Consider the following 60,948-nt stretch of genomic DNA (forward strand, 5'->3'; position numbering starts at 1 on the left):
AAATAGTACTTATGCTTAGATCTCACCCCCAGGGATTCTGATTTAATTGGGATGGGGTCAAGCCAGGCATTCATGAGTTTGGAAAGCTCCCCTGGTGATTCTAATATGTACCAAATTTTGAGAATCACCAGGTAAGGCTTTTTGAGGGTAGGGAAGGCATTAGGCACCAACTATTTGGGTAGATCCAGACTGCTGTGTGGAAAACAAAAGAAAGTCATCCCTTACTTTCAAGGGACCTGGAAATCTGTAAGCTATTTGGAAATCTAAACTCTGTCCAGCAAATGTGAAAATAATTTAGGAACATTAGCAATTTAAAGTATATTAAGAAAATCAGGGCACAAACCATATTCAATGATGCAGAGTAAGAGAAATAAATCGATTTTGGAGTTGGTGGCTCAGGGAAAGCTCACTAACAGAGAGTATTGAGTTGTACTTTGAAGAAGCGAAGGGCAAAAATGGAAAGCTGTCTGAAGGACATTTCAGATACAGGAAGCAACATAAACCCAAGCAGGTGATCAGGGAAATTATGGAAAAAACACATTGCTGAGTAACGGAGGGACAGGGCGGGCAGGAGAATTTTTACTCTATACCATTTTTTATTTTTACCTTTTAAATGTTGAAATATGTAAAAGTTTAACTGTTTCAAAAATTGATCAATAAATAGTGCATTTTTTAATGGAAAAAGACTAATCTAGATAGAAAGACAATTAAAAATAGTGAAAAGCGAGGGTGAGAAGTTATGGAAGAGCCAGTTGATAAAGGTATTGAAAGTGCCAGCAGTAGCCACAGGAATATAATCTGTCTTCTCTATCATTTCACCTGAAGATACAGAAAAATAGTTTATCTAAATAAGGCCTAACATCAGAGTAGTAAAACAAGGTTTAGCAGGCACAAAGCAAAAACCCAGTGTGGAATTGTAATTTTATTGAGCTAATCTAATTCTTCTACTGATGGAAATATGTAAAGCCAGATGAAATGTGTTTCTCATTGCTGTTTGTTAGGGGAAGTTTTTGTTTTTCTTTTCAAAGTACTTTTTACCCTTAAGCCATTAATTACTTTAAAGAGATATTCATGTTCTTTTACGTGGCCTCTTTTCTAATGAGAGGATAGAGGGGAAAAGTTATGTTCTCTTCAGTTCTCTCTTTCTGACTATCAATTGTGTTGTAAAAACAACTTTTCATCATTGCAAGGTGTTTATGTGCCTTAAACAATTTCCAGAAAAGCTGAGTTCAAGGGGATAGGAGCACTGAATATTGATGCAAATTGAATTATAAATTACTCAAAACAACCTAAGTCACAGTTCATGTTGGCTGTTGCTCCTAATTATAGTGCCCAATTTACCTATAATTTTTTGAAGAGGTGAAACTGTATCAGATGCTGAAATTAAAACAAACTTGATACAGTTTAGAGATAAGGTAAAAACAGTAAAACTAAAGTATTTTCTGCAATATGACATAATTTCTTTATTCTGGTGTCTTTTTAATGGAAATTTTCATTGTAAACTATCCAATTTATTTTTAAAAATCATGGTAGATAATTTTTCACTTTTGTAAAATGAAAATAGTCCTATGAAATATTACCAGCATTCATTCTTCATGCTAATAATATTTCATCTTGGTATCATGCATTAAGTTTGAAAAAGCACCTCACTTAGCTCATGCAATGTTCACAATAGCCCTGTTACCATTCCTGTTTTGCCCAGTGGAAGCACAATGTTCACAGAGGTTGATTTGACCAGTCTCTTAGCTGGAAAGTATAAACGTCAACTTCAGATTGTTTGAAATTCAGTTCTCCTCTTTTTTCTCCTATTGCATAATTGCTTCTTACCTTCTGACGTCTATGTTGATACTGTGCAAATACCTGTACAAGTTCCCTGTAATTTTAATGTAGCGCAAGCAAAACAAAATTCATAGCCAAAACATTTATATAGAGAGATAAATTTAGTTATTTAAAGACAGCTAAGTGTAACCTCAAACAATAAAGTATCCTTTATGTGGTGAAACCAAGAGTGGCTAAGAAGTTCAGCATTGTTTGTTTAAATCAGATATTGAGTTTGGTCTTTATTTAAAAAAAAAAAAAATTCAAGGACAAACTATGATCCCAAAAGACAGGTCCCAAGCAAAGGCAAACTGCATGACCACAAAGCAAAGCTTGCAATTGTTTTTCTTCCCCACACAAAGATATCATCTGCAGCAGTTTTGTCACCATTTTTTCTTTTTGAATTCTTCCTGAAAATATTAAATTATAAGTGCCAATTTCAATAATTATTGATATTTTGCCCTACTGTTTATCTTTCCTGTACTTTAAAAAAAATTTTTTGTTGGAACATTTTAAAGCAAATTCCAGAAATCATTTTATCCTACCCTTAAATAATTTAGTGTTCACCTTTTAAAAATCATAAAATAAGGGACATTTTCATACATAAACAAATGCCATTTTAAAAAATCTAATAACATTAACAATAATTCCTTAATGTTACCTTGTGCTAAGTCCATATTCAAATCTCTCCAATTACCTAAGACTTAAAAAACACCACCACCACCATGAATTGGGGATTTAATGACATCAGCTTCCAAACAATGTTCACACATTTTATTGGGTTGTTCTGTCTCTTAATTCTTTTTAAAAATCTCTTAATTTAAAACAGATTTCTCCTCTTTTCTTTCCTTCATTCAATTCTATTGCCCTATTGAGAAAACCGGCTCAATTCCCAACATTATGGATATGGCTAATGCTTCCTTGCATTGTTTGCTGTTATTTTCTATTTTTATTTTATTTTATTTTATTTTTTGTAGAGGCCTCACTCTTGCTCAGGCTGGTCTTGAACTCCTGGCCTCAAGAAATCCTCCTACCCTGGCCTCCCAGAGTACTAGGATTATGGGCTTGAACCACTATGCCTGGCCCTATTGTCTGTTTTTAATTTTCATTTCTGGTGGCCAGCAGGTTAGTTCTAAAGACTTCAATAGATACAGGTTCATTATTTTTTTTCCAAGAACACTTCATAGGCAGGGCTGTGCAGTTCCTTTTCATGTAAACTTCATTAAAAGACATGTAATGTGTTTGGTTGTTTTAGTTTTACTGATGTAAAGATTGATTGGCCACATTCCTTCATTGTAAATTTACTAACAACCTTTCACCTGATGATTTTATGATAGATTGATGACCTTTAAATGATTCATGTGAAGTTTTGAAAATGGGAATTTTTCCATCATTTCTTCTGCATTCATCAGCTGGAATGGTTTTATAATTTTTCTCATCAATTAGTACAGTGTACACTGAAATATAATTCAGAGAAGAGAGACAAGATACAGGCTTACTTCTTTGATTATCCAATCTGAGGAGAAGTCAGAGTATCCTTTGCCTTTAATCATCAATCTTGAGACATGAGTGATGAGTTGGTGCTGTGGACGCTTCATCAGCATCCAGTGAATTTTCTTTTCTCTCTTTCTCTCCCTCCATTCCCTCTTCTAACCCTTTCTTTCTCCCTCCCCCTCTCTTCCCTCTGAACACTCTTTTTTCTCTTTGATTTAAATTCATTGCTTTTTCTGAATTCAATACTTCTGATTCAAACTTGCGTTTGTTATTCTTTTTGATGTTCAAATTACCCTATTTTGGCCAGTGGGAGATTCTTCAAACTTGTCTTTTTGGCAGGACTCTACTCTCAGCCTTTGATAGTGTCCTTACTTTCTGGGACAATATAATGTCACAAGCTCCTTGTGTATATTTTCTGCCCAGCTCTCAAGTCAGCCATTTCTCCACAGATTCCTTTTAGTGAGTAATTGTCATTAGAGATCTTGCCATTAGGGGTATTCACTGCTATTGGCTTGTCATTGCTGCTAAGCCTTTTTCTTGGACAGAGCTAGAATACAGTGTCTGTTTTTTAAGAAGAAAGGGAAAATCCTATGTTCTCACTGATAGTCTCATTCCAATATAAGATTACAGGGTCTTTTAACTTTTTTGATTTTATATTCATTCCTCTTTCTTTTTTCTTATGCTAAACTATCGATGTTTAAGAAAATTAACATACTTAATGATTTTCTTTATCCTACAGTATATATATGAGTTTTTAAAAAAATACAGATATTATTCCCTGTATTGACTATTAAGTGCAAGACTTCTTGGTAGTTCTTTTTGCCTTTGTAGTATGTCCTGCTGAAGATTGATTAATACTGTTTGTAAATTTACATGAAATAATTCTTTTCTCTGTTAGAATATGGTATAAGTTTAATATCCAGTTAGGTTTGTTTGCTTTCAATATTTACAGATTGCTTATTAAATTTGGGGATTTTTAAATTATAGAAAACATTTATAATCTACCAAAATAAAAACTGTAAAATAAGAAGATCCTTTCCGTCCCCCCTTCCATCCCTGTCTTCTCTGCCCTTTCTCTTGTGTAATAATTATTAATTTTTTAATTTATCCATCCACTATTGTTTCTTTCTGTCAATATAATCAACTATGCAACTTCTTACCCCAAACATACCTTACTACATACCCTTTTCTGCGTTTCATTTCTTTCACTTAATAGTATATTCCAGGGATTACTCTATATCTATGTGTAAAAATTTCCTCATTCCTTTTTACTGCTCCATCCTATTTCATTATGTTGATGTACCATGGTTTGTTCACCAAGTTCCCTATCAATGATCATTTGGTGGTTCTTTCCAATGTCTTGCTATTACAAATAATGCCACAATAAAAAACCTTGTGCATACATTATTTTGTAATTTTGCAGTACACAATCTTTTTTAAAATTAGGAAATAATAAAAATAAGGGTTCTTTAGGAGGAAATCTTTGCCAAAACTTTTTACATTGTATAGTATTAGCAAATGAGACTTGTGTCCTAGTAGTAGATTACATAGGTATAGATCTCCCCAAAACACCTTGACATTGATCGTTTCATGATTGTAAACAAGGTGTGTTAGTTAGAAAAGGCTAACTGCTGTAACAAACGACAAAATTGTGGTGGCTTAGCACAATTTGTGTCGGTGCTTCTGGTTGTCAAAAGTCCTTTTATGTATTTATCTCGTGGATTTAACCTCCTCTACTACCTTGGAGTCATATGCATACAGCTCTCAAATACAGAAACAAAAGGCAGAAGGCACACCTACTTTTTAAAAGTCTTGATGTAGAAATGACACGTCACTCCTACACACATTGACAAGAACACATCACAGGAAGAAGACATGGGTCTAGTGAACAGTGAGCCAATCTCAGCCGTTCAGGGCTTTGGTTACCTACTTCACATTCTTATGTATACTAACCCCAATGTTTATATATATGTATCTATAATCCATATTAAGATCATGTAAGTGAAATAGTGGTTTGTTCTTTCTAAATAGTTATTAGTGACAAGGCATGGTGGCTCGTGCCTATAATCCTAGCACTCTGGGAGGTGAAGGTGGGAGAATGGCTTGAGTTCAGGAGTTCTAGACCAGCCTGAGCAAGAGTGAGACCCATCTCTACTAAAAATAGAAAAAATTAGCTGGGCATGGTGGTGTGCACCTGTGGTCCCAGCTACTCTGGAGGCTGAGGCAGGAGGATTGCTTGAGCCCAGGAGTTTGAGGTTGCTGTGAGGTGGGCTGACACCACCCAGATGACAGAGTGAGACTCTGTCTCAAAAAAAAAAAAAAAAAAAATAGGTGTTGGAAGTGTGCTAAACAAATGGAGCGAGGGAGCTAATGACACATGCAATTTTATAAATGTCTACATTTTTAATTAACTATCATTCAAAGCAAAGTTTCCACATCTAGGGGTGGCTTAGGCAGATAAAATAAATAAATGAATTAAAATGTTGTACTTGCTTTATAAATTTCAGTTTTAAGTCACATTCCTCAGCCTTAGAGGTCAGATTGCAACAGCTAATCAAGAGTAGAGCTATAATGTTTTCGATCCTAGTCATCTGGAATTTTCAGCACATTGTTGACAATTGAAATATAGTTTGAATTATCCTTAAAGAATATTCATAAACCAACTTAGAAAACACAAACTATAGAAATTTTCAAATATATATTTAAAAAATTTTTGAGCTTTGGTACATTTGCAAATAATGCTATTATAAATCCTTTTTTTAAAGCAAATGTACTAGTATTTGTTCTTGTCAACATCAGTTAGCAATCACTTGGAGTTTTATATATATTCACATGTAAATGTATTATAAATTTGTTATATACTTAATGTTTATATTTATATATCTCATATATGCATACACTCTATCTTTAATTGCTCCATAATTCATAATATACATTAATTGGAGCAGGCCTTCTCTGCAAAGGAGTAAAGTTTTACTACATTGCAAAATAAATGACATGAAGCAAGTACTTCTACTTTATAATATACAATATCACTGATTTACCAGGCTTTTTCCTCTCCCTACAAATTTTGAAAATTTCCTAAGTTGTCAGCTTAGCTCAGGGAAAAAAAAAAGTGACTTGTTTCATTTGTAAGAATTAAGATGAATTCATTTTAAAACAGGAAATAAAAAACTAAACGGAGTGACAGCATATCAGTTTCTATATCCTGTGGTAAATATGATAAATGACCCGCACAGCTCTTGCCTAGAGTCGCTGGAGACTAATGCATTAGTGGAAGAAGATATCTTCTCTGTTTCGTGCTAAGATTCTGAGGAGTGGAGAAGTCTTCTTGAATAAATTAATGACTATTTCACAAAACATCAAGACACTAGAAGACAAAACAGTATTCACCTAAAGAGAATGACATTGATGTCTCAAAAGATGTTCAATTATAGAGTTTACATATTTACATATTTCATTTAAGACAGAAAATCACAGGTATGTATTGACATAGGCACTAATTAAATTCTCTTCCAGGAAGTTTTTCATTCAGAAGCATAAAGGTATATAAAGAGCATGGAGGACCTGCATCTGGTCCTTGTATGTCTGAATGTCACCTTAAGTCTATTTCCTTATTTTTAAAAATGAAGATAAGCTATGTTCTTGTCTACCTCAGATATTTTCAGGCTGAAATGGGACTCTAGGTGAAAGTCCACTGAAAACTCATAAAATGCCATAAAAAATGAAGAGGATCACTAGGAAATATTTTAGAGCACCTGATCTTCTTTAACAGCATGTCTCAAATATCCTAAATCTGCTGACTCATGAATCATTATCTGATAACCATGTATCTATTCCTATGCACAAAAACATTACTCTTTCATCCTCTGCCTGGGTCCTGACAATTTGAAATCCCAACAATAGTCATTCTATAACAAACTTGAAAAAAACTCCTTAAAATAGTTACAATATCTAGCAAGACGATTCTCAGATTTATTGACAGCTGTATTAGCTTTCACTAGGTTATGTGGCGGTAACAACCCTAAACACTGCCTCCCCCAAACACACATAAAAAAGTTGGAGGGCAGAGAAAAGCCTTTAGACTCTTCTCTGAGCCATTTCCATCCCACTGAAAAGACTGGGTTCACCTGTTTGGGGGTTTTAACAAAAGGTATGATGGCCACAACTTTTATGTGATTTTTGCCCTGTGGCTAAATCTGTTTGGGTGAGCGGTGCTGTCTCTGTTGTGTGGTTTTACACTCTTCTAGTGAAGCTTCCTTTTCTTCCTTAGGATGAAATTGTCATTAATACTAAGGAAGCTTTGTGAAATTTCAAACTTACAAAATTTAGCCAATGAGCTTTTCTCATTTTTCATTCTGTTGTAACATTGGGAATAACAGATTTACATAACAACCGAGAGTTTTGATAATACCTGATTTAGTCACAGAATTTATGGCAACATCATCATCTTTGGTAAAAAGAAGAGAGTACTACACTAAAGATCAAAAGCAAATGAATGTTCATTACCCATAACTAGCAATACACGGGTAGAATGTTCTGAACATCATTGTGTGATATGTTATAGCCACAAAGAGTTTTCCAGCTTAGTGTGGAATCGCTGTGTCCACGGTCCCATTATCCTTCACTTTTCCGGGTCTTTTTCTTTGTCTGCTTTTCAGCTTTCAATCGTATTCACTCTTTTCCTTGGCATTCTCATTTGTGGTGACATCATAACCTAACTTTTGTTAAAAATACTCCTTGGGATGTATTTCTGAAACTGATTTCTTTCACAATCACTTGCCCTTATTGCCAACATACTTACTAGAAAATTCCACTTGGATCTCCCGTAATGTCAACTTAAAGTCAATATTTCATAACTTTCCTGACTTGCCACTTTCACCTCCCCTTGGTTCATTTGCATCTACCCTTTTGGCTTTTCTGTTTCTATACATGGTTTTCTACTTTATATCCAGACCACAATCTAAAAAGTCTGAGTATTTTCTTTCATGCCCTTGGTATCAATCCACTACATCTTCCCAAATATCGTACCCAATCGGTCACAAAATCTTAATGCTTTTTTTTTTTTTTCAAGATGCTTTACGACATTCCCTGATGTTTACTGTTATACTAGTTGTAGGCTTTAGACCTAAGTGACATCAACTTTACCAGCCTTCTAACTCAAATTTTCTCTTTTCTGATTTCCACTGTACTCCATGCTAGATTAGTACCCTAAAATTGAGGAACACTGTATTCTCTGCTTCTGGGAAAGATTAATTGGTTTCTCAGTCCCTCAGGGTAAATCCTCCTATCTTTCTCCAAGTATTATATTCAGGGTTTCGACTTACTATAATGTTTAGGATTAGGTTCAGCTGAAAGTGACAGATAAACCAACATAAAAGTAGCTCAAATGAAATAGATATAAAAGTTCAGAGAGCCAGGGTAGGTTTGATACTTCACAGTACCAAATACCCTTGCTCCTTCTATTTTATTATTCCTTCACGTGTGGCCTATATTTCCAAATTCATTTCATGGCTCAAGATGGTTCTCCAATTCTGTCTTAATTCCAGTCAGCAAGAAGAAATGGGTTTGCCTTGTTTAAGGAAACTTCTTGGATGTTGCAACCACCACTGCAGTTTACACCTTTTGGTCAAAACTTACTTTCTAGGGCAAATGTAGCTTTATTTTGATGACCATGTGCTATGGTTTGAATGTTTTTGTCCCCTCCAAAAATCATGTTGAAATTTAATCCCCGATGTTTCCAGGTGTGGCCTTTGAAAGGAGAGTGAGCCATGAGGGAGTCACCCTCATGAATAGGATTTGGTGCCCTTATAGAGGGCTTGATGGAGGGAGTTCATCCCCCTTTGGCCTTCTGTACCTTCCGCCACGTAGGACACAGCATCAACCAGCCATTTTGGAAGTCAGTGGCTTGACCTTGGACTTCCCAGCCTCTAGAACTGTGAGAAATAAATTTATTTTATTTGTAAACTCTCCAGTCTTAGATATTTTGTTATAGCAGCACAAAACAAACCAAAATACTATGTGTCCCACCAAAAATCAGAAGTGCTATGACTTAGGGAGATGGGAAAATGGATGTGGGGTTATAACCAAGAATCTCCGTCATAGCTACCTTCCAACTGCCACTTCTTACACCAACCCACCATTCTAGTCAATTTTTAGTCTCTTTAGTCCATTTAAACATAAACCCTTTAAAACACTTTAATTCAATGTTGTCTCTCTGTCCTTTAAACTAGAGGTATTGTTGATTTGGCAGCTAGTCAGGTACTTATTTTCTAACAGACTTATGAATGTGGTCTTGATGATTAAGGCATTTTTTTTTAATATTCCTCCTTGTCTAATCTTCTGAGCTAAATGAAGGGAAGGTCCTAAGCCATATATATCTTGTCTCCCAACTGCTATTACTTGACATAATGCCTGGCAAGTAGAACGACTTGATGACTATGCTCTATTTTACCTAACTGACTGACAACACCAATCTAGTGCTATCATATATTAACATATAACTATGGTTGTGTATCATATGTTATGATGTATGGTATTGCCTCCCATCTCAGTTGCATATATACAGAGACAAAAGAAGACAATATAATAATAAAAATGTGTTAAATGTCTACAACAATCTTCTCACCATTATGTTAGAAACGTGGCAGAGACATTTCTGTGTGTGTGTATTTATAATTTAGCTGTAGTGATAGAATTACAAATACTAATATAGTCACCACTCTGTATTGATGGAGGATTGGTTCTAGGACAGCCCCCCCCCCATACCCAAATCCCTGATGCTCAAGTCCCTTATATAAAATGGTGTAGTAGTATTTGCATATTGCCTATGCACATCCCCCCATACCTAATACAATGTAAAGGCTATATAAATAGTTGTTATATTGTATTATTTAGGGAATGACAAAAAATGGTCTATACATGTACATGTTCAGTACAGATGCAGCCATCTTTTTATTTTATTTTAGAATAATCTTTGGTTGGTTGGTTTTTCTTTGATCTTTCGTTGGTTGAATAAACAAATGTGGAACCCACGGATACAGAGGGAAAGGGCCAACTGGATAAGCAAGTGAAATCTCATTAGGAAAAACAATTTCAATGCACGGATGGTTTTCCTCTACCCCCCAAATCCTAAAAATCAATATTGATATCAATAATAGATAATGAAAGGATGAGAAGAAAAGAATCTTGATTTTTGACGTTAAAACAGTAAATTTCCACAAATTCTGAGGACTCAAGTATGGACAAAATAAGTTAGTGGTATATTAAAAGAGATCCCACGATCTCTGCACTTCCTGAAATGGCTGATCTGGGTTGAGTAGACTCTGTTGATCTTTGTGAACTCCTAAAAACATTCTCTTAATCACTGTTCAGTGAGGTAACAGTAAATTCCTTTTGTTGGGCTTCATAGCAAAGAGCTCATAAAGTACCACCTCAACCAGAGGTGTTGATGTCGGTTTGTGATATACCACAAAGCCAAGCTCACTATCACATCAGGGTTCACAGCATTTTATCTTCATATCATCAGTGGGGGCACTGATGAACCCTCACTGTTAATGATATCATAAGAATCCCTTAGTTCCAAGAAGACACAGTAAGGCTTAGTGTCAAAATTGCTGGGAACCTCTTCTTTAGAATTTATCTCGCAGAAATAGGGAGGTCCTATAATTTGATATAATCTTTCAAATTGAAACCCAATCTAAAGTACTTTAGAGTATGTTTCAAAATTGTCTTCACGTTGGAACTACTCAATTGTATTTGAAGCGTAATGCACTAAAACACTATAAATACGAGGGATTTAGAACACTACTGTCCCCAGGCAGCGGGAGGTGCACACAGGTGTTACTCATCCATTGGCTGGAAGACTCAGTGGCTGACATTATGGTAGTACTGTGTGTACAGTACTATTTTTTAAGCCCGCCATTTGCAATTGATTACATGGACCATCTGTAACTGCCTGTGAATCATATTGGAGTTGGCCCATTGACATTTACCGAACATTTGTCATGCAGCAAAGTGTTTAGTGTAGAAAAGTTGACACATAACAGCTCTGAGGCCTCACTAAATCAACTTTAGACAGCAGACTGCAGGTACAATCCACTGCTGTACGGTCTCCAAAGCCGGTGGTTTACGATTTGCTTAAAGAGAAGGACCCTGCCTCACCCCCAGCTCCCCGTCCCTGCAGACAAGGCAAAAAGGCCAGTCGCGCCCGCCGGGAGCCCCGGCCCCGCCAGCTGTCCCCGACGACTCCCGGGCTCAAGAGCGGCGAGGAGGCGGCGCGACCCGTCTAACGGGAAGCAAGGCGGTCCCCGCCGAGACGGCGGCGCGCGGAGGCTTCGGCCGAGCCGGGGCCGCCCGCCCAGGACGCGTCCGTCCACGCCACCTGTCACCCGGGAGAGCCGCGGGCGGCGGCGGGGAGGAGGGCGGGCCCGGAAGCGGGCTGCGGGCGGCAGGGCTCTGCCCGGGAGGCGCCGAGGGCGGGCGGGAGAGGCAGGGCGCGCGAGACCCTCAGCGAGACTTCACGTGGCCTGCGGGACCCCGCTAGGGAACCAGGGGGCGCTAGCGCGCCCCTCCGCTGCCCCTCTCAGCCCCTCCTCCAGACACGTGACGGCGGCCGCTGGCAGCGCCGCTCCCGCAGCGTCGCTCGCTCTGTTGCTTCCCTCCCGCCGCTGCGCCCTTCTTCTCCCCCGTTCCCCTCCCTCCGCCCTCCCCCACCTCCTCCCCACGCCCCAATCGCCGCTTGAGCTTGGGAGTGCCCGCCCCTCCGCCCTTTTCTTCGCATGCTCATTGGCTGAAGTCTCAAGGACGCGTCCCGAGGGCGGGCGGCAGCCATTGGTGGGATGAGCAATCCGAGTTCCCGGATGAGGGAACATTCTGCAGTATAAAGGGAGCGGGGAAGGCGGGAGACAGCGCAGTTTGAATCGCGGTGCGGCGAAGGAGTAGGCGGTGGGTCTCGCCGTGCGTCTGATTAGCCCTTTCTCCGCCGTGCTTGTTTGAGCTGCAGCTGAATTCGAAATGGTAAACTTCGCAGAGGCGCTCGAAGACTCCGCGGCTTTCTGCCGGCGGAGAAAGCCCGTCACACACGGGGACGGGGCGAAGGGGCGACGGTTGGGAACGCGCAGGGACGGCGTTTGGAGGAGCGGGGGGCGGGGAAGGTGTTGTGTCGGCTGCGAGCGGAGCAGCCTCCGATCCGCGGCGGGCGGCGACGGTTGGGCGCGCGCGACGCCGCGGCGGGCCGGCGGGCGGGCGGGCTGGCGGGGGCGCGCGGCCGCGGCGAGCGCGCGGCGGGGGGCGGGCGGGGTCGCCCCTGCGGCGCGCGGCGGCCCGGAGACCCCGGCGGGGCGCGGGGCCGCGCTCGCGCCCGGACGGCGGGGGAGGGGCGGCCGCCCTGGTAATTCTATATTCCGCGTTCCTCCTCCGCTCCGGCGTGTGCGCGCCGCAGGCTGGCGGCAAGGCTGGGAAGGACTCCGGAAAGGCCAAGACAAAGGCGGTTTCCCGCTCGCAGAGGGCCGGCTTGCAGGTCAGTAGTGGCTCGTGCAGCCCGGCGGTCGTGGCGTCGTCCCCGCGCCCCCTCTCGTGTACGGTCTCCCGATGGCGTCTCGTCGTGGCGCGCGCGACGCGCTGTCGCGACTCGGGCGGCCGATGCGATAGGCACGGGGGCCGCGATCGCGCGAGCCGGACCGGGCGCGTCGCTGCGCCGGCGTCCGTGCCCTCGGCGTGGCGCGCGTGCAGTTCCGTCCCTGACCCTCGTATCTTTGTGCATTTGTGTCTGTGTGTGCTTGCGGTTAAGTTCCCGGTGGGCCGCATTCATCGACACCTGAAATCCAGGACGACCAGCCACGGCCGTGTGGGCGCGACCGCCGCCGTGTACAGCGCAGCCATCCTGGAGTACCTCACCGCAGAGGTAAGCCGTGGACGTCTATAATCTGGGGGGCGGGGAGGCGGCGCAGCGACGGAGGAAAGTGATGCAAGAAAACTCCCAGGCCCCGGTCGCGGCGGCAGCCGCAGGGACCGCTAGAGGGAGCTGGTGTTCAGCAGGGAGCCTGCGGGGTTGAGTTTGTAGCTCTTGGAAATAGAATTGCACGCCCCTGTGTAGCTTTGTGTATCTTGTCATTTGGGTGGTGAGGGGTGACGACAGTTATTACATTCATGAAGATGTGATTCTGCTCTCTGGATCTTGGTCGAAGGAAAGTTGAAAGGAGATTGATTAGATTCTGCCTTCTAGGTACTGGAATTGGCAGGAAATGCATCAAAAGACTTAAAGGTAAAGCGTATTACCCCTCGTCATTTGCAACTTGCTATTCGTGGAGATGAAGAATTGGACTCTCTTATCAAGGCTACAATTGCTGGTGGTGGTATGTAACCACTAAAATTGTATTTGAAATTCCTTTAAAGAGTTCGTTGCTGCTGCAATTTCCGTTAGTGGTTTTTAGTCTAGAGGAGGACATTTAAGTATATTTTCATTGGTGCAGTATATCATGAAATTTGATTAGTCTGTAACTCAGTTTGTCATACTTGGAGCCTCACGGTTTTAAAGATAGCTTCCAAGTTGAACAGTGTAACTGCCTTGGTTTCAAGTACTGTATGATTTTAAAAATATGTATTTTAAGTAGAATTAATCCCTGTTACTTTCCTAGGTGTCATTCCACACATCCACAAGTCTCTGATTGGGAAGAAAGGACAACAGAAGACTGTCTAAAGGATGCCTGGATCCCTTATTATCTCAGGACTCTAAATACTCTAACAGCTGTCCAGTGTTGGTGATTCCAGTGGACTGTATCTCTGTGAAAAACACAATTTTGCCTTTTTGTAATTCTATTTGAGCAAGTTGGAAGTTTAATTAGCTTTCCAACCAACCAAATTTCTGCATTCAAGTCTTAACCATATTTAAGTGTTACTGTGGCTTCAAAGAAGCTATTGATTCTGAAGTAGTGGGTTTTGATTGAGTTGACTGTTTTTAAAAAACTGTTTGGATTTTAATTGTGATGCAGAAGTTATAGTAACAAACATTTGGTTTTGTACAGACATTATTTCCACTCTGGTGGATAAGCTCAATAAAGGTCATATCCCAAACTAGTTGTGTTTTAAATTTGCTTGATCACAATACAAACTTGTGTCTTTCGACTACCATCCAGCAATAACTAAGCAACATTTTTTCCTGTGAAATAAATCGATAATCTGTAGATCAACAAAGTCAGATAGCCCAAATGTTTAACTTTTTAAATGTTATTTAATGAGCTATTAAAGGTTTTTAAGCTTTGGTGGGAGTTGGAGTGGGATTGTTACTGTTTCTGAGGCTGTTTGACCATCTCAGCTCCGTATACTGGTGCTTGCCGTGAGGCAGGGCCACACCAGTCCACTTCCTGTGGTGGACTAGGGGGGAGAGGGCAGGTGGGGATGTCCTATATATAGCTGCCTCCACGGAATGAACTTTCAGTTTAAACTTTGAGGATACTGGGGCTATATGCCAAGCATGACTTTGAAGTCTGAAATTGTCAAATACTCTTAAGTATGTTAACGTTTTTGGGGATATATTAAACCCATTTTATGAAAGAATCAGGATTTCTTTCTAAGTAGTGAGTTGTTAGCATGGCTAAGAATAGCTTGGCTCACTCAGTGTTATATAAAAATTGATAATCTCGTGGTTGGGTTGAGCAGATCATTTTGACGCTTGGTTTCTGGTAAGTTTTTAAACTGCAAATTTGGATGTAGACATTACCAAACATACACTGACCCATTTCCCCCCACTGAGGAGACTCACGTGACATGGCACTTCCCAAAGGTAATGTTACAAAAATGGAAAAAGGAGAAATCAGGAGTTTAGTTTTGTGGCTAATGCACTGAAGGGGCTGGTTTCCCGCCCGGTTTTAGCCATACACGATTACAGGGAATAATTGCAAACCACACACTAAACTCCTTTTTACCTTTTCTTGGATAGCCTGAGATAAATGGGTCAGCGAAATGTGGAGCTGAAATAAGGCAGTAAAACAAGGCCGGTGGGAGGCAGGAAGGCGCCGGTGTCCGGAAGCGCGGAGTTGGGGCTGACCCCGGCCTCGCCTGGCCGGGTCCCGCGACGGCGGGCCAGGGGCGGGGCGTCGGCGCTCTGGGAATTTTGCTGGGACAAGTGTCCCCTCCGCTGTCCGTTCGCTCTGGCCCGTCCGCGCGGGTCGCCCGGGTTCCAGCCTCGCCCGGGGCCCTGCCCGCGCCGCCGAGCGCCCGCCGTGCCCGGGCGGGCGGGTGGGCGCCGCGCCGGGGAGCGGGGCCGGGCCGGGCCGGGCCGGAGGGACGCGGCTCGCGCAGGCCGCCGCGGGGCGGGGAGGCCGCCGTAGGAGGCGGAGCCGCGAGGCCGGGCCGCCGCCGCCGCGGTCCCTGCGCTCCTCCCCGCCGCCGCCGCCGCACGCCCCGCCGGCCGGCCTCTCCTGTCCGCGGCGGCGGCTTCCGCCCGCGTCGCTGCGCAACCGGAGGAAACGGAAGAAGGCGCAGGCCATGGAGGGGAACCGGGATGAGGCGGAGAAATGTGTGGAGATCGCCCGGGAGGCGCTGAACGCCGGCGACCGCGAGAAGGCCCAGCGCTTCCTGCAGAAGGCCGAGAAGCTCTACCCGCTGCCCGCGGCCCGCGGTGAGACCCGGCGCCCCTGCCCGCCTGCCCGGCCGGCGCCGCGCGGCCCGCCCGCCCCACCTCCCGGTCGGGCCCCGGTGCCCGCCCGGCCCGGCCCGGCCCGACACGACACACCCCCGCCCGCCCGCCGGCCTCGGCACGGGCGCCCGCGACTCCACGCCCGCCTGCCCCCGGCTCCCGGCATTTTCATAGACGTCCAGCTCGCGTTCTCCCGGGAGGGGACCCGTCTGGTCCCGTTCTCCACAGTGGGGCTTGATATCTGGGGGTCTGGTTATGTGGCCTCCCTTCCTTCCCAGCCTCGCCCCCGGAGGAGGCCTAGGCCGCTCGGGAAGTGAGAGGAACGGGGAACTCACTCCAGTGGCTAATCTCCGGTCCCACCATCTCTGGGCTGGGTAGAAAACTGTTCCCAAAGCAAACACCTTCCAATACCTGCGATGACATTGCTTTTCCTTGGGAGACAAGCGGGGAACAGGAATGATCAAGAGTCAGTAATGATTTGCTGAATAGTATCTGATTTGGAAACATCATAATTGCCGACAAATTAAGCAAATCTCTAAAGAATAGGGTATTGGACTTACTTTAGTTGAATTCACCTTGTTTATTGTGCAGTTCTCTAGGCTTCAAAGTAAAAATAGCTAACATTTATTGACCAGTTACACAGTGCCAAGAGTTGTATGTAGAGGCACAGAATTCTTTTGACCTGGTTTACATAAACCATGTGGAAATACATGAATGAATGAATGAATGAATCAGTGAATGAATTGTGAATGAATGAAAATATCTTATCCAGGGTCGCACAACAATTAGTGGAAAAGTCAGAACAGTAGCTGAGCTTTGAGACTCCAAAAGACCTTTAACTGCTATACTCTACTGCCTTGCCAATAGGATACTGTTTCGCTTATTTTCAGGTTAAGAAGAAAATATTGATAAATTAATAAAAATGTGGGGCTACCTGTTTTATTTTGTTAATTTTTCTTTTCTTCATTGTTGAAGCTCTTGTGTCCTTTGCTTTTCTCTCTGTCCTTTTTATTACATTGCCCTGGAACACTGTACTACAGAGGACAGGAAAAAGAAGGCAAAGGAGAGAAAGGAATTAATAAATTTTTTTAAATTGTGGTAAGAAACATATAAAAATTACCATCTTAACCATTTTTAACTGTACAGTTCAGTAGTGTTAAGTATATTCACGTTGTACAAGGTATTGTCAGAACTTTTCATTTACCGTGCCAATTAAATAGCTCCCTGTTTCCCCATCCCCCCAGCCACTATTCTGCTTTTTATTTCTATGAATTTGACTACTTTATATATTTTATATAAGTGGAGTCATATAGTATTTTGTCTTTTTGTGACTGGCTTATTTCAGTTAGCATAATGTTCTCAAGTTTCATCCATGCATGTGACAGGATTTCCTTTTTTGCAAATGCTGAATAATATTCCATGGCCCCCACATTTTGTTTATCCACTCATCTGTTGATGGACATTTGGGTTCCTTCCACCTTTTGGCTAGTACAAATAATGCTGCTATGAACATAGGTATACAAAGATCCTGCTTTCAAATTTTTTAGATACCCAGAAGTGGGATTGCTGGATCATATGGTAATTCTGTATTTAATCTTTGAGAAACCACAGTACTGCTTTCCATAGCACCATTTTACATTCACAGGAAAAGTACATGAGGGATGCAGTTTCTTTGCCAACACTTATTTTCTGGTTTTTGTTTGTTTTGTTAGTAGCCGTCCTATTGCCAACACTTATTTTCTGGTTTTTGTTTGTTTTGTTAGTAGCCGTCCTAGTGGGTAGCAGGTGATATCTCATTGTGGTTTTGATTTGCATCTCTCTGATGATTAGTGATGTTGAGCATCTTTTCATATGCTTATTGATCAGTTATATATTATCTTTGGAGAAATGTCTATTCAAGTCTTTTGCCCATTTTTTAAATCAGGTTTTTGTTTTTTCTTGTTGAGTTGTAGGAATTATTTGTGTATTCTGGGTATTAATCCCTTATCAAATGTATGATTTGCAAATATTTTCTCCCATTCTATAGGTTACCTTTTTACTCGATTATATCATTTGATGCACAGAAATTTTAAGTTGTAGTGCCGTTTGTCCACTTTTGCTTTATTGCCTATGCTTTTGCTGTCATATCCAAGAAATCATTACCAGGAGTTAATTATTTTTTATTCCCCTCTCCCTTACTGTATGAATATATGATTTCATCTGGTCATTATCTAGTCCTAGAGGGACAGTATTAACATTAAGTTAGTAGGCAGTCTATACAGAATAACTTGGCTTTTGAAGCCTTACTCTTCACCTGCTAGCTTGTAACTGTATTCCTGGGCAAGGTAGAGAACCTCTCTAGCTTTTGGCTTTTTCATCTGTAAAATGGGGACAGTGTACTGATCTCACAGTGCTGTTGTGAGGATTAAATGGGTTAATACAGGTAGTTAGTACAATAAGTACTATGAATGTTAGTACAGTTAAGTACTCAATTAATTTTGGTTATATTTTATGAGACTCTAAGAATTCTTAAAACCTGCCCAAATGTGCACAGTCTGTCATGCAAACAACTTGAATCCTTCTACCAGAGGACACGGTAAAACATCAAAGCACAACATAGTTGTTGCTCTTAAAGACATGAAATGTAGGAAAAATTAAGAAATATAAGAGTAAGAGTTGGTAGTACAAATGTAAGGCAGTATGTGACTACCAGCCGCGGTCTAAAAACTTCACGGGTAGACTGTCTTTGACACCTTTTTAAGGAGGGATAGATTACTTCTCTAAGCCTTTTTGTGTTATATGTAAAATAAAGATGTCATCACATGGTTGATGTGAGTTGAAATAAAGGTACGTGCAATTATTTAGGAAAATATATTTTACATAGAACATTCTCAGATGCTTATTGGTATAATTTATGAATTCATGAGAGGGTAAGGTCTAAAACATTTGTGTAAGATTCTGATAACAGATTTCATGTAGAAGGAAATTGAAGCTATTGGTTACAAATGAGATTTTTAAATTTTATCGTTGAATTTCACATATTCTGGTGAACACCAAACCCTTATAACTTAAGAAGTTGACTGAATGTTCTTCTGGATGTGCTTATACTAAAAGGCCAAAAGAAAATATTGCATTTAATTTCCATTATTCTTATATAGTGAATGGAAAACTGTGAACTGAATTTTAGCTAAATTCCATGATTTTTGTCCTCTTAAAATTTTATTTTTGGCAAGTAAAAAGTCTGATATATATAATAGTTTAATAAATTGGTAAGAGTTTTCCTTGAGGAAAATCTTGATCTCCAAATGGATCTACATTATTGTTGCTTTCCATGTTTTTAGTTGAGAATATTTTTTTACACTTACTGCAGTGAATTGAATTGTACAACTTTCAAATATTTTATGAGTTTACATTTGAAAGTATTGATATATGAATAGCTACCACAGGAAATTTAAAAATTTTGGAAAAATAATGTCAATGAGTAGAACTAAATTACACGTTAGTTTCTTAAACTGTACATTTATTGAATTATTGATTTGTTTTCGATTTTCAGAGAGGGATACAACCTCACTGTTTAATGCTTTATGTTACTATTTTAATACTTTAGTGTTTCATAGTAATTGGAGGACAGTTTGAAGTGTACATTTTTTTTTAGAGGAAAGCATTTTTATTGTTTTTAAGAACATCTTAGTAATTTGGATCAAATGGTGACCTACAGCTTCAAAAAAGGGCGTCTTATCTACTTTAATGAATGGATACGTATAATGAATGGATAATGTATAATTTGCAGCATCTATCTGCACAATAGCAATTAAAATAGTTCTCTTTTTATTATTTTTCCCTTGTGTGCGAGAGATTTTTCTTTTTTTGCTACATTATTTTAAAGTTTATATTGTATAAAAAGTTCAAAGTTCTGTCCCCATTTTTAAACTGTCATTATACATCTGGAGTATTATCCAATATATTCCTTTTAGGATAATTCCATTTTTTTCTGTTTTGACTTGATTAAAATTTAGTGATGAGTACATATTATACACTCAAAACAAACAATGATTTCTTTCTCTTTTTTTGAGGTAGAGTCTCACTCTGTTGCCTGGGCTAGAGTATGATGGCATCCGCCTAGCTCACAGCAACCTCAAACTCCTGGGCTCAAGCGATCCTCCTGCATCAGCCTCCCAACTAGCTGGGGCAGGACTACAGGCATATGCCACCACACCCAGCTAATTTTTTCTATTTTTTTTAGTAGAGACTGGATCTTGCTCTTGCTCAGACAAGTCTCAAACTCCTTAGTTTAAGGGAGCCTCTTGCCTCGGCCTCCCAGAGTGCTAGGATTACAGGCATGAGCCATCGTGCCTGGCCAAGACAATTATTTCTTAAAAGAGCCAAGTTAAGTGTTACAAAATGATTTCTAAATTTCAGCTAGTATCCAAACTAATAATACTAGGTATTACGGTTGAAAGAATACTAAATTTGGGTTTTAAACTTAATTTAACAGTAGAATGACCTTCGGTACATGGCTTAATCTTTCTGAGCCTCAATTTTCTCATCTATATAATAGGGGGTTATTTATTCAACAAATTTTTACTGAGTGTTTCTCTGTGCAGACAGTATTCTAGGAACTAGGGATTGAGTGGATAATAAGTCAGTGTACTTGTCCTCATGGAACTTCCATTCTAGAGGAAATAGGAAGTATCTAGTGGATATATAATAATGCTTCAATTCCTGTCATTGCCTCTTCTTTTCCTAGGCCACAGTTTCCTCATGTGTAATCTTCATAGGATTATTGTGAGAATATTTTATTATCTTAAGTACTATAAGAATGTCATGTATTATTACTATGGCAAACAAAACTTGCATAGTGTGTTGGAATAGATGAGTAGATGGTATAGTATTTGTAGATTGTATAATATTTGTCTCATGTGTCATTTTGTTTTGTTTTGTTTTTTGAGACAGGGTCACTCTGTTGCCCAGGCTAGAGTGCACTGGCATCATCAAAGCTCACTGCAACCTCAAACGCCCTGTGTTAAGCCATCCTTCTGCCTCAGCCTCCCAAGTAGCTGGGACTGCAGGCGCATGCCACCATGCCTGGCTATCTTCTGTCATTTTTAAAAGTAATTATTTGAGCACAAAATAATTGCTTTAAATTGGGATTAATCTTAATCTGAATTAAGATTACTCATTCCATGCTTAGTTAACATTTACTACTTCTGCCTTGCCACATGCATCCCTTATTGTCTATGTGTATAGCTGTCTCTTTCCTAGATTAAAAACTCCTTAGAGGTCAGGAGCTATTTTAATCTTAATCATCCTTTTTGCTCCCATAATGCCCAACAGTATTGGGCATATATTATAGCATCTATAGGCCTGGATTTCCTGGAATGGTACCTGTTTATTAATTTTACTCCCTTAAATAAAGAGAATTTGTTAAATAACTAAATGCAAATTTTATAGCTGTAAGGCTTTCTATGTTAATACATTTACAAATGAAGCTTTTATATAATCAGACTAAGTATTCAAAAATATATATAGGAATTATTACTATAGCAAACATTTGAAAAGAGTATACGTGTGCATCAGTGGGAGCCGATTAAATACATTGCATTCATACACTACACACCTGTTAAAAATGATGAGGATCTATATTTATTGCTATAACTTGATGTCTATAATATATCAACAACTGAATAAAGTTAAGTTACAAATATATATATAGATTATTCTTTTTAAAAATAATCTAAAAACTTAGAAGGCTAGCTAACTAGAATAACTAGAGTTAAATATATCAAAATGATATAGTGACTTTGTGTGAGGGATTTATAAGTGATATTTACTATTTTTTTTTAATGAGCTGAACATACTTTTATTATCACACAATAAAAACTATTTCCAGTTTACAAGGAAGAAAGAAAAAAATTGTTTTTCAAATCCTGTGTTCTGATATTAGATTCAACTAATGATGGGCATTTTATCTAACAGATGTGTAATAGAAACTTATAAAATATTTTAAAAATCTCAGTTCTTCACTTTTGGATTATCCATATAAACATTTTTAATACTATATTAACTTTTTCACTGGTCTTTAATATGGAATATACATAATTAAATGCAGATTATGTTGAAACTCCAAGTAAAGCAGTAGGTCTGGAAGGTAAATGCATAAAATAAGGTTGAATAGTTTTAAACCCAAAAGTAAATGTACTCTGGTTTATAACTACTATCCCAACTAATGTTGGTAATAATATTGCACATTATGGTAAAAGAGATCTCATGTGATAGCTAAGACATTTACTAAATCAGAAAAATCCAGTGTGTTCGAAATTCTGGTGGTACTTAAACTGAATCTTTTTAGATTTTTATTCTTTTTAGGCATAGGTTTCAGTGATTGTTAATACTAAGAACCTTGCTGATTCTATTTTTGAGATGATGAAACTAGATTTTTGAGGCCCAGAAATAATATAACTTGCCCAGATTGTCACTCTATGGAGTCAAAAAGTGTTTAGTGTGAGCTCATGTACACACACAGCTATCGTTGGCAGAGCCCCGATACATGAAATAGTAGAAAAACTTTCAGTATCGTAATCACTGCTGAAAATCTAAAACTGTATGATTCTGCTTTAGCAAAATTCTGGCTATTAACATGAAAGATGTCCAGAAGAACAGTGGGAGACTGTATTTTTAGGTGAATGAAAGGACAAACATACAGGTAACTAATAACTAGTAAGCATAAAGTCTTCATGGCCACATTTAAGTATTAAAAATATGTAAGCACTTTCATATCTGGCCTCAAATTTTTAAAAAGTAAATTTTTGCTTATTAGCTGTAATAACTTATATAAAGAATTACTTCCCCTTCTACCTATCTTAAGGTTATACAGTGGTACAGTTCATGTAGGAAGAACATGATAAATGCTGGGTTGCTGTTATCAGTTTTCAAGAACAGGAACAGATTCTTTTTCATTCTCCAAAAGCAGCTAATTATTATTTTTGAGGTCTTTGGCCAATGGGAACCGTTTTATATAAGTTCCTTCCTGAGTCCTATAGATCCCAACCTTTTTGGCACCAGGGACAGTTTTCATGGAAGACAGTTTTTCCATGGACTCCATGGGGGTGCGGGGGGGGGGGTAGTTTGGGATGGTTCAAGTGCCTTACATTTATTGTGCAGTGAAACCTCTCTGCTAATGGTAATCTGTATTTGCAGGTACTCCCCAGCGCTAGCATCACCACCTCAGCTCCATCTCAGATCATCGGGCATTAGATTCTCATAAGGAGCACAACCTAGGTCACATGCACAGTTTACAGTAGGGTTCACGCTCCTGTGAGAATCTAATGCCACTGCTGATCTGATGGGAGGTGGAGCTTATGCTGTGATGCATACAGTGGGGAGTGGCTGTGAATACAGACGAAGCTTTCTTTGCTGGGCAGCCCTGTTCCTAACAGGCCATGGACCAGTACCACTCCCTGGCCCAGGGGTTGTGGACCATAGCTATAGACATATCTTTGGTAGTTTTTAGTAGCTACTTTCTTATTTGTTATAATAATGTTTTGGTACCTCTTATACATTTCCTATGCTATATCTGGGATCAAGCGTATCTCTGCTAATCTTGGTTTTATTTAGTGGAAAATGGTGTTTCAGCATCACAGTCTGAGCACTTGGGATGTCCTAGATTGTTCATTGTTTTTGGACCTTTTCAGTGCAGAGAACTATGTTGTAGGTTTTTTTGTTTTGTTTTGTTTTTTCAGAATATTACAGGGGTACAAACATTTTGGTTACATAAATTACTTTTATACTGTTTGAATCAAAGTTTTAAGTGTGTCCATCCCCCAGATAGTATGCCTTGTACCTGTAAGGTGTGATTTTACCCATCCCCCCTGCCCCCCTCTCCTGCTTTATTTCCGATGAATGATATTTCCATATGTGCACATAAGTGTTGATTGATTAGTTCCAATTTAGTGGTTAGCATGTGTGGTGTTTATTCTTCCATTCTTGTGATACTTCACTTAGATGAATGGTCTCTAATTCCATCCAGATTAATGCAACAGGTATCAGTTCACTATTTTTTATCACTGAGTAGTACCATGGCATACATATACCACATTTTATTAATCTATTCATGTATTGATGAGCACTTGTGTTGTTTCCACATCTTTGCAATTGTGAATTATGTTGCTATAAACAATCAAGTGCAGGTGTCTTTTTTACAGAATGTTTTTTTTCCTTTGTGTAAATAGCCAGTTGTGGGATTGCTGGATCAAATATAGTTCTACTTTTAGTTCTTTGAGGTATCTTCATATTCTTTTCCATAGAGGTTGCACTAATATGCAGTCCTACCAACAGTGTATGAGTCTTCCTATCTCTCCACATCCATGCCAACATTCCATAGATAGTGCTGGGAGAATTGGATAGCCACATGCAGAAGACTGAAACAGGATCCTTACCTCTCATCATTCACAAAAATCAGCTCATGAAGGATAACAGACTTAAACCTAAGGCATGAAACTATAAGAATTCTAGAAGAAAATGTTGGGAAAACTCTCAGAGACATTGGCCTAGGCAAAGAATTTATGAAGAAGATCCCAAAAGCAATCACAGCAATAACAGAAATAAATAAATGGGACCTGATCAAATTAAAGTTTCTGCACAGCCAAGGAAACAATCATTAGAGCGAATAGACAGTCTATAGAATAGGAGAAAATATTTGCTTGCTACACATCCAATAAAGGGCTGATGACTAGAATCTATAAAGAACTCAAGCAAATCAGCAATAAAAAATCTAACAACCCCATTAAAAAGTGGGCAAAAGACATGAACAGAAACTTTTCAAAAGAAGATAGACTAATGGCCAACAAACATGAAAAATGCTCAACATCTCTATCATAGAAATGCAAATCAAAACTACAATGAGAAATCATATAACTCCAGTGAGAATGGCTTTTTTTTAAAAGATAAAACAGTTTATGAGTTTATGCTGTTGTTTCTGATTCAAGTGAAACATTTTAGGGTTTTTACTTAAACTTCACTAGCTTATCTTTCTATCTTCTTTTTCCCTCAGTGGTAATCCTGGTTTTCAAAGAGGTGGGAAATTATAGAATGTGTCATGATTACTTATTTGCTTCATACCACATCATGTACATAATAGTTTCAGAATAATACAGGGACACACACACATACACACTTTCATTATTAGTTAAATACCTTCTAGCCTTCTCCGTTTCCACATTTGTAATCCTCTTCTCTGACAATGAGCAGTGTGGCTCCCACTTATTTGTCTGTTTCCCCCTGTATGTAATTATTACTTCCTTGACCTCATTGGTGCTGGTCCTGTCAAGCTTGGCCGTGGTTTGGGTTATGACTGTCTCATTGGCTCCCATAACCTTCCTTGGTCCAGGTCTCACAGGCCCTGCTAAAAGGAAGACAGGGAAGGGAAGAAGTCCAATAATTTTTTTTCAATTAAAGAGAATGACAGAGGAAGCCCACCATTTTAAAAATATATGAACCATATCTACAGTGTCAGAATACACTGTCATTATATTCTATATGCTCTCTCTTTTAACCACCTTTAGCATTAGTTCTGTAAGTAACTATACATTTAATGCTTATTACCAGTCCTTAGATCAATGTATATGTAATTATTTTAGATTCTTGAAGCTTGTTTTTTAGTAAATTCTCAGGAAGAGCTTGTGAGAACTATGTTCCCTAAGTTCTGGAATGTTGGAAACAGTTCATCTGTGGCCATACTGCTTAAAGTTGGTTTGGTGGACACACACACTCCTTAGCTCACACTTTCTTTCCTTGAGTATCTATATTACTCCATTGTTTTGTGCAAGTACTACTGATGAGCAAAGTCTGATAACAATCTAATTTTCTGTCCTTTATATATCATTCAGTCTTTTTGCCTAGATGCCCAGGTAATTTTACTAGACTATATCTTGATGTTGATAATTCATGGTTAGTCAGTAGTAGGTATATGATTTGCCATTTTTATTTTATTAATATAATTTAATTCTTTTAGAGACAAGGTCTCATTCTGTCACCCAGGCTGGAGTGCAGTGACATGGTCATAGCTCATTGTGACTTCAAATTCCTGGGCTGAACCAATCCTCCTGCTTCAGCCTCCTGAGTAGCTAAGACTACAGGCACCTACCACCATACCCAGCGAATTTTCTTTTTAAATTTTTTTGTAGAGACGGGGTCTCACTCTGTTGCCCAGGCTGGTCTCAAATTCCTAGACTCAAGCCATCCTCCTGGTTTGGCTTCCCCAAGTGTTGGAATCATAGGCATGAGCCACTGCACCCAGCCCTCTTGCTTTGCTTTTTTCAGTACTCCTATTGTACATATATTGGATATTCCTTAGCTATCTTCAGTGTTTGCTATTTTCTCTTGAATTTGTTTTATCTTTTTAATGTTTTTAATTTCTAAAATTTTGTATTCTCTTTCTCTTAAGGCATTAGAGAAGCACAACACGTATTGTGTTTATGACTCTTTGTTTTTTCTAGTTTAGTCTTTTTTGAATTAATTTTTTTTTAATTTCTTATTCTTTCTTGAGTTTTATCACCTAAATTCTTGGTAGATAACTTCTGAGGTGGTTGTAAATTTGATATACACTGATCTTTCATATCACGTATCATTTTTTAATGTCTTTTCAGCTTGTTTTGAAGTAGTATATTACAATGTTCATCTGTTTTCTTGGCAAGTGTTTGTGGTATGTATTCTTTGTCTCTAGAGATTTATTTTATACCTTCTTTTTTTCTTATAATGTAATAACTTTGTATCAGATTTTACTTGTCATTTTCTTTTACTCATTTTTATGCATTATTAGTTTAGTTACCCTTTCTAAATACACAGACATCCTTTTCCTGTTTTTGTGTAATGTTTAAAAAATTTTTTTTGCCTTACTATATGAGAGCTTCTTATTCCTTTGTCCTTCTCTACATTTATCTGGAGTTTCCCTTTTCTTTCCTCTCCTCCCCTCTCCTCTCCTCTGTTTTCTTTGGTTTCTTTTTTTTTTTTTTCCTTTTTTCTATTTCGCTGTCTTCAGTTTGGGTCCTGTTCCTAACAGTTTTTCTTTGGTGTGGCTTTGTTCTGAAAGAGAACTTTGGTTGGTTAGTTTTGAAAGTTTGTAGAGACTGGAGTGTTTTGTGTCCTTTATGCCTTATTATGGACCCTTGCACTCATGTGCCATTGTAGTGGGCAAATCCCAGTCCTTTTTTTTTTTTTTTTTTAACATACTTTTCTTAGTTTTTCCTGCTGTGCTCTATAGAGAGTACCTATTGGGTATTTTGGGGTTCTTCTGTTCTGTGGGCTGGCAAATGCCCCCTCACTGTCCTTTGCTTCTTCCTACACTGATGCTAATACCCACACAGATCTTATAGCAATTGGTGGTTTGTCCCCACCTTTTTGTGTTTTGGGATTTTTGTAATGAAGTTTTCCCTGTCTGAGTTTGTAAGGGAATTTGGAGAAATTTAAAATTTAAGCTGCCTTAGAATTCCTACAGAATTTTTCATGTTCAAATTTTATGAACCACTACCACTTAGACCATGTTGGTTTCCATTGTGATTGCATTACAGAGTAAACTACAGTTAAAAATTGACTATATGATATATATTTCTCATTAATAACTAATAGATTGCTAATTGTTTTTCTTTACCATCTACAACTAGATTATTATAAGAACTAAATTTCTCCTGTCTTTGATGATCTCTTAAATGTATTAACCAGGGGGAAGGTATGGTAGCAAGAAGTTCTCCTGTATAAATAAAATGTAAGTGAATAAGTAAATATCTACATGTTTGCAAATTTGCCAATAGCACTGCTGGAACTTTAAAAATATCTATAACAGCTTTATTAAGATGTAATTGACATACCACGTAATTCACTCATTTAAAGTATACTGTTGAATGGGTTTTTAGTATATTGACAGAGTTGTGGAGCCATTACAACAGTCAATTTTAGAACATTTCCTCACGTCAAAAAGAAACTCCGTCCTCGTTAATAGTCACTCCTCACTTCTCCTCAGTTCCACCTTCCCCCTTCTCCCTGGCCTTGGCAATGACTCATCTATTTTTTGTCTCTGTAGATTTGCCTATTCCATACATTTCATATAAGTAGAATCATATAAACGTGGTCTTTTGTACCTGTCTTCTCTCACTTAGCATAATGTTTTCAAGGTCCATCCATGTTGTAGCATGTACTTCATTTCTTTTTATTTTTGAATAATATTCTGTTTTCTGGATATGTCACAATTTATTCATTCATCAGTTCATAGACATTTGTTTGCACTTTTTACCATTATGAATAATGTTGCAATGAACATTTATGAACCAGTTTTCATATAGATGTATGTTTTTTTTTTTTTTTTTTTTTTTTTTTTTTTTTTTTTTTTTTTTTTTTTTTTTTTTTTTTGAGACAGAGTCTCGCTTTGTTGCCCAGGCTAGAGTGAGTGCCGTGGCGTCAGCCTAGCTCACAGCAACCTCAAACTCCTGGGCTCAAGTGATCCTTCTGCCTCAGCCTCCCGGGTAGCTGGGACTACAGGCATGCGCCACCATGCCCGGCTAATTTTTTATATATATATCAGTTGGCCAATTAATTTCTTTCTATTTATAGTAGAGACGGGGTCTCGCTCTTGCTCAGGCTGGTTTTGAACTCCTGACCTTGAGCAATCCGCCCGCCTCGGCCTCCCAAGAGCTAGGATTACAGGCGTGAGCCACAGCGCCCGGCCTAGATGTATGTTTTTATTTCTCTTGAATATATACCTAGGATTGAGATTGTTGAGTCAAATGCTAGCTATGTTTAATCTTTTAAAGAACTACCAGATTATTTTTCAAAGTAGCTGTACCATTTTATATTCTCACCAGCAATGTATTAGGGTCCCAGTTTCTCCCTATCCCTATCAACACTTGCTGTTGTCCATCCTTTTGATTATAGCCATCCTAGTTGGTGTGGAGTGTTATTTTTCTGTGATTTTGATTTGCATTTCCTTAAGGGTTAATGATGTTGAACAACAACTTTTTTGGGTACTTATTGCCCATTTGTTTGTTTATTTGTTTTGGAGAAATGTCTATTCAAATCCTTTGCCCATTTTTTAGCTTGAGTTTTTTGGTCTTTTTATTACTGGGTTATAAGAATTCTTTATACATTCTGAATACTTTTTTCTCAGATATATGATTTGCAAATATTCTGTGGATTGTTTTTTTTCAAAACTCTATTGATGGTAGCCTTTGAAATACAAAAGTATTTCAATATTTAAATTTCGATAAAGTCCATTTTCTCTATGTTTTCCTTTTGTTTTTAAATTTAAGAATGCTTTGCCTAAACCAAGATCATAAAGATTTGCTTCTATATTTTCTTTCGTTTTCTCTTTTCTTTTCTCTTTTTCTTCCTTTCCTTTCCCTTTTCCCCCCCTTTTTCCCGCTTTCCTTTCCTTTCCTTTCTTTTCTTTCTTTTTTTAGAGACAGGGTCTCCCTTGTGTGGCTCAGGCTGGAGTGTAGTGATACAGTTGTAGCTCCCTGCAACCTCTAGCTCCCATGCTCTGCTGTCCTCCCATCTCAGCCTCCTGAGTAGCTGGGACTACAGGTGCATGCCATCATACCCGGCTAATTTTTAAAATTTTTTTAGAGACCGGGTCTTGCTATGCTGCCCAGGCTGTTCTCAAACTCCTGGCCTCAAGCAGTCCTCCCGCCTCAGCCTCCCAAAGTGCTGGGATTAGACATGAGCCACTGTGCCTGACCCTACTTCTATATTCTTGTAAGAGTTTTGAGCTTTAGCTCTTACATTTAGGTATATGGTTCATGTTGAGTTATTAATAATTTTCATGTATGGTGGGATGAAGGGGTCCAAAGTTATTTTTTTACATGCAGATATCTAGTTGTTGACTCACAAGTTCTGATATGTAGAATTTTCATTTCCATTTAATTCCAAATTTGTAATTTCTATTATGATTATTTCTTTGATATATGAGTTGTCTAGATTTTTTGTTGTTGTTTTGTTTTTTGCCTTTCCAATCCATTTGTGATTTTTTTTGCAGTTACATTTTTTGTATTTAATTTCTCATTTAATTGTGTTGTGTTCATAGATCATGTGGTACATATGATACTAATTCTTTGAGATTTGAAGAAGATAACTTTATAGCCTAGCTATAATGTGGGCCTATAAAAAATGAATATTGACCACTTGGGTATAATGTTATAACTCTTAGATAAAGCTTGATAAATTAGATGTTTAAGTCATCTGTATCCTTAATGATTTTTTAAAATTTACTTTCTGTCAGTTACTGATTGAAATGTGGATGATGGTAGATTTCTGTTTTTTCCATTTAGTTCTGTTAATTTTTTTTATATTTAGTTTTAATTTTTATTATGGAAAGTTTCCAGCATACATTAAGGGAAAGAAAATAGCATAATGAATCCCTGTCACCCCCATCTTTAACCATGTGTGCATGCCTGGCCAACCTTATTCATACGCTCTTTCTACCCCCACTTTTATGCCTTCTTCCCCAGATTATTTTAAAGCAAATCCTAGATCTATTTACTGTTGTTTTATACACTGAATGTTCAAATTTACTCACACATTCACTACAGTATTTGCTCGCCATTCCGTTTTGCATCTCAGGCTATCTAGAATCATTTTCCTTCTGCCCCAAATATATTTATTACAGCATATTCTAGTTAAAGTCTTCTAATGATAAATTTTCTCAGTTTATCTATTTGAAAATATTTTTATCTTGTGCACTTTCTGGAAAATTAGTGCAGACCTTAACACTTATTCTTTTCAGAGCATTTTGAAGATAATATTCCAGTGTCTTTGGCTCCCATTGTTGCTTTGGAGAAATAGGTCTAATTTCTGTTTATTTGTGGATGATCTTATTGTCTGCTTTAAAGACTATCTCATTTTCTTTGGTATTCTACAGTTTCACATGATACAAACAAAAGTGTGTCATTAATAATCAAATGTTAATAATTTCAAGTTATTATCTTTAAATTTCTTAACATTCTACTTCATGATGAGTAGTGTTCTATAAACAGTTAGGTACATATAATAATATGTAGTAATATAATAATAGTAGTAATAATAGTAATAGTAGTAATAAACAGTTAGGTACATATAATAATATGTAGTAATATAATAATAGTAGTAATAATAGTAATAGTAGTAATAGTAGTAATAGTAGTAATATAATAATAATAGTAATAGTAGTAATAGTAGTAATATAATAATAGTAGCTTGCTATTTAAAAAGACCCCATGGTGAATCTTTTTCGAGAACACAATTGATAATTTGCTTTATAACTTGTCAAGATCTTGTGTATGTGCCCTAATATAAACAAGGACAGTATACTTTATCTCTCTACAGCACTATTGGAAGTAATTATGAAAAATGGAAGCACAGCTGGAAATATTCCTCATTGCCGAAAACCATCCAGTAGTGGTGATCAGAGCAAGCCTAACTGCACGAAGGACAGCACGTCTGGCAGTGGTGAAGGTGGAAAAGGCTATACCAAAGACCAAGTGGATGGAGTTCTCAGGTATGATTTATATCTTAGCCATAATTAATTCTAATATAATCTTTAGATGTTATAACACCTTAAAAAGTATTTGAAATATAACTTGTTAGAAGAACAGACTTCAAGAAATTGAACTGAGTATGTTTTATGCTTCATATTCCTTATAAAATCATTCTATAAGGTACCAACTCTATGGATAATTCTGTTTTTTAAAGTAAGTTTAAGTTAAAGAGCTGCTTCCAGCTGGGCCCAGTGGCTCACGCCTGTAATCCTAGCACTCTGGGAGGCTGAGGCGGGCGGATTGCTCGAGGTCAGGAGTTCGAAACCAGCCTGAGCAAGAGCGAGACCTCGTCTCTACTATAGATAGAAAGAAACTAATTGGCCAACTAATATATATAGAAAAAAATTAGCCGGGCATGGCGGCGCATGCCTGTAGTCCCAGCTACTCGGGAGGCTGAGGCAGGAGGATTGCTTGAGCCCAGGAGTTTGAGGTTGCTGTGAGTTAGGCTGATGCTACGGCACTCACTCTAGCCTGTGCAACAAAGCGAGACTCTGTCTCAAAAAAAAAAAAAAAAAAAAAAAACTGCTTCCAAATAATATTTCTTAAAAGAAAAGTAATTTCAATTTTTGACACAATGACATTGTTTATATAGCAATATTAAAAGAGGATGAAGAATTGTTTTATCTTATCTATAGATGAAAATGGAAGAATTTCATGTGAGAGGAACATTGAATGTAATAGCAACAGTATTTTCAATTTTCTATTTATATTAATGAAGGCTTTTTAAAAATTATATTCATTTTTAAGGCTGTCTTCATATATATGTAGATACCATAATATTCTCTTTTTAATATTTTCTTATTCTGATTATTCTGTCTCTATTTTAGTTTCAGCTCATGATATGCTTCTACTTAAAGCAGAAGAATTATATATAATTGAAAAATTATGAATTGGGTTTTGGGTATCTGGCTTTATTTTATAAATAATAAAAGGCTTTCAAGAAGTAAAATGGAACTTTGAGTATGAAACACTATACAAAAGACTGTTTTGTTTTCTGCTAAAGCCTAAGGAAGCTGTATTGATGTTGTACTTATGTTAGTCTGCTAGGAAAAGTAAAGTTTAGGGATAAATTGAACAGTGATTAATCAGATAATTCTCATGAAGAGTGAATTATAGTGAACTAACTCAAGTGAATACTAGTTAAAACTAGTTAGATTAAATCTCTCTTTCTCCATTGGCCCTTTTTTGTCTGTTTCTCATTTATTTATTTATTCATTCATTCATTCAAGACAGAGTTTTGCTCTGTTGCCCGGGCTGGAGTGCACTGGCATCATCATAGCTCACTGTAACCTCCAACTCCTGGACTCAGGCAATCCTCAGCCTCCTGAGTAGGTAGGACTATAGGCACGTGCCGTCACACCCAGTTAATTTTTTCTTCTTTTAGTAGAGATGGGGTCTTGCTCTTGGTCAGCCTGGTCTCAAGCTCCTGACCTCAAGCAGTCTTCCTGCCTCAGCCTCCCAGAGTGCTAGGATTACAAGTGTGAGCCACTGCGCCTAGCCTATTTCTCTTCTAATCTTATTTTTTTCTCACCCTTTTTTCCTTCATTCTCTCTATTTTACTTACCACAATTTGTAATTTAAGTATATTTTGAGATACAAATTTTATTTATTCAGGAAAGTGATTTGTCACCACATCTCAATTTTCAAATGTCAGTATATTTTGCTTTTTTCCCTACCTATTTAAAATGCTAAAGGTTGATTGTAGCATTTTATTGTAGTGTGATCACAGTGAGGAAAGATGATTCCCTAGTCATGGTAAAGCCATAATCCAGGGTATTTGATTAGCATGAGTGGTGGTAAAGCACTTTGAGAATATAAATAATGCTGCTAAACACTTTTATAACTGTAATACTGTGTGAGAGAGTTGAATAAATGAATAAGAGAGACTTACTCTTGAATTTTTTCCAGAAAGGTTTTGAGTAAGCAACATGCTGAAACACATTCCTGGAAACCACATCCTAAAACAAGTTGTATTTTCTTATAGAAATTACTTTATGTTGGAAGAACATATTCTAAATGAAGGACTCAAAGTAAAAGTAAATTGTAGTATATATAATTTTTCTGATTTTTTTTTTTTTTAAGAATATAGAATCACCTATATATTTGGAAGTTCACTGAAAAGCTATGGTTGAAAGTTTTGGAAAATACGAATCTCCTAAATCTGGGTTATTTTAAGCAATCTTTTATTTCTTCATTTCCTCTACCAGTGCCTTTGAAAGACAACGATGAGTAGCCCAAGGTGTGGTAGCAATAAGGAAGGGTTTACAATGATAAATCTCTTTGTTCTTACATTGATTTTATATATATGCGGGGGAGAGGGGCTTCCAAAGCCCAGAAGACCTGGCTTTAGGCAGGAGAACACCTTGAGAATGGGAGAATGAAAGACAGTGGTGGGTGTGAATACACTTTGTACGTGGCCAGAGTCGGACAGATGGAAACATGAACCGTTGAGGGAATTTTTATCTGTTGGCCTTTATTTTCTCAGTAAAATTGGAGATGAGATTGTGTTTTGAGAGTTAGAAGAAAAGAGATAAGGGTGAAAGCTTGAGGAAAGTGGTAAAAGTATAGAATATTGCAAAGGAGCAAAGCAAAGAGAATGGAAAAATTGCTGATTTAGCATTGAGGGCCCCGCCATGTTTAAGACCACGAATTCTTTATGGGTAGAAGAATTAGCTTAGTAGCATACTTGTGTTAGAGATTGATTCTCTGGTGAATAATTCTAATAATTCTGGTGAATAACTTTTTTATTAAATAAATGTAATTTTTTTGTTTTGGGGACTAAATCTGATTGGAGATTTCTTTAAGACAATTCCTAAGTTATTCAAAATGCTTTGGTCAGTACCTTATGTAAGAGTTACTTAGCTGAAATCACATAACACTTACTCATCATATTAGCCTTCCTAAGTGTTAGTGAGGGAACAGATCACTAGCAAACACATGATGTATGCTTTTGTTTTTTCTTTCACCCTGTACACAGGGGATTTTTCTGCAGAAAGCCATGTTATCTTGTTTAGCATGATTATACAAACTAGTTGCTCAGTGACAATTTGGCTCAATAGGGAGAAGCCATGCAATAATACTGCATCCATTGCATAAGTAAGAGCTGAAGAATAGGTAAACTAATATTCGGTGAAACTTGGCACCGTTTGTTGTCTTTGAGTTGAAATATATTGAAAATATATATTGAAAAATAATTGAGAAAAAGTTGTCATGGATCTTACTTGAAGAAATTTTTAATATATTATTGAAAAAGAGACCATTTTGTATTTTAAAAATTCACAAGATCTGTGGGAAGTCATTAAATGAATATCATTATATTTATCAATTAGGAACACTTATGTACAACTGTTAAATCATTTGAATTATGAGGATTTGAATTTAAAATTTGATTTAAGCTCCATTTCTTTAAATGAGAAGAAGAAAAATCATTATGCTAAACTTATAAAATAATCCTTTGTCTCAGGAATAAATATTTCCTTAAATACCAATTAAATTTGGAGTCTGTCTAAATAATTAACTATAGCACATAAAAAGAGGAGATTTGAAGGGTGACCCTCCTCTCCTACCCACTATGCTTTTATGCACATAAAAGAAAACATAAAGGCTGGACCAGACATACTTTTCCCATTGTTGAGCTCCAGACCATTTTGACCTTATTGTACATAATTTCCTTGTAATGGTTACAAGGAAATTTTTTTTAATTTCTTTCTTTTTTTTTTTTTTTAATTCTTTGGTGAGGCTAGAGAAGGTTTGAATCTTTGAAAAAGCAGCAGACTGTGAAAAGTGTGGCAGATACATGTGGCTGGTGAAAAGGAACGTGGTGAACAACAATATGACTGAAAGATACATGAATGCCAGTTTTTCATTTGGGTGTGAAAAATTAGGTGCATGAATATATTTGGAGCATTACTTGAAATAGTCTTTAGCCTGTCCATTGGTGATGATGACTTTATAACTGCTGGCTTCTCATGAATTCCTCCTAGAGGAGAAATCATGAAAAATGTAGTGCATTGAAGATACAGTGGAGCTAGATAGACAACTAAGAATTAGTGAAATAATTGTTTTTTTCCATCTATATATTTTTTTGTCTGTAGCAATTCTTAGCTTTATGACCCATATCTAGAGCATTGCGAAAGCTAGCCTGCTTTCCCTACCAGCAACCCTCTCTTGGGCTACACTTTTCTATTGCCCAGCCTTTTGTGCTCAAGATACATTAAAAAAATTTTATAGGGTTAATCTGGAACACAATTAAACATCTTATGCATTCAAACCAAATAGTAATGGCTGTAGGATTGTTCAGTATTTAATATATCACTACCTTTTGTTTTCTGCATCCAGATAGTATCTGTACATATTCTTAGCTCTATTCCTTGTCTCACAATCTGTTTTACTTCTATTAATTGGTTCTTTTCTATTCTACATTGATTTTTGGTGCCAGCTACATTTTCATTATAGCATTTGTCACCTTTGATCTGAACGTGACTTTTCAGATCCCCACTATTTCTGCCCTGAATTTGAAACAGTCATCCATCCATCCATCCATCCATCCACCCACCCACCCATCCATCCATCCATCCACCCAACACATGGTAAACAAAGAGCCTGTAGTCTAGAAGAGTAGTCAGACAAATAATCAGGCAACTGCCGTGCATTGTAGTAATTGTTGGGATAAGGCTAAGTTCAGAGGGCTTTGGAGCATTTAACACAGGTCCCAAACCTAGTCCTGAGGCATTTGGATTCTTGAGAAACAGAAGAGCTAAGCTGAGGTCTGAAGAAGTTATAGAAACTATCTAAGCAAGAAGAGAGTCAGAGAAGTAGGGTTCTGAGCACCAAAAGCATTTGTAAATATTTAGGAGAGAAGATAGTCTGCTTAATGATTATAAGAAGGAAATAGGAAGGAAGATGATGGTCACTCTGGAGTCTGAAAAGGCTCCTTTTCTTCTTTATTCTGGTTCTGAGACAGTAACATTTTCAAGTCAGACAAATGGAGATTTGAATCCTCACTTTTCGAGGCCTTGTATTATTACGCTATTTAAAATAGCAGACCTACCTCTCCATTCTCTGTTTCTCTTTGCTACCCTATTTTTCTCCATATACTTATCACCATTTGATGTAGTTTATATTTAGCTTATATATTTGTTTATTGTTTGTCCCTCTCTGAATTGTAAATTTAATGTGATTAGGGATTTTTGACTGTTTTATTTACCATTGTAGCATCTGAAATTGTACCTAACAGAAAGTAGATGGTTAGTGAATTTTTGTTGAAGAAATAAATCCTTATGTCCCTCTGTTACTTGGTTATGTATTAGGCAATTAACTTAACCACTCAAAGCTTTGGTTTCCTCATTGTTGAAATTGGACTAGTATCCCCCCAAAGAAGAGTAAATAAAATAATTTGTATAAAATAATCAGCATAATAAAATTCTACAGTTCTTTATGTGAAAACTTTGGGACAAAATATAGTTTGGAACAGAATTCTTCATATTTTAGAAAGGTAAGAGAATACAGTTGGCCCTCCATGTCTACAAATCTGCATCCATGGGTTAAACCAACCACAGATTGAAAATATTTGGGAAAAAAATAATATAATAATAAAAAATAGCACAAATTAAAAAATAGAGTATAACAACTATTTACATAGCATTTACATTTTATTGGGTATTATTATCCATATAAGAGTACTAAAAAAATTGTTCTTCTCATTTTAGTTACAGTGTATACACTGTTCTTCATCCACAATTATTATGGCCTTTGCTTTACTTTACTTCTCTGTAGTGATAAACTGCACTATTCTCATGGCTTACTCTTCTTAGACTTGGGAAGAAGTTGGGGGAATGACCTATGGTCATTCCTGACCTAGGGTCAGGAATTCTAGGGTCAGAGAATGAAGTAAACTGACCGTTAAAGGGATAAGCTATGATTAGTTTGGAGAAAACAATCCACAAATAGATAGTTCTGTGTACTTTTCTAATAAATTAAAAAGTAGAGATATTACATGACCTTCTTCCTTGAAATTTACATTATAACACATTCTCTTGTTCACAGCATAAACAAATGTAAAAATTACTATGAAGTACTTGGAGTTACGAAAGATGCTGGTGATGAAGATTTGAAAAAAGCTTATAGAAAGCTTGCTTTGAAGTTTCATCCAGACAAAAACCATGCACCTGGAGCAACAGATGCTTTTAAAAGTAAAGTAAATCTTTTAAAGCAATTTTACTAAGCTCTTTTTAGAATTCACTTTTGAGTGTTTCAGCATATTAAATTCTGCTTTTGGACTGGTACATTTAGAGACCAGCACAAGCAAGGGTCTGCAAAATCCTTTAAAACTTCAGTATTAACTCGTTACACCCAGAGCCAAACAAATGTGGTCTGGCTTCACAAAAGCAACATTCCAGTGTTGACATAGTCCTAAGTAACTTTTCTAGGTACCCATGCATGCTTTCTAGTTTACCAAAAACAAGTAGGGTGAAGATTATGTATGAGCTTCTAGCATATTACCATCTGGTTCTAAGTGAACTAAAACCAAAATACAGTTTTTGTGAGTTTTTAAGGTACAAAATACTGTCTAGAATTAGGATATTAGAATAGCTATCTTCCCAGTATTCTTATCTCCCCAATGTTCCTATATTTCTATTAAACCTGGCCAGTGTTTGCATTTTTATTTTTTATGTTTTTAGAGACAGGGTCTCACTGTGTTGCCTAGGCTGGTCTTGAACTCTAGGCCTCAAGCAGTCCTTCTGCCTCAGACTCACAAAGTGCCAGTTGTTGCATTTTTTATATGTATTTCTAACTAATGTGATTTTTTTTTCTTTTTAAAAATGAGTTTCTTTCTTGTTGCCTACTATTCATTTTTTATTTTCTTTTTTCTTTTTCAGTCTTCTTTCAGTTTTTTGCCAATTTAGTAAGTAAATGTCAGAGAACTGATTTTGTAATTTCATATTTTGTTAAATACAGTTTGTAATAATTTCTAATTCATAGTAAAATGCTTAAATTTGTGATTGTTCTTTCTTGTGAATTTGGCATTCATAGAGCCAGTGTATAATGTTTACAGTAAAGTGCTACGGTCTTAGAATAATAAGAATACTCATTTTTAAAATGTTCCTAAAAGATAGAAGATTCAATTGATCCTTCATAAAAGTACTGTTTAGATTATTTCCAAAACAGTTTTATTTCTTGAAAGAATTCACAACAAAAATACATTTGGAAATTAATAATGTGTTTCAGTAAAAGTAGCTGCCAAAGTAGTGCTGGTGAAAGTAAAATACTGTGACAGAGAGAGCGTCTCACTTCATTTCCTTAAAGTGAAAGTGGCATGTTGAAACTTCAGAGAAAGTTACAGTATTCAAAATCGCTAACTTACAAATCACATTTCTGTCAATTCATTACCTGAGGAATATGTACAGAAAATAGTGCCCTTATTTTCTGTCCTCCAAATACACACCTTTATTAAACGAAAATAAAGTTTCATGAGTAAAAACAACACAGGTAACTGCATGTACATTAATTTCTAATTCAATAGTACAGAAAGTTGGGACATTTTGATGAAATTTTCAAATAGAATAAATATTTGTTGAATTTGTTTTATTGTTGGAGCCTAGTTTCCACAATGAATTTTAAGCATTCATAGATACAAAATGCTTTTCATTTATGCAGTCACAGTTACTAAAGAAAGTAACTGAAATCTTTAAATAGCTTATTAGCACACATTCACTCAAAAGTTATAAGTTCTACATTATGAGTGAAAAGCATTTAATTTAAAATTTTGTATGTTTTAAAAATATTTTGGCAGTGGGTTGTTTACATGTTTGTGATCTGCTAGGTGATTTCAGTGTTAATTCCTTATTAATGTTAGGAACGTTAAAGTACTTTATTCTTCCATGTCTGTGAAGCCAGCTAGACACTCAGAAGGGTTTTACAAAGGTGGATGAACCGTGGCATGGTACATCTCAGAGGTTAATGCTCTGCTTTGCAAAACTAGAAACTTAATACTTGCCAGCATGCTGGGAGGTGATTCCTCTCTAGGGGAGAGGCTCGCATTATTCAATACACAGGAGTTTGTCTGTAAATCAGAATGCCAATTTATTAGTCCCAAAGAGGATCAGAATAGGGAGTTGGTTGTGAGCCCATTTTTCATTGAGTAGAAACTACATAGAAAACCAAAGTTGTAATCCACAGATGCTTGGTGAGCAGTGGTAGTTAATTAGAAAGTATTACAGTTAGTGTCATCACACAGCAATGACAAGTTTCATTCATTTACCACACAGGATCTTTTCATTACCTCTGAATCATTTTATTTTTAATCCAATCAATCTTAACTTCTCTTTTTGGAAAAGTAAGCTGTTTATCTCTAGGCAAAGACAATACTTTTGTCTTTTATATAAAAGCTAAAGTATAGATTGACTGCTCTATAATTACTGAAATACTTTTTATAGAAAATAAAACCACTTGCTTTTTATTTTCTCCAAGAATAGAAAAAGAAGAGGTAATTAGTTTAGGGAATTAAATTAAATAGAAGAGATGTTTTCATTTGTGTTTTGTAAAGCTTTAAAAATAAAAAAGATTGCTTTTAAGAAGAGTTGACTACACGAACTCACGTGGCTGTTTTGTCTTTCCAGGTAGGACTATCAGTTTCCCAAGGAGGGAATATTTTATTTACAGAGTGACTTGCACAATATATGTAAACATATTTTTTTAAAAATTTCAATGAAATGGATCCCTTTCCTTTTCTCTGACATCTCTGTCTTCAAAACATACCCAGTCTACATTACCTTCAAAGACTTCCAAGTATTTCAGAGACTATTTGAATAGTACTTGTGCCTATTTACATACACATGAATGTAATGACAAGGGGCATGAATTAGCTGTTAATGTGTTTGCTTGTTAAATAGTGGATCAGATGCTGTTTTTGTGTTAGGTCTGGTAGTCAATATTAACATCTAGAATGTATCTCTAAGAACAAAGAATTTAGTTTTACCATTTGAGCTAATTCTTACAGAGTAATATAGTGAGAAAATATGAGATATCCTCTTCCCCAAAGAATTTATAATTACTAAACAGGAGACAGATTTCACATCGAACTTTTGCAATATAGTAATGCCTAACATTTGACAACCATTTTATAGTTTTTCATTCCCATATTTACATTTAATGCTTATTAAAAATCTTGTGAGTTGGTTGGGAGGATGAGAGGGTGTTCCCTCCCACCCTGTTGAAGTGGTGTCAGAGGAAGACATTTGAAACAGAAGAATTAAATAAAATCCAGAGTCTCATGTGCTAATTCCCCAAATTACCAAATTTCAATTGAAAATTGCTTGTCAGTCCAAGAACCAGGAAGATTTCAAACTGAATAAAAAATGCAAATCAATGACATTCACAGGAAGATGATAGAAAAGTTAGAATTGGCTAGTAAAGATTAGCCAGCATATAAATGCTGCCAATATAAATGTTTTAAGGAACAATTACAAATATGCTTAAAACAAATAAAAATAATAACAATCTCAGCAAAGAAACAAAATCTGAGCAAAGAAATAAAAGATATAAAGAACCAAATGAATTTTACAACTCAAAAATAAAAAACAAAAACTGTCAATGAATAGAATAAACAGCAGAATAGACAGATTAGAAGAAAGAATCAGTGAGCTAGAAAATAGAAAAGTAAATGTGATCTAATCTGAACACAAATAAAATGGACTGAATAATAAAAAGAACATAGCTTCTGAGACAGGTGGAACTATAACAAAAGATCTAATATTCAGGTCATGGTGTCCTGGAAAAAGGGGAGAAAGAGGGCAGAGCTGAAAAATACTCAAAAGCTTAAATGTTTAAAACTATCCACATTTGGCAAAAGATATAAGCCCATAGATTCAAGAAGTTGAATGAACCCTAAACAGATAAGCCCAAATAAATCAACATCAAAACATATCATAATCAAACTTTTGAAAACTAAAGACAAAAAAGTCTTGAAGGCAGCAGAAAAGAAATGAGGCCTTACCTGTAAGGGAAAAGGAATTGGAATAACAGCAAATTTCACATCAAAAACCATACAGGCCAGAAGGCGGTGACACATTTTTCAAGTGCTAAAAAAAAAAAAGCAACTGTCAACCTAGAATCCTATACTCAGCAAAACAAATTAAGAGAATTTGTCATTAGCAGATCTACTTTAAAAGAATAGATGGAAGAAGGTCTCTAAACAAAAGGAAACAATATAAGAAAGAATCTTGAAATACCAGGATGAGAGAAAGAACATGCTGCTTTGGTTTTGTTTGTGTCTCCCCCAAATTCACATGTTAAAACATAATCACAAATGTGATGATTTTAAGAGCTTGGGCCTTTGGGAGTGATTCTAGCATGTGAGGAGACAGCTACAAGGCATCATTTGTGAACCAGAAAACAGGCCCTCTCCAGACACGGAATCTGCTGGTGCCTTGATCCAGGACTCTGAGAAATAGATTTATTTGTAAATTATCCAGTTCATGGTATTTTGTTATAGCATCCAAATGGACTAAAACACATGGGTAAATACAATATACTTTTCTTCTACTCTCGAGTTTCTAAATTATGTTTGACATTTGAAGCAAAAATTACAACATTGATATAGTTCTAAGTGTGTGTAGAGAAAATATACTAGGCAATTATAAATGGGGAGGATAAAGGGAAGTGAAAGAAGTAAAGTTTGCACTTTACTCAAATTAGTAAAATGATGACAACAGAGGATGTATTAAGTTATGTATATATAATATATATAATGCCTAGAGCTACCCCTAAAAAGCTGTACAAAGACATACACTCAGAAAATACTATAGATAAATCAAAATGGAATTCTAAACAATGTTTAGGTAACTAACTCACAGGAAGTCAGGAAAAAGAAAACAAATGAAAAACAAGGAGAACAAAAAACAAAATAAAATGGCAGACTTAAACCTTCACTTCCCAATAATTACATTAAATGTAAATGATCTAAATATACCAATTAAAAGGCAGATTTGCAGAGTGAATTAAAAAAATTATTTCACTGTATTTTTTATAAGAAAATTACATTATTTATAACAGTATAGACAATGTGAAAGTAAAGACATTAGAAAAGATATATCATGCAAACATTAATCAAAGCAGGAGTTGCTATATTTATATTAGATAAAGTAGACTGTAGAGTAAAAACATTACCCGAGAGGTACATTATATTGCAATAAAAGGGTCAATGCTCCAAGAAGACACAACAGTGTAAGTGAGGGTGTGCACCAAAAGACAGCTGCAAAATGCGTAAAGCAAAAACTGATATAACTGAAAGGAGAAATAGACAAATTCACAGTTATAGTTGGAAACTCCAATACTTATGTCTCAACAATGGATGGAACAATTAGACAGAAAATCAGCAAGAACCGAATACCACCGTCACCCCAAAAGGTCTAATCAACATTTATACAACATGCCACCCAGCAACAGCAGACTAAAAAATTTTTAAGTGCCCACAGAACACACACTGAGGCCATATCCTGAGTCATAAAATAAACCTCCACTAATATAAAATTCTGAAATCACACAAGTGTGTTCTCTGACCACAGTGGATCAAAGTGGAAATCAGTAACAGATAATAGGAAAATGTCCAATCACTTGGAAGCTGAACAACATACTTCTGAATAATCTGTGGGTCAAAGGGGAAGTCTCTAAAGAAATTTTTAAACGTACATTGAACTGAATAAAAATGAAAATACAACATGTCAAAATTTGACAGGACCAGATAAAGCAATGCTGAGAGGAAACAAAACACTAAATACATTTGTTAAAAAAGTGTAAGAGTCTCAAATCAGTTATCTAAGCTTTTATTTCACAAACCCAGAAAAAGAAGAGCAAAATCAACACAAAAACAAGCAAAATAAAGAGTGGAAATCAATAAAATTAAAAACAGGAAAAATAGTGAAAATCAATGAAACAAAGAGCTGGTTCTTTGAAAAGATCAATAAAGTTGAAAAATAACTGAGAGAAAGATAGAAATGACTTATCAGAAAAAATGGTATCAGAAACAAAGATATCACTTATAGACGCTGCAAACATCAGAAGGATAATAAGAGAATACTGTGAACATTTCCACACATGTAAATTTACAAGTTAGATAAGATGGACCAATTCTTTGAAAAATACAAATAATCACAACTCATTCTGAAATAGATAATGTGAATAGCCCTATGGAACTTGCAATGGTTAGTTTGTTCCTACCAAAACTCATGTTGAAATTTGATCCCCAATGTGGCAGTGTTGGGAGGTGAGGCCTAGTGGGAGGTGTTTGGGTTATGAGGGCAGATCCCTCATGAATGGCCTGGTGAGTGAGCTCTTGCTCTTGGGAGACTGGGTTAGTTCTCTAGGGAATGGACTAGTCCTGAAAGAGTAAGTTGTTACAAAGCCAGGATACTCCTCAGGTTTTCCCTTCTTTGCAGGTCTCCTTCCCCCTTAATCATCTCACTGTGTGGAGACACAGCATGAAAGCCCTCACCAGAAGCCAAGGCCATGTCCTTGAACTTGTCAGCCTGAAAAACCATGAGCTAAATAAAAATAAACTTCTTTTTTTTTTTTTTATAAATTACTCACTCTCAGGTGTTCTTCTGTAGCAAAACAAAATGGACTAACAGCTGTTCAGTAAATTAAATTTGTGATTATAAAACTCCCAAAGAAGAAATCTCTAGGCTCAGATACTCTTACTGGAGAATTCTACCAAACTTTTAAGGAAGAATTAAAACCAATTCTTCATAATCTTTTCCAGAAAATACAAGAGGAGGAAACATTTTCTGATTCATTTTATGAAATAAGTTTTATCTTGCTATCAAACCTATCAAAGACACTACAAAAGAAAATGAAAGGAAGGAAAAGAAAAAATGAAAGAAAAAGAAAGGAAAGAAAGGAGGGAAAGGAAGGAGGGAAGGGAAGGAAGAAAAAGGAGGGAAGGGAGGGAGGAAGGAAGAGAAAGAAAGGGAGGAAGGAAGAGAGGGAGGGAGGGAGGAAACTATAGACCAATACCCTTCATGGAATAAACCCAAATATCATTAACAAGCTATCAGAATTTTTCAGTATCTAAAAAGAATGGAAATATCCTGTATTGCAAAAGGCGTGTAATCTAGATTAAGAAACAAGATGAATTTATGAAATGATTATTAGAAGTATCAGTGCAATTGAGTGGTTCCTGCTTTTAGATTCAAAGCACTACCGCTTTCATAAATTGCTTCAAGACGACTTTCTGGTAGCCAGTGTACTATTGCCTCTTTTTGGACATGGGACTATGAGATGGGAAATAGAATTTTTATTTATAAATAAATATAATGAACGTAGCAAAATGAGATAGTAAAACTGCAGATTATTTATTTAAAAACTAATTCAGACTTTATGCTGGACCCTGGGGATACTGCAGTGAATACATAGACATAGTCCCTACTTTCATGGAGTTTACTGTTTTAAGGGGAAAATTTGTAAAGGAATAGAATGAAAGAATAGTTCACATTGGGCACTAGTGTGCAAAAAGAGGCGTATGATATAGATTACGTAGAGTAGTGAGAGTATACTCATTGTGCTAAGAAAAATTTGACATTGAACAAGTTACTTAACTTTTTCCATTTTCAGGGTTCTCATCTGTAAAGTGAGGATTTTGGATAATGTAATAAATAAGGTGCTGAGCATAGCCTGGCAGTTAATAAATACTCGATAAATGGTAGCTACTGCTGTTATTATTGGTTTGAATGACCTTGATAAATGGCTAGCTTAGGGTACTTAAAAAGGAAGAAGTAGTATTTTACGGAATGAAGCACAATACTAAAGAAAGGAAAGATGGACATTCCTCTTTCCAAGGCAGTAGGAGACTCACCTGTCTGGTGTAAAAAGTTATCTTGAGACATAGCAATATGTATAATTGTAAGAATATATAATAGCTTTAAAATTATTTTTCTTTTACAATTTTCTTGATTAGTTTCAAGTAGTTTTTTTTTTAACATGACAGTTTTTATATAGGACAATCTTTTATAATATAAAAACTTTGCTTACCAACTTTTACTCATTACTTTTGCAGAGATTGGAAACGCTTATGCTGTTTTAAGCAATCCAGAAAAACGAAAACAGTATGATCTCACAGGCAGTGAAGAACAAGCTTGTAATCACCAAAACAATGGCAGATTTAATTTCCATAGAGGTTGTGAAGCTGATATAACTCCAGAAGACTTGTTTAATATATTTTTTGGTGGGGGATTTCCTTCAGGTACTTTAATGCTAATTATGTATATTATATTTTAAAAAACTAGAGATCCTTACCTCCAATTATACTATTTAGAGATATATCTTCCTTCTCCTCTACATTTCTTATGGTGTTATGATCCTGTGATGGTTTTTCATGAAGGTAGGAGAAAAATGTTAGGGTTATTACTTTTATTATAGCCTACCTTTCCCCTAGAATATATTTTAATTAAAAAATGAAGAGTGTAGGTTGGGTGCAGTGGCTCACACCTGTAATTCTAGCACTCTGGGAGGCCGAGACAGGAGGCTTGCTTGAGCTCAGGAGTTCAAGACCAGCCTGAGCAAGAGTGAGCCCCTGTCTCTACTAAAAATGGAAAAATTAGCCAGATGTTGTCACATGCACCCGTAGTCCCAGCTACTCAGGAAGCTGAGGCAATGGGATCACCTGAGCCTAGGAGTTGGAGGTTGCAGTGAGCTGTGATGACACCATGGCACTCTAGCCCAGGCAACAGAGTGAGACTCTGTCTCAAAAAAAAAAAAAAAAAAAAAAAGAAGAGTGTAGATATTCTGTATTTTATATAAAGCTAAGGAAAAGGAAAGAAAACGGGAAATTTAGTGGCAGTGTCTTAGGTTAAGTGCCGTTACAATTATGGAAGGTACTCTATATCCTGGATGACTATTGGACATTGCTTCTCTGGAAATCTTTGTAAATTTTTTTAGTAACATTATAGATTGCTAATTTGGATGTTTGTGGAGGTCTTCATCTGTATTTTCATTTAAATAGTAAAAAGTCTGACTCATAGGCTGTACACAAAGTAAACGTTTGGGTTTTTTTTTAATTACATTAAGATAAAAATAATCACTTGAATTAGACTATCACAGTAAGGTGATGCTACTAAATGAACAGATTTTATAGAACCAACATAAGTAATACTGAACACTAGTTACATTTGACATTATTATTAGGTCCTTGGAAACTGCAGCTTTAAGCATAATGTGCTTTATAGCAAACCCATTTTACGATAGGCTAATTGACGTAAACAAGAGTTAAGTTCCTACGGCATACAGTACATTGTTTTGCTTAATGTTGCAGTTTCCAAGAACCTATCAGTGACATGAAGTGAGGACTTACTGTACTGTCAGTTTTTTTGGGTGGAAATTAGTTTTCTTTGAGCATAGCTCCACTAAGGTATTTAAAATTATAGCTTCAGTCTTATTCACAGCATTCACTACTTCAGGTACTGAATTAAACATCCCATTCAAGATTAGCAGAATTTTTATGAATGTAGCAATACGAGCTGGCCTGGTAGCCTTCTCTGAATATTATTGAGAAAGGCTGTGGTCATTGATAGGACATCTTGCAAAACATCCTTAAAGAGGATCTATAAATGTAAATTCATGACTGAAAATACAACCTGTGTTTTAACATATTAGAATACATAATTACCTCTTGCAGAAAAATTATTAAAACTAGTAATTTTGGCAGAAAGTATTCTAGGAACAATCAGAACTCTTTCAGGCGATAGTGAATTTTCTTCCAGTAGTTGATTTGCAGTTATTTTGCTAGTTGTAATGTAGTTTACTTTGTCAGTGGTAGCCATTTCTGATTGGTCACCTTATTTGGAAACAACTTGAATGCCCAACAGCAAGAGATTGTTTGAATAAATTGTGGTCCACCTGTCCCATGATATATTGTATAACTGTTTTTTATAAAATGAATTAGAATGCTATCTTTTAATTTCTAGAGATGATTGTGATCCATTGATAAATGTAGAAAGCAGAGTTTCAGAATAATGATCCAAGGTTTGTAAAAACAACCAGCCACAGCAAAAGTCTGTATGTAGAGAAACTCTTACTCAAGTTTTCATAAAGAAGCAACTTCTGCCTTATTTTAAAGGAGGTGGAGTCTGGGAAGAATCATTCTTGTTTCTGTCTACCATTCACTCACAAGAGGAGAGGACAATAAGCATATACTTCTCAAAATAAACATGCATTATTTTAGTAACGTTTTACAAGTTAAAGAAAAATGTAAAGGAAAATATTTTTCTGATCATCATTGCTCTCCCTAATTTAACCTTGCTTTTAATTTTTTAGGTACTGTACATTCATTTTCAAATGGACGAGCTGGTTATAGCCATCAACATCAACATCGACATAGTGGACATGAAAGAGAAGAAGAAAGAGGAGATGTATGTTTGTGATATGATGAGAAATCAAAAGATGGCAAATTTCAGCTCAGGAAAAGCAATTAAAGTTGTCTTAAAATAGGGCAGATTGTTTTAGGAAATAATGAGTTTTCTCTTACAAAGGTGTTCAATAGAGACTAGAAAATCCCTTAGGAATAATGTAGGAACAGGAGTAGAGGTCAGGGTGGGAGGCGGTTGGGCAGTGTAACCCCACAGATTTGATTTTCTGTGATTCTTATGAAGGTACACCTGCACTGTGCATGTTTTGAAGGTAACTTGTTAATGTTGGTCCCTAAGAATTTAGAATTAGTTAATACTGAAAAACTTAAATTGGAGGTAACTTGCCTTGTTCTAATGCAGTTATACCTAATTGCCTATAGCAGTTAAATTACATGAAGTGGAAAGGTAAATGGAAAGAGCACTAGACTAGAAATTAAAAGGCCTGGGCCCCAGCTCTGCCACTCATCAGCTCCCATCTTCTACCCTCAAATCCAAGGTAAAAATAGTTTTCAACCTGCACATATTGGTAGAGTCTCTATGTGTGTGTGTGAGAGAGAGAGAGTGAGAGAGGAGGTCTTCCTCATCTGTAAATGAGATCAAGTTTTGTCAGTGCTTTTGAAATCAGAATCTCCTGGTGATGTGCCTGGAAAGTTACATTGTTAAGAATTACCTTAGGAAGTTGGTATGATTAGGCTGACTTGAAAGCACTGAACTAGATGTTCTCAAATGTCCTTTCTGCCTCTAAAAATGTATGATAACTTGGATTATTGACAACTACAGTTATATTACAATCTGTTATTCTTTGATGATTTTTTATAGGGAGGTTTTTCTGTGTTTATCCAGCTGATGCCCATTATTGTATTGATCCTCGTGTCATTATTAAGCCAAATGATGGTCTCTAATCCTCCTTATTCCTTATATCCCAGATCGTAAGTAGCTAAGTGAAGTTTTACAAAAATGAATTCTTGCTGTTTCTTATCTGGCTTCTTTTAAAGGGCTTGTGCTCTTTTCAACTTTTAAGTGCTAAACATATTACTACAAGTGTACCAGATTTAAAAATTTCTAATTTTTAAAATAGTTACTTTACATGATAAATTTGTATTACATTGTTAGTTTACATTTCTGTCCATTTGTGGATAAGGACAGAAGTGTTGTGTTCAAACTTGATAGCAGTCTAATGTGGTTGATAATTTGCTGACATTAAAGATAAAAAATACTTTAAAGACAAGAAGCAGTGATTGATCTTACATAGATTTGTGTCATTAAGGGAAAAATGACTTTTGTAAAAAATTGATTAAATGAAGGCAAATATTAATTTTTTTAATGAAGTATTTTTCTACTGTATACTTTATATAAGAGTTCAAGACATAAAGGGAATGTAATAACAGCATCCATTCTAGACAATTCTGTAATACAATGAACATGAAGGAAACTTTATAAAATCATATTGGCAGTGATTTTACAGTATTAAAAACAGATTGGTCTAAAAATAAGAATTACTTATTTCTTCCAAATAAGACTTTTATTAACTAAAAATTGAAAGAACTTTATAAGAACATAGTATATTAAAAGTGTGGTTACTTTTTTAGGCAATTAAATACAGGTTGTGTATCACTTATCCAAAATGTTTGGTATCAGAAGTGGTTTGGATTTCAGATTTTTTCGGATATTGGAATATTTACATATATGATGTGAAATATCTTCATGACAATACTCCAGTCTAAACACAAAATTTGTTTCATATATACCTCATACACTTAACCTAAAGGTAATTTTATACAATATTTTGAGTAATTTTGTACATGAAACAAAGTTTGTGCACATCAAAGCATCAGAAAGCAAAGGTCTCACTATCTCAGCCACCCATTTGGAAAATCTGTGGTTTGACATCACTATCATTCCTGACTCTGAATTTATATGTTACTGATAAGCAATCATTTTTATTACACTTATTTACACCTAAGTACTTAACAGTAGAAAATATGACATGCTGTTACTACAGTGAAAAAATAATGTGTTTAGGGTAACTAAGCAGCATAGATAGCATCACCAGAATTCCTGTATCAGCCATTAAACAAGAGCAGCAACAAACCCAGGCAGGCTTGCAGTCTTCACCTGCCATGCTGCATTTTGATAAAAGGTTACTGTACACTGTACTGCACTTTGACTGAACTATCACATGAGGTCAGCTATGGAATTTTCTACTTATGGCATCATGTCTACACTCAAAAAGTTTCAGATTTTGGAGCATTTTGGATTTCAGACATTTGGATTGAGAATGCTCAACCTGTATTACCAACAGTAACTTTTTAATGATTTTTAATGGTTTTTGTTAGCTTGGTTTATAGTAGCATGTTAGAATGTCCAATTTTAATTAAAAAAATAATAATCATGCATCTCTTTTACAGTGGATCAGGGCAAACCATTAAAATGCAGACAGAAAATTTGGGTGTTATTTATTATGTCAACAAGGACTTTAAAAATGAATATAAAGGAATGTTATTACAGAAGGTAGAAAAGAGTGTGGAAGAAGATTATGTGACTAATGTTCGAAATAATTGTTGGAAAGAAAGACAACAAAGTAAGTTTATCAGTTATTTAATATTCTTTTTTTTTTTGCATGCCAGATATTTAACACTTTAAAACTTATTCACAGTCTTTGGAATTGATTCCTCTAGATTTTCCCACCCAGGGAATATTCTGGAATTTCCTGGCATGTTATTGGAGCTCAATACTTAAATGAGATAATATGTTTTAAAGACACATCTGGCCTAACACGGTAGTTGGTGCATAGTAAGGACTTAATAAATGGTACTTGTATATTGTTACCAATAAATAGTTGAACAAGTGAATAATACCACATTTCATTGTATTTAAGATGGCAATTGTAAGATACATCATTATTTTATATACTACTAAGAAAGAAAAAAAATCCTGGCAAATAAACTATGTCATCAGTTTTAAGATGCATCCTGTTTCAAAGAGTTAAGTTTGAAACTCTTCATTAACTTAGACTTAACATTTATCACTTAATATACAATGAGTTTTATTGACATGATGTTTCCTTTTTTTTTATTTACTTAATACACAGAGAAGCCTTTGGGAACATTTAATTCTCTTAACCTTTTCCAGCCTCAGTTTTCTTAATTTAAGAAACAGTCGCAATATAAAAAGATTGACCATATGACCTGCTGTAGATCATGCATGTGAACTGAGTATTGTTGTGGTTCTTGTTTTTGTGATTGTTGTTATAAATAATAACGTAGACCATGTAGCGTAGTGTTAGGAAGATTCACTTTGAATTAAACAGACTAAAGTTGAATTCTAGCTCTGAAATTTTCAGCTGAGTGATTCAGGCCAAATACTGTAACCTCTATGAGTTTATTTCTTCATGTGTAAAATGGGTGATGGTGATGAGTGGGAGGAGGAGATAATAGCTATCATTTATATAACACCTACTGCTTCAGTTACTGTCCCAAGCACCATATATATATATACACACACCCTCCATAAGAACACTATGAGATTATTATACCCATTTTACACATGAGGAAACCAAGACAAAGAAAGATTACTAAGGTTATAGAGGTAGTCTGTGATTCAAACCAGTCAGTTTGTCTCCAGAATCCAAGCCCTGTGTTCCAAAGTCCTCTCAATAATAACCTTATGGACTTGTAAAAAATAAATCAGGCAATAAAGTGCTTTACACATACAAAATACTCAGAAAATGTGAACAATTATCATCTCTCATTTGCTAGGGAAAATTTGATAAAATGTAACTTTTATATACTTCTAAGAGAGTTCTTAACCTTTCTGGCCTTGGTTTCCTCATCTATATGATGGTAGTTAGAGGAGAGGTGACTTTGACTTCTGACCCTTAGTCTGTGAAATCAGTCTGGTCTCAGTGTGGAGAAGGTTACATTGGACTAGTGGTTTTAGGGTTTTCAAATGGGAGTGAGTCACCACCCCTGAGACATTGGTAATGTCTGGAGACATTTTGTGTGTTGTCATGAGGTGGGGTGGGATAGGGAGGGGTTACTACTGGCATCTAATGAGTTGAGGCCAGGCACGCACTAAGCATCCTACAGTGCACAGGACAGGCCCTGCACTGCGAAGAATAATCCAGCCCAAAATGGCAGCAGTCCAGAGGTTGAAAAACTGCATTAGCCAAAGGAATCAAGGGTAGTAAACACCAAATTTTATTTATTTATTTAATTTAATTTTTTCAACCTCTAGCACCTTTGTATATTCCTTGGCATATCATAGGAAAAATAAATATTTGATGGATATATGAACAATTGAGTTATGATTAATGAATACATAGGAATGAATATATGGAAAACATGTTTATTGAGTTTAGAATGAATGACTAGCACATTATATATCTTCTTTCAAATACAAATCCTAGTCCTCAGCCAAAGATGGATAATTTTTTGGATTATGTATACTTATTTCTATTAACTTAAATAATTGGGAGTTGACTATGTAAATAAGAAAAGTGGAAAAGATATATTTATGGAACGTAGTATAATATCAAAGTTAAAGTGTAGATAGACTCTGCGGCTGCCTCCCAAGACCCTGACTATAATACATTTCTTATACCAAGTTACTTAACCTCTCTAAATTTCAGTTAATCTTATTATTACAATATGGACCATAACAGATAATATGTTAAGCCCTTAGCATAGTGTCTAGCAAGTGTTCAATATTATTTATTATAATTACTATTATTTATTGTTGCATCCTACCATGAACCAAATGTTTTTGCTTGGCATAATCTAGTCCAATCTTTTAACAAGCCAGCAGGATCAGTATTAATAGGTTTCATGGATGTTTCAGCCCATGTTCTATCCACTACACCAAGTTGTCTACAACTGTACTGCACACATTTATATGTGTCTTTTAAAGTTGCTATCAGTAGTTCTATTTAAATCTGTTTTTAATAAGTCATTCATCTATAAAACACATTGCTTATATTCAGAAATATCAATGAAACAAAAGACTAAAGGATATTAAAGAGTCATGACAACTAAAAGCAATGTATGATCCTGGACTGGATTTGAGGGGTGGGGGAACACCTATAATGGACATGATTAGAACAGTTGGTGAAATTTGAATATGAACTATACATTAGATAATGGTATTAAATCATTGTTAAATTTCTGAATTTGATAATTTATATTGCAGTTATATAAGAGAATGCCCTTGTTCTTAAGAGAAACATGCTGAAGTAATTTGAAATGAAAAGTCATGATGGCTGCAACTTATTCTCAAATGGTTCTGCAAAGTAACCACAATAGTAACAACAGCCTTTATTGTAGAGAGAGAGAGAGAGCTAAAGCAAATTTTATAAAATGTGAAGAATTGGTCAATCAAGGTAAAGAGTTTTAGGGTGTTCATTGTACTACCCTTTTAACTTTTGTATAGTTAGAAATTTTTCAGAATAAAATTAAGCAATTTTATTACATCTATAGAGGAAAGAGCTCAGTATAACAATTCATTGAGCTGGACGTGGTGGCTCGCACCTGTAATCCTAGCACTCTGGAGGCCAAGGTGGGAGGATTGCTTGAGCTCAGGAGTTTGAGCCCAGCCTGAGCAAGAGCAAGACCCCATCTCTACTATATATAGAAAGAAATTAGCCAAACAACTAAAAATAGAAAAATAAAATTAGCTGGGCATGGTGGCATGTGCCTGTAGTCCCAACTACCTGGGAAGCTGAAGCAGGAGGATCGCTTGAGCCCAGGAGTTTGAGGTTGCTGTGAGAGAGGCTGACACTACAGCACTCTAGCCCAGGCAAGAGAGTGAGACTCTGTCTCAAAACAAATCAATTCATTGACTGTTTCATTCATTGATTGAAACAATCTTGTTTTATAAATTAATGTTATCAAAAAATTGTTGACCAGTTGATATTTTTTTGCCAGGGTTTTTCTGTTGTGGAGTCACTTCTAGTAATAACACTCTGTAATGTCTGCATTGGTAAAGTGAGTGTTTTATAAAATGCAAGCAATAATCTGAAGTAGTAGAAAGAATATTAGGCTAGGCATTAGAGATTTGGATTGAAATATAGACTCTGCCATTGGTCTCGAACTCCTGGCCTCAAGCAATCCTACCACCTTGGCCCCACAAAGTGCTGGGATTACAGGTGCAAGCCACCATGCCAAGTCTGGACTCTGCCATTGGTTAGCAGTGTGCGCTTTGGTTCATCTAACTGTTTTTTTTAATTGTTTATTTTTATTTCAGGATATTATGAGGGTACAAACATTTTGGTTACATTTTATGACTTTGCCTCTCACCCAAGCAAGGACTAGAGGCATGCCCTTCCCCTCTACTTCTTTTGGGAAGAGTCACCTGTAAATAGATTTTACAAGTGTATTATTTGTAAATAAAAGGTGTAGAGTAATATTGACTGAGTTGTTAATCCTAGCCCAACTGATTGAATAAAGATCATTTCTGGAGATCTTTACAAATGGAATACACTCTTACCTGTGAGTATATTTTGAATGTGGTCCTGGCTGATGCATATAAACCAGATGTCTTCTACTTTGGCCACTGTTTTCTGGACAGTAACTGATTTCTTTTTTCCTTTTTTTGTTACATCTTCTCTAAGTGCTCATGCCCTTTAGAAGTATTAATAAACAGTGAAATGGCTGAGAATAACAGGAAAAAGCAAGAGATACTTTCCTGAATTTTGCTTTGTAGTCTATATATTTACAGTAATTGTGCTATCCATATACTGAAGGAAGCCTCAGAAATACTTATTTGCTGAATACCAATATTATGATTATATAACAAGCATTCTCTGTGTTCCTTCAATAATGTTATTATATATATATTTTTTTTAATTCAAGTAAACTCAGAACAAGATTGAAAATTTTTATACTTAGTCTTGGAATAATTAATCTGAAACCTTAACAAAAGACCACAGCAAAAACAACCACTAGCAGTATTGTATAACATATGATATTTTTAGGATAAGAGGCCAAGACTTTTAAACCATCGGGGGACAGGAGTGGAGGGAAAGGATTCTGACTTGAATTGACAAGATTCTATCCTTATTTCTTTTCTGTGTTTGTTTTACATGCTAGGCTTCAAATAAAGTTTTCAATTAAAGAAAAGTTACCCCTCTCCCCCACTAAAATGGCTACTGGGAGTAGTACTTGGATTTCTTCTTTTTTAAAAGAAAGTCAGTTAATGGCAATATATTGAAGGGCTTCTATGAAGAATTATCTGAGTTTAAGCAACCAGATGAAGCAAATTATTATTTAATTGGCAAAATATTTTTGTTTTTAACAGAAACGGATATGCAATATGCAGCAAAAGTATACCGTGATGATCGGCTCCGAAGGAAGGCAGATGCCTTGAGCATGGACAACTGCAAAGAATTAGAGCGGCTAACCAGTCTGTATAAAGGAGGATGAACTGGAATTTTAATTTATACCTTTACTCTATTTTTTCTGTAAGTTTAGTATCATCATGAGAGATGAAGACAAAGATTTATATTAAAAACTTATCTGAGTGGTTGGTTCCCAAAATCTTAGACTGTTAATGACCCACTGGCTCCTTTAAATAGTAAGAACTGAAAACTAAAATTAATATTTTAGTTATGCTTCTGCAGTTATTTTCATTTCAAAGCTTACATGATTCCTAACTAAAAATGTCTTGAGAGAGGATTGTCACACCTGTAGCAATTTCTAGTTTTAGTGATTCTCCATCTTTTCCCTTGTCATGTAAATATTTAAGGAATGATCATTTTGTGTACATAAAGTTTATTGCCTTTTTATTTAAATTCTTTTGTGTTTAGCTCCATGAGACACTTCAGTTTAAATTAATGGAATAAATGTTATATGACACAATTACATTTTCTTTGTTAAGGTGTCAAAATATGTGGAGTTTAAACAAAGAAACTTTTTCAAAAAGAAAAAAAATTGTTTAACTTTCTGTAAAATCTTATAGCATTATCAGCTTAGAGGGAATTGATATTTTTCATATTGCCATTATATTCCAATATATATATTGAGATAAATGAACTGGTGTAGAGTATCAGTTTACTATTTAGTTTTATGAATTGCTATACATATACATGCATAGAAATGAAATGTTATACTGATAGATTTTAATAAAGAAAATATGAGGAAATGGCTATGAATATTAAATTAAAAGGGTCTTTTCGACAGTAAAGTGCAGTTCTGCCATTTGCAATTCCAGTAATTAAAAGGCCTCCAAATGTTCATGTATATGTCTTTGAAGGCTGCTAAAATTTATTCTTTACAAAAAGGACCCACCTAATTTTTCCCCTACAGAAATTTGCAATTTCTAAGTAATCATTTAAGCAGGATCCAAAAATATATGGGTTCTTTTACAAATAAGAAAAATTATTACTAAAATATAGCTTTGTGCCTTTTAACCCTATTGCCAACTTTTAAACATATAATTAGATTACAGTATCTGGCCACATGCAATAGTAAGCAGGTATAATAGTGATTGAAAGCAAGTCATCTTTAAAAAATTCTGAGCTAAAATCTACTCACCATTGAAAAATTCAAGTAATCCTGTAGGAATAAGCTCCTTGTAATAACTAAATCCACATAAAATTAGGAAAAAACAGCTGGAAATTGAAGTTTTGGGTGCCTGTATATTAGATACAAAAGTTTTGATTTCTAGTCTTCTTTGTTAACAGTTGTAATTTTTTAATGATTTTGCTTCATACTCAGTTAATGGAACATGAACATATCTTTGGTAGTGTTTTTGTGAGCAAGAAAATGCTAGATAGAGTGGCTTTGCTTTTTTGTTTAAAAATTTTTTTCTGAATGTAGTTAATTTATGGCATCTGCTGAATAAAACTGCTGACATGATCTCTTAAAAATGTTCTTGTATACCCTTTTCCAGGTGAATCAGTAGAAATGCCTGATTGAATTAGTAGGTTAAACTAAACACACCACTGTACTAGGAAAACTGGACAACTTAACCAACTTGCTTTTAGAAATGTGACCTTTAAAAAAAAATACAACTTTAAATATTCTCTCGAATGTGTAGAATATAAGTTTTTTTAAAAAAGATCATAGCATTCTAATTAATTTTGAAAGTTCATATGTATCAGAAAATTTATAAAAATATAAATGAGAAATTTCAACTATTTTTTCAGTTTTAATGGGAAATTTACACTATTATAGTTGATAATTATGCGAACTTACCTTCTTGTTGACTAGATTCTTTTTTCCTTAATTCCAGCTTTAAGGGGACAGGTAAAGTTACCAAGTTAAGTGATATAAAATATATATCGTAAAGTCATACATGGCTTTTGCACAGTATTATATTTAATTTGCATTGCTGCATTCCGTTACATTTCATAAAATGTTAGGGGAAATGTGATTGATAAAATTTTCAAACAACTGGAAAATGACTGAGTACCTGACCATGTAAGCCACATAAAGTATGTAAGTAAAGATTGAGTCTTTAGTATCACTGATATCATGGTGTAAAGGCTCAACAAGTATCTTAGAATTCTGGGTTAAATTTACCAAGTAAGAAGACTTTAGGTATCTTAAGATGTAAGATGTTCATGTTTACTATTCTTTTTAAATAAAAATCTCAATATTTTGCCATCTTATTTTTAGCTACATGAGCTTTGCAATATCACTGGATCATTTTAATCATCACCTATAAATTCTCAATCTTTTGAGTTTTGTTTTACTAGTTTCCGTAACTGGTATTTTAACAGTTTGGCAGTTATATTTATTAATGCTTTACATTTTTATCTCTTTTTATACATACACACAAACATTATTGTCCTTGAGAGGGTTTGTGGAGAAAAGAAATAGTACCTTTTCTCCTTCTTTTGATTCCTTAGTTCGCAAATAGACTGGTGCTAGTCATTTGGTCATTTGTAAGTTTCAGAATTTTGATCAAATAAGAAAACTGAGTTCTCAACAATGAGAAATGTCAAGTTATAATCCATCTAATAAGTGAAAATAATGTATTTTGGGAACAGATTACATTTGAATTCTTAAATAACTGTTTCATAATCATTACATGCTTCTTTATGATTTACAAAGATTTGGTGAAGTAAATTCCTTAAGGCATATATATGCCAATGCATTAAAATGCTCTGCTTTTCTGTCAGTTCAGGTGTTCACAGGAACAGGAATGTGGAATGCCAGCTCTTCACTTTAATTGCACTTTAATGCTTAATTTTCTTCCTATTAAATCTTCATTTAAACTAGATGTAAAATATTTACAGAAATGATTAAGCTTTTGGTTTCCCTTTTATTCATAATTTAAAAAAATAACAGTTATTCAACACCTGTGAAATGCTAATGTTACTTAGTGTATTCCAATAGAGTGCATTAAAAAATAAATCTCTCACCTATGTTAAGGCAGTGAAATATTTCTTGATGTTAGCCTGAGGACCAAATGAGCCATCTTTCCAATTAAGCAAGTTTTATATCAAAGGACCAAGTGGTTAAAATAGGAGAATCTGTCCATTTAGCTTCCCCATGTGAAGCTTCAGTTCTGTACTACCCATACTACTATCCGTCTTCATACTGAGTGAAGCAAACTGAAAGTCCTTAATTTTTTTTTCTTATCCAAACAGAAAAACTAATGAAAATGAACAATAAATCTGAATTTTAATTTTCCCTTAAATAGCTGAAAACCTTGTCTGTTGGTCATATTGGACTACTGCCTAGTTAAAAATCCATAAACTTCTCTATAAGCCAGTGGAAAAGAAAGGAGTAGTCTGGCAGTAATTTTCAAAATGTTTTTAAATTCTAATTTTCAATGACAAAGAAAAAGTGGATAGAATGAGGCTTTTCAAGGAATTCTTGCACATAATTTCTTTAATAATTCTTGCACATTATTTCTTTAATAATCTGGCAGGCACACTCCTAGAATTCAGGCTTTCTTTTTTGTTTCATTACTGTGGAATAAATACTTTCATATAAATGGAAACATTTTTCCTCAAAATATTAATTCAACACATACTCCTTATATTAAGGATTATGTAACCATATTTTTTGTAAATTCCCTATGCGTAACTTTTTCCTGTTGGTATGTGATTCCTTTTCATTTAATTTGATTATCTGCTGGTGTTGGGGCCAATAGATTTGTGAATATCCTGTGGATGTGTCTATGTATAGGTGTATATATATATATTTTTTCCAGCTAATACCTCAAATGTGTGATTGTTTAATATATACCACACTATGTTTGCACAGAGCAGGGCTTCCATTAGCAGTGGATATTCTTATTTCTAACTTTGAAAAATCAGTCCACTGAATTTCATTGGTGTGAATTTTTTCTGTTGATCTTTTTAATGATTTAATGCAGATTCCTATAATAAGGCCCATATTCAAATGTAATTGTATCTTTCTATATCTAGCAATCTGGAAATTTACAGGGGTAAGAAGTGTTTCTTGAAATGTCTTAATTTAGTAAGTTACTAAAACTTGGGATGGCTGGTTGCCAAAATGTCTAGTAACTGCATAGCAGATGACACCTGGCCTCATTGTCTCATTCATTCCCTTTAGCACAAGATTCTGCACATTGCAATATCATACTCTACTTTGCTATATTTAAGTACACTGTTAAAATAATAGCTATTTTTCATGACATTGGAGTATTGCAATCATTAGTTTCAAAATGAATTGCTTTTGAATTGGATGACTATACCAATGAGAGGAAACACATAAATGATGTTTTGTAATTTATTTGTATTAAGAAATGCTTCTTACCTTTTTTTTTTTTTTGGTTTTTGGATTGCTACATACTTTCTTTCCATGTGAAGTTTAGTTTGTATTTTGAAAAGCTGCAGGTAATTTTCAAGGTGTGATGGAATTGTAATGGAAGCCTTGTCTAAGTTAAATGAAGTGAAACTGGTAAAGGAGGGCTTACTTTGTCTATAGTGCATTCAAAATTATAAATTAAGTTTAAAAATGAAATGTCTGATTTGTAAAATATTTAATGTTATTATATCAGACAAATAAAGTTTTCTGTGTGAGAACTCCGTTAAAGAAAATGCATTTGATATTTAATGAATGTTCTGCTGAATGATTTATGATGAATTTTTGTTTTTCAGTCTCTGTAGTTTATCTCAATATATTAATAAAAAGTTCTCTTCTCACTGTAAAAGATTAGTTTTTATCAAGTTTTGTACTCTTAATATGCCCATTGTTTCATTCATTCAACCATTCAATAAATGTATCAATGCCTGCTACATCGCAGGCAGTGAGCTGGGTACTGGGAATTAATCACTGAAGCAGATAAAAACTCTTACAAAGTTTACATCTAGCAAAAAAAATATAAATGTCAAGTAAATGATTATAATTATGATAAATGCTACAATGACAGCATATATCTAGAAGATGGTCCTAAATTAAGCTAAAACCCAAAAAGTGAGATTAGTAGGATTGAGGTGAATGCTGTAGAAATATTTCAGGCAGTGTGCTAAGTTGGTAAAGCGATAAAAACTTAATGGATGTGAAAACAAACTTTAAAAGATTATAGCATAAGGAATCCAGGACAGATCAGAGAATTAAGATAGGGGCCAGGTCCCCATAAGACCATGATACTGAACTTTATCCTATGACAATAGTTAAAGAAAAAAACGTGATTTTCTCGGAAGGAGTTACATGATTAGATTTTTATCATTTTAGTTGCTGTGTAAGCCAATGGCAAAAGTGAATGTAGGAAAGATAGGAGGTTATTGCCAAAGAAGAGATAATCAAGGCTTGGATCAAGGTAGCAAAATAGATAAGTGAATGATTTTCAGAGATATTCAGGAAGTAGAATCAGAACTATGATTGATTGGATTTGGGTATATGGAGGCAGCAATTAAAAACCAGACTAAAATTTTCCAAAAGTTTGGACATGAAAAGGAGTAGAGAAAAAAGGGTGGGAGACGGGAGAAGATGTGGTTTCCAAAGAAGCCTTTTATTTTTTCAATTATTTCTCAGATGAGAGAACTTACTAATTTTGAACCCTGGTGTAAAGGGGCTCCTGGAAGGTGTCTGCATTCCAATGTTGGCACGTTAAAAGCAGAGGCTTGCGGTGCACACGTGACTCCAGAAAG

General features: G+C 36.0%; 2 protein-coding genes and 1 long non-coding RNA gene across 4 annotated transcripts; 2 read left to right on the forward strand and 1 right to left on the reverse strand.

Annotated features, from left to right (window-relative positions):
• Positions 1-12,149: 12,149 nt before the first annotated feature.
• On the forward strand, positions 12,150-14,385 carry H2AZ1 (H2A.Z variant histone 1). Its single transcript, XM_012738397.2, has 5 exons — positions 12,150-12,330; positions 12,755-12,832; positions 13,103-13,216; positions 13,538-13,667; positions 13,950-14,385. The coding sequence occupies exons 1-5, from the start codon at positions 12,328-12,330 to the stop codon at positions 14,009-14,011; spliced, it is 387 nt and encodes a 128-aa protein (XP_012593851.1). The 5' UTR covers positions 12,150-12,327; the 3' UTR covers positions 14,012-14,385.
• Positions 14,386-15,662: 1,277 nt separating this feature from the next.
• DNAJB14 (DnaJ heat shock protein family (Hsp40) member B14) lies at positions 15,663-60,008 on the forward strand. Of its 2 annotated transcripts, XM_020284609.2 has the most exons (8): positions 15,663-15,931; positions 31,274-31,445; positions 37,531-37,676; positions 45,536-45,721; positions 47,791-47,885; positions 48,702-48,811; positions 50,291-50,463; positions 55,176-60,008. In XM_020284609.2, the coding sequence occupies exons 1-8, from the start codon at positions 15,799-15,801 to the stop codon at positions 55,298-55,300; spliced, it is 1,140 nt and encodes a 379-aa protein (XP_020140198.1). In that variant the 5' UTR covers positions 15,663-15,798; the 3' UTR covers positions 55,301-60,008. The 2 variants fall into 2 exon arrangements, with proteins under 2 accessions (XP_020140198.1, XP_020140199.1); XM_020284610.2 differs by lacking the exon at positions 31,274-31,445 and having other exon boundaries at positions 15,713-15,931.
• Positions 16,510-25,884, reverse strand: LOC142865521 (uncharacterized). The gene is made up of 2 exons (XR_012915723.1): positions 25,121-25,884; positions 16,510-16,983 (listed from the first exon to the last, which is right to left on the reverse strand). It is a non-coding gene; the product is annotated as an uncharacterized LOC142865521 (long non-coding RNA).
• Positions 60,009-60,948: the final 940 nt, after the last annotated feature.

Source organism: Microcebus murinus, chromosome 29 (assembly GCF_040939455.1).
Source record: "Microcebus murinus isolate Inina chromosome 29, M.murinus_Inina_mat1.0, whole genome shotgun sequence".
Classification (NCBI taxonomy): domain Eukaryota; kingdom Metazoa; phylum Chordata; class Mammalia; order Primates; family Cheirogaleidae; genus Microcebus; species Microcebus murinus.

What these genes read in the sequence shown, in the direction of transcription:
- DNAJB14 (XM_020284609.2), top strand. Translation starts at nt 15,799, where the DNA reads ATGGAGGGGAACCGGGATGAGGCGGAGAAATGTGTGGAGATCGCCCGG. An exon ending in CCCGCTGCCCGCGGCCCGCG is followed by an intron (nt 15,932 to 31,273) that starts GTGAGACCCGGC and finishes ATCTCTCTACAG; the next exon opens with CACTATTGGAAGTAATTATG. An exon ending in GAGAAGAAGAAAGAGGAGAT is followed by an intron (nt 47,886 to 48,701) that starts GTATGTTTGTGA and finishes GATTTTTTATAG; the next exon opens with GGAGGTTTTTCTGTGTTTAT.
- H2AZ1 (XM_012738397.2), top strand. An exon ending in CGCAGAGGGCCGGCTTGCAG is followed by an intron (nt 12,833 to 13,102) that starts GTCAGTAGTGGC and finishes CTTGCGGTTAAG; the next exon opens with TTCCCGGTGGGCCGCATTCA. An exon ending in TGGAGTACCTCACCGCAGAG is followed by an intron (nt 13,217 to 13,537) that starts GTAAGCCGTGGA and finishes TCTGCCTTCTAG; the next exon opens with GTACTGGAATTGGCAGGAAA.